Below are 60,948 nucleotides of genomic sequence, written 5' to 3' on the forward strand. Positions count from 1 at the left end.
AAATGTCCCCATAGAGGTGGATAAAAGTAAACTCTCCAGTTCTATTGATATAAGAAATGCCTTTTTCTCCGAAGTTGGAATCGGGATCTCAGCCAACACCATCCTTCTTCTCTTCCACGTCCACACCTTCCTTCATGAGCACAGACTCAAGCCCACGGATCTGACGATTAGTCACTTGGCCCTTATCCCTATAGTCATGCTAGTAACCATGGGGTTCATAGGCACAGATATTTTGGGGTCTCAGAAAACTTGGTATGACATCAAATGTAAAATCGGTTCTCTACTTGTACAGGTTGATGAGGGGCCTCTCCATTTGTACCACCTGCCTGCTCAGTGTCCTCCAGGCCATCACCCTCAGCCCCAGAAACTCCTGTTTGGCAAAGTTCAAACATAAATCATCACATCACAACCTACATTGCTTTCTGCTCCTCTGGGTCTTTAATATGTCCATTAGTAGTCGCTACGTAGCCTCAACCATTGCCACACCCAATGTGACCTCAGACGTCTCCTGGTTATCACTGAATGCTGCTCTCTTTGGCCCCTGAGTTACTTTCTCAGGTATGTATATTTCTCACTAGTGACTTTCTGGGATGTCTCCCTTATAGGACTCATGGCTCCCTCAAGTGGATACATGGTGATTCTCTTGTACAGGCATAAGAGGCAGTCCCAGCACCTTTACAGCACCAACCTTTTAACAAAAGCACCCCCAGAAGAAAGGGCCACCCAGACCATTCTGTTCCTCGTGAGCTTCTTTGTGGTCATATACTTTTTGGACTCCATCATCACTTCCTTCTCAGGAATGTTGAGGAACAGTGACCCGGTTCTTCTCCTTGTCCAGATGCTTGTGGGCAATGGCTATGCCACCATCAGTCCTTTAGTGTTAATCCGTACTGAAAAACGAATGGTCAAGTTCTTAAAATTCACATAGGGGAAGGACAGTAGATGTCTAATTGTTCAGTGATGGGTAACTTCTCTTCAGTGAGCCAATTCACTGGTTTCAGAATGATTAATAGTGGTGTAGAGGATATACTCTCTTGAATAATTTAAATATATGGAGTTATGCTTTTTCTATTAAATGTAGTTACTTTATATATGTGGCTGACAAGTACCTAATAGATAGTTTAACTCTACAACTATCTAAGAAAACACGAACTTCTAATTCTAATCAGTCTCATAAGAACCAGAGCTCTTACATAGTTTCAAACTCTAAAGTGACAGGAAATAGAGCAATTATTGTCTGGAGATGGACGAAGGGACCAAGAAGAAACAAGAAAACATACAACGGGGCACAAGGGAAATTTTGGGGGTGACTGTGGTTGTAGTTTTACATGTTGTACATGTTGATGTATGTCATTTGTATATGTTTAATATTTACAGTTTATTTTATGTCAGTTATACCTCAAGAAAGCTGAAAAATAATTGGAAAAAAGGCAACATAAAACCTGGATTAACGATTTGATTACTTTAACAACTAATTAAATAATATGTGTGTATGTGTGTCTATATGTGTGCACAGAATATTAGTAACTTTGTATAAAGTAATGTTTAAATATTGACCATGTACAATATCTGAAAAAAGCTCTACATATTCCATAAATATGTAATCTTACAGTCTTAATTATCTAGACATAATTTAATAAAATCAGCAAATAATAACAGAAGTATAACAAGTGGAATTATCCATTCCCTTGCAAAATCTGTAAACCCTTGTGAAAAATCATTGCAATATATATATAAGTGCAAAAATGAAGCTACACAGAGGAAGGCAGAATAGAACATGAATTCCAACGTTTAATCCCATATGTCAGCTTTGGAAACCAGAAAGTCAATAATTTTAACCATTGCTATATCCTTTTTAATAGCATGATGATTACAATATCAAATTCTGGTGTTATTTCAGTTTTTAAAAAGGAAATCAAATCATTAAACTTATCATTATTATTACAGAGCATACTACAGAAGCAACGCAGAATACACATATCACAAAGTCAAGATTTCTCACAATTTTCTCCCTGCAATACTTTATTTGTGTGATGTGAGTCTGAGAATCACGTTCCTCATGCACATAATTGAATATTATTTTTCTAGGTGATAAGCAAAAGAAAATTCATTCTCACAAAGTTCCTTGGATTAAAATAAGTTTATAGGGCCAATATCTAAAATTGCAGATTATTATAAAATCTAATTTCTATAGAAATTAAAGAGGAAAAAATTGTCTCCAAAACTGCAGATATTGGAATAACCACAAATGTAATATAAACATGACATATATTAAAGAAATAAAAAAGGACTTATGAAAATTCTAGACATGAAATGAAATTTTTAGAAATTGAAATTAAAAACTACTGTCCAGTTCTAGACCAGTGGAACCCATTCCTCTTGTTAATTACAGCTGAAATATTTGGACAAAATATTTTTTCAAAACTACCTGAGGACTCTGAAAAGTAAACAAAAACAGGCCAATTGTGGCAGAAGTCAGAACTTGGAGATGCATCCTACATAGGTATCAATTTTCCATTTCTTTTCTCACATGGACTTCTAAAAATCTCATGAATTTACATGGCAATGTTCATAGAAATCATATACTTCTGGCCAGTGGAGCCAGGAAAAGGGGCCTGTGAGGGCCAGAGACTGTTGGAGGGAATCCCAGAGGGAAGAGAACCAGAGAAGGGCCTTTCTAATTCTGTGTATGCCCTTGCACAAGTCTTGGCGTAACCCGGTACACATACTGAACAGACCTAAACCAACATAGCTCAGATTGGAACAAACACAAACAGAAGATGAAACAGAACTTTCAGTTTGCCTTCTAAAACAAAAACATAGACGTTCTCCAGAGGATTGTAACAGGACTAAAAACATAGCATAATATTTAAAAGTCCAAGATACAATTCAAAATTACTCAACATACAAAGAACCAGGAAAATGTGACCAATACTAAGGTATAATAAATACATAGAAGCCAAACCTAGACTCAAAGAAGCTGTTATAAGTTATAAATATAACATATGTTATATATTTATTTATATTGTAAATATTTATAATATGATATATTTCTAATATAGAATATAAATGTGATCCATAAGGCAAGAAAAATACACTAAAAAATGAATGAAAAGATAGGATTTCTCAGTAGAGAAATAGAAATTATAAAAAAAAACCAAATGGAAAATTTAGAACTGAAATATCTTACAACCAAATTAAAATCTTCCTTGATAGTCTCAATAGTGAATGGAGATGACAGAGAAAATAATCAACAAACTTGATGAAAGACCAGTAGAGAAAAAGAGAAAATGGACTGAAAGAAATGGACAGAGCTTCGAGGTCCTACCAGACAATATCTAAAGGTCTAAGGTATATGTAATTGGTGTTATGATAAGAGAGAAGGAAAAGGGAAAAATATTTGAGAAAAAGAGTAGCCAGAAAACTACCCAAATGTGACAAGTGACATAGATTTATCAATTTGGAAGTTCAGCAAACCCCAAACAGGATAAATTCAAAGAAAACCAAGCCTAGATAGATCATAATAAAACTTCTAAAACCCAAAGATGTAAATATCTTGGAAGCAGCCAGAGGTAGAGGATACATTAAAAGTGGGAAAACAATGATTGGAATGACCATGGGTTTTTCATCAGTAACAATGGATGTCAGAATGCAGTGAAAATATCTTTAAAGTGCTATAAGGAAACAAAACAAAACAAAAAAACCTGTTAACCCAGAACATTATATGCAGCAAAAGTATCCTCAACTGAAGTAGAACTTAAAGAAGTATTTGCAAGCATATCTACTCTACAAGATATGCTAAATAAAGTACTTCATTCTGAAGGATGAGGGAAACTTGGATCTTTAGGACTTAAAGGATAGCACAGAAATGGTAAATGTATGGGTAACAAGAAAACACTACTTTTATTCCTTCTTAGATTTTCTTTAAAATACACATGACTGTTGAAGGCAAAATTTCTAACAATTGGACTGGGGATTTTCTGTGTGCAAATGTACTACCTATAACAATGATGGTGGTGTAAATGAACCTATATGATATTAAAATTTTGGTGGTTTATATGAATTGGTATTATTAATTCTATGTAGATCATGAAAAGTTAGATATATACATTAATTTTCCTAGGGTAATAATGAAGAAAATAATTCGAAGACACATCACTAAAATTCCAATTGATAAATTAGAATACTGATATTACTCAAATAATTCAAAAGCAAGCAGGAAAAGAAGGAGAAGGGGAAGGAGAAGAAGAAGAACCGCAGCAGGAGCAGCAACAACACCCATAGGGGACAAACAGAAACAAATAAAGAAAAATGATAGATCTCAGTCCAACCATATTGATAATTACATAAAATGTTGATAATCTAAACTGGCAGATTAAAAGGCAAAGATTGACATGGTAGATAAAAAACAAGTCCCTATTATATGTTTTCTAAAATAGGAATATTAAATATGGAGTAAAAGAGATACACCATTTAAAGAGTAAGCATAAGAAATCTCAAGTTGCTATTTTAATACCAGATAAAGTAAACATAAAGATGAAGCATTTACGACAACAAGAGAGATAGTTCCCAATGATAAAGGCAAAACTTTGTTAGGAAGGCATAACAAATGTAAATGTGTATTCACCTATGCATATGACCTCAAATGCATGATGCAAAAATTGAGAGAAATCAAGAGAGATAAATACAGTCATGGTGGGAGATTTTAACACCCCTCTCTTAGAAATTAATATTAGAAAAATTCAGAAAAGACATAGTAGTTTGAACAACACTATCAATGACCTTGCTCTAATTATTGAATACAGAGACCTACATCCCAAAACTATAGAATATTTTTTTCATGCTCATGGTACACCAAGATAAGTCATATGCTGGGACTTAAAACAAGCCGCAGTAAATTTAAGAGAAACAAAACTATACAGAGTTGTTTTCTCTTACCACAAGCAACTTGAATAGAAATCCATAAAAACAATATACCTAGGAAGGAAAGAAAAATAATCTGACAATTATAGAAAAAATTAATGAAGCTAAAAGCTGTTTTCCAAGATCAAAAATTACAAATTCTTAGCTATGTTGATCAACAAAAAAGAAAAAACAAATCACTGATATTAGGATTTTAAAAAGGTTTAACAAAATGAATGGATAAACAAGATGTGGTATATATACACAGTGGAATACCACTCAGCCATTAAAAAAAGACTGAAAATTTTGCCATTTGCAACAACATGGATGGACTTGGAGAGTATTATGATAATTGAAATAAATCAGACAGAGAAAGAGAAATACTGTATGACATCACTTATATGTGGAACCTAAAAACATACGACAAACTAGTGAATATAACAAAAAAGAAGCAGACTAACAGATATTGAAAACAAACTAGTGGTTACCAGTGGGGAGAGGGAAGGGGGTAGAAGCGATATAGGGGTAGGGGACTTAGAGGTACAAACTTATGTATAAAATAAGCTACAAGGATATATTGTACAACACAGGTAATATAGCCAATATGTTATAGTAACTATAAATCGTGTATAACCTTTAAAAATTGTGAATCACTATATTGTACACCTGAAACATATAATATTGTACATCAACTATACTTCATTTAAAACAAATGGGTTAATGGGACTTCTGGTTTCTGGTTCTGCATGTAAGGAGCTTGGAAGTCGCAGCTCCATTCTAACAAATAAATGGCTCAACACATTGAAAAACCATTAACTCATCTTGGATCCAATTGAGAAGGGAAGACACAGGGTAAACCACAGCCCCCAAGGTTGGAGAGACAGGCAAATACAGGAAGACATGGATTAATAAAGCAGAGGCTCACAAGTGGAAATTGCTGCAAGAGCCAGTGCCAGGGTAGGAAGACCTGAACTGTAATTAAAGGATTGCTGGAGATTCAGTGTGGACAACTCAGAGAGTTAAAAACTCCAGGGGGACTCAGTCCTTGGTGGTGGTGGTGGAGAGACAAGATATTGGGAGATTTACCTTCAGGAGCTCCACTGTATTCCCACAGTTAATATCAAAGAAAAATCCCCTCTGGCTTCCTGGAGGAGGAGGGGAAAAGGAACCATTTAAAAATAAACTAGAGCACTCTGTTCTTCTTTACAAACCCTGCCCTCAGAGGAACCTGGTTAACTGGTGGCTAAACTGGGGTATTATCAGAGCCTAACTGACCCAGGTAAGGGGAATATCCAACTCCAGCTCTCTCTAGCCATTCTGTCCCACCTTAAGGGGGAGAAAAAAACTGAGAAACAATTGTGAAGTTCACAGCCCAGAGGCATGGGCTCGCTGAAAGATTGTGACCTAATCATAGAAATAGAGAATGCTTCCCCTCCTCTCATACCTCGCAACCACATTTCTAGTGGATTCACACATTTGATGACTATAATACAATATTGTTGTCTATATTCGCTGTGCATTAGATCACTAGAGTTTATTTACTACTCATTCTAACTTTGTACCCTTAAACATCTGTCCTGTCCCCCCACCCCCATCTCCTGGTAACCATCATTTTACTGTTTTTATGAGTCTGGCTTTCTTAGATTTCATATATAAGTGATATCATTCAGTACTCTACTTTCTGACTTATCTCACTTAGCATAATGTGCTTAACACATTATGCTAAGTGAGATAAGTCAGACAGAAACAAATTATAAACAAATTTATATAAATATAAATAAATATAAAATAAAATAAATTTAAAAAAGAATATTGGAAAGATCTATCTTATTTGTGTTCAAGGAAATAGAAGGGAATTTGAGCATCTTACTCTGAGAAATATTTGGTACAGAGTGCTTGATTACAAGATCAGGGAAAGGAAATGTAACAATAGATGGAAACTGACAATAGAAATTCTTTATTAGGAAGGAAAACAAAGTGAAATGAACACCTTGAACAAAAAAGCAGTTGAAATGAAAATGAGGAAACAATAAAGTAAAGCAAGTAGTGAACATGAAGGAAATGAAAAAATTAAATATGTTGTCACAAATGGCAGGATGTCCTCCTTTCTCATGTCTGAATAAAAAAATGCTGCAAGAACATGGGGGTGCATATAGCTCTTTGAAATCCTATTTTCATTTCCTTTGGGTATTTACCTAGAAGTGGAATTGCTAGATCATGTAGTAGCTCTATTTTGAACTTTCTGAGGAAACTATATTGTTTTCCACAGTGGTTGAACCAATTTGCATTCCTACCAACTTTGTACAATCTTCCACATCCTCGTCAGCACTTGTTATTTCTTTTCTCCTTGATGATAGCCATTCTAACAGATGTAAGGTGATATCTTATTGTGATTTGAATTTGCATTTCCCTGATGATTAGTGATGTTGAGCATCTTTTCAAGTACTTGTTGGCTGTTTGGATGTCTTTAGAAAAAAGTCTATTTATTTAGTTCTGTGCATTTTTCAATTGGATTTGTCATTGTTGTTGTTGTTATGCATTCTTTATATATTTTAAATATACACTCCTTATCTGATACAGTCTTCCCTCAGTATCCATGAAAGATTGGTTCCAGGACCCCCCATGGATACCAAAATCTATAGATGCTCAAGTCCCTTATATAAAATGGTGTAGTATTTTTGTATAACCTACACACATATTCCCATATACTTTAAATCATCTCTAGATTACTTATAATACATCATACAATGTAAATGCTATGTAAGTAGTTGCCAGCATGTGACAAATTCAAGTTTTGTTTTTTGGAACTCTCTGGAATTTTTTTCAAAGATTTTTGATCTGAGGTTGGTTGAATCTGAAGATGCAGAACACACAGATATGGAGGACTGTGCATGGTGTACAAAAATTTTCTCCCATTCTGTAGGCTGCCTTTCATTTTATTAATTTCATTAATTTTTTCTTTTCCTGTGAGGAAGCTTTTAAGTTTAACGTAATCCCATTTTAAAAATTTTGCTTCTATTGTTTGTGCTTTTGGTATCATACAAAAAATTGCCAAGACCAATATTGAGGAGTTTCTTCCCTATGTTTTCTTCTAGACATTTTACAGTATCAGTCTTATATTTCAGTCTCTGTCCATTTCAAGATAATTTTTGTGAGTGCTGTAAAATAAGGGTCCAATTTCATTGTTCTGCATGTGTTTATCCAGTTTTCCCAAAATCATTTTTTGGAGAGACTATCCTTTCCCCATTGAATGTTCTTGGTTCCCTTGTTGAATATTAGTTGACTGTATTAGCAGGAATTTAATTTAATTCTGGGCTCTCTATTCTAGGCAATTGATCTGTGTCTTTTTTCCCCAGTGCCATACTGTTTTAATTACTGTAGCTTTGAAGTATAGTTTGAAATCAGGAGTGTGATACCTCTGGCTTTGTTTTTTTTCCCCTCAGGATTGCTTTGGATATTTGAGGTCTTTTATAGTTCAATACAAATTTTAGGATTGTTTTTTCTGTGAAGAATGCCATTAAAATTTTGATGGAAATTGCATTGAATCTACGGATGGTTTTCAATGTTATGGTCATTTTAACAATATTAATTCTTCTGATCCATGAACACAGGATGTCTTTCCATTTGTTTGTATCTTCTATTTCTTTCAACAAAGTAGTGAAAAAAAATGTAGTTTTCAATGTACAGACATTTCACTTCCTTGGTTAAATTCATTTGTAAGTATTTTATTGTTTTTCATGCTATTGTGAATGGGATAATTTTCTTTACTTCTTTTTCAGATATTTCATAATTAGTGTATAGAAATGCAGCTCATTTCTATATGTTGATTTTATATCCTGCAACTTTATTGAAATCATTGATTAGTTCCAACAGTTTTTGGTGGAGTCTTGGGATTTTCCATATACAAAATTATGTTATCTGCAAATAGCAACAATTTTACTTCTTCCCTTTAGATTTTGATGCCTTTCATTTCTTTGTCTTGCCTAATTGCTCTAGCTAGGACTTCCAGTAGGACATTGAATAAAAGTGGTGAGAGTGGGTATCCTTGTCTTGTTCCTAATTTTAGAGGGAAAGCTTTCAATTTTTCTCCATTGAGTATGGTTAGTTGTGAGTTTGTCATAAATGGTCTTTATTATGTTGAGGTACGTTCCTTCTGTATCCAATTGTTGAGGGTTTTTTTAAAAATTAGTTAATTTATTTATTTATTTTTGGCTGAGTTGGGTCTTTGTTGCTGTGTGCAGGCTTTCTCTAGTTGTGGCAAGCGGGGGCTACTCTTTATTGCAGTGTGCGGGCTTCTCACTGTGGTGGCTTCTCTTTTGCAGAGCATGGGCTTTAGGTGTGCAGGCTTCAGTAGTAGTGGCTCTTGGGCTCTAGAGCGCAGGCTCAGTAGTTGTGGCACACAGGCTTAGTTGCTCTGCAGCATGTGGGATCTTCCCAGACCAGGGCTCGAACCCATGTCCCCTGCATTGGCAGGCAGATTCTTTTTTTTTTTTTTAAATGGTTGTTGTTTTTTTTTTTTTAATTTATTTATTTTATTTATTTATGGCTGTGTTGGGTCTTCCTTTCTGTGCGAGGGCTTTCTTTAGTTGTGGCAAGCGGGGTCCACTCTTCATCGCGGTGCGCGGGCCTCTCACTATCGCGGCCTCTCTTTTTGCGGAGCACGGGCTCCAGACGCGCAGGCTCAGTAGTTGTGGCTCACGGGCCCAGTTGCTCCGTGGCATGTGGGATCTTCCCAGACCAGGGCTCGAACCCGTGTCCCCTGCATTGGCAGGCAGATTCTCAACCACTGCGCCACCAGGGAAGCCCGGCAGGCAGATTCTTAACCACTGCGCCACCAGGGAAGCCCTCTTTGAGGGTTTTTAATCATGAAAGATGTTGTATTTTGTCAAGTGCCTTATCTGCATCTATCAAGATGATTATGTGATTTTTATCTTTCATGTTATTAATGTGATATACTACATTTACTAATTTTCATATGTTGAAACATTCTTGCATCCCAGGGATGAATTCCATTTGGTCATGGTGTGTAATACTTTCAATGTAGTGTTCAATTCAGTTTGCTAATATTTTCTGAGAATTTTTGCATCTGTATTCATCAGGGATATTGGTTTATAGTTTTTTTTCTTTTGTGTTGTTATCTGTCTTTGATATCAGGATAGTGCTGGCCTTGTAGAATGAGTTTGGAATTGTTCCCTCCCCTTCAATTTTTCAGAAGTTTTTGCAAAGAATTGGTGTTAATTCCTCTTTAAATGTTTTGTAGAATTAGCCAGTGAAGCCATCTGGTCCTGGGGTTCTGTGTGGGGAGGTTTTTGATTACTGAGTCAATGTCTTTACTCATTATAGATCTGTTCAGATTTTCTATTTCCTCCTGATTCAGACTTGGTAGGTTGTGTGTTTCTAGAAATTTATCCATTTCCTCTAGGTTATCTAATTTATTGGCATATAATTGTTCATAGTAGTCTCTTATGACCCTATGTATTTCTACAGTATCAGTTGTAATGTCTCCTCTTTCATTTTTTTGTTTTTGTTTTTTTTTGGCTGCATTGGGTCTTCATTGCTGCACACGGGCTTTGTCTAGTTGCGGTGAGCGGGGGCTACTCTTCGTTGTGGTGTGCGGGTCCTCTTTCATTTTTGATTTTATTTATTTGAGTCTTCTTTTTTACTTGGTGAGTCTAACTAAAGGTTTTCCAATTTTCTTTATCTTTTCAAAAAACCCACTCTTAGTTTCATTGGTCTTGTCTTTTTTTTCTGGTCTCTATTTCATTTATTTCCTTTATGATCTTTATTATTTCCTTCCTTCTGCTAACTTTGGGCTTAATTTGTTCTTTTTCTATTGTTATAAGATGTGAAGTTAAGTTGTTTATTTGAGATCTTTCGAATATATCAGTATATGCATTTATCTCTATAAACTTTCATCTCTAAACTGCTTTTGCTTCATCTTGTAAGTTTTGATATGTTGTGTTTCCATTTTCATTTGTTTCAAGGTATTTTTCTTTTGATTTCTTTATTGACCTATTATTTGTTCAGAAGTGTGTTATTCATTTCCACATATTTGTAGATTTTCCAGCTTTTCTCTTGCTGTTGATTTCTAGTTTCATACCCATTGTGGTCAGAAAAGATAGTTGGTATGATTTCAGTCTTAAGTTTGCTAAGATTTATTTTGTGTCCTATCATATGCTCTATTCTGGAGAATGTTTCATGTGTACTTGAAAGGAATGTGTATTCTGCTGCTGTTGGATGGAATAGTCTATATATATCTGTGAAGTCCAGTTGGTCTAAAATATGGTTCAATTCCAAGGTTTCCTTGTTGATTTTTTTGTATGGATGATTCATCCATTGCTGACAGTAGGATACTGAAGTCCTCTACTGTTACTGTATTGTTGTGTATTTCTCCATCAGATCTGTTAGTATTTGCTTAATATATTTTGGTGCTCTAATGTTGGGTGCATATATATTTGTGGTTGATATATGTTCTTGATATATTGACCCTTTTATCATTATGTAATGACCTTCTTTGTCTCTTGTTACTACTATCGGTTTGAAGTCTATTTTGTCTGATATTACTATGGCTGTTCCCACTTTCTTTTGGTTCGCACTGGCTAGGATGTCTTCTTCCATTCTCTCACTTTGAGCCTATGTATGTCTTGACAGCTGTAATGAGTCTCCCATAGACATCATATAGTGGGTTCTTATTTTTCTTATTCATTCAGCCACTCCATGCCTTTTGATTGGTAAATTCAATCCATTTACACTTAAACTGATTATTGATATGTAAGGACTGACTTTTGCCATCTTATCATTTGACTTCTGGTTGTTTTGTGTCTCCACCATTTCTTTTCTCCTCTGTTTCTGCCTACCTTTGTAATTGGTGGTGTTTCGTGGTGATATGCTCAGTCTCCCCTTTTTCTGTGTTTTGTGAATCTACTCTAGATTTTTGCTTTGTGGTTACCATGAGGCTTACATTAAACTTCTCATTGATAAAACAGTCACGTTTTTACTGATAGCAACTTATCTTCATTCACCTATAAAGACTCCACCTTTTTACTCCTCTCCTTTTATTTTTGATGTCACAATTTACCTCTTTTTATGCTGTGAATTTTTAAAATTATAATAACTGTAATTATTTTCAGTGTTCTTTTTCATTAAACTTTATACTATAATTAAGTGGTTAACACAGTATTCTAATAGAGTTACTTTTTCTAATACTAAGTGTCTATTTTTCACCTTAACCAGCATGTTGTTTACATTCATATGTTTTGTGTCACTCATTAATGTCTTTTCACATTGTTTTGAGGAGCTCCTTTTAGCATTTCTTGCAAGGCAGGTGTAGAGGTGGTGAACTCCCACAGCTTTTGTTTGTCTGGAAACCCTTTATTTCTCCTTCATATCTGAAGGATAACTTTGTAAGATGAAGAATTACTGATGGCAATTTTTGTCTTTCAACATTTTGAATTTGTCATTGCATTTTCTCATGAACTGTAGAGCTTCTGCTGAGAAATTTGCTGATAGCCTCATGAGGGTTCCCTTGTAGGTTACTTTCTTTTTTCCCCTGGCTGCCTTTAAGATTCTTTATTTACCATTGATTTTTGACAGTTATACTCTGTTATATTATATCTTGGAGAAGATCTTTCTACATTGAGGTAATAGGGTATTCTGTTGGTTTTGTGGACTTGTATGTTCCAGCTTGGGAAGTTCTCAGCTATTATTTCTTAAATATATATATATATATATATATATTTTAAATATTTATTTATTTATTTTTAAAAATTTCTTTAGGTAAGCTCTCTGCCCCCTTCTCCTATCTTCTCCTTTGGTACACCAATTATTCTTATGTTTTCTTTTCTGATTGAAACTGATAGTGCTCATAAATTTCTTCACTTTTTAAAAATCTTAGTTCTCTCTCCTCTTCCAACTGAATCATTTCTAAATTCCTATAAGTCACTTATTTTTTCTTCTATCTGTTCTGCATTACCTATGGTCTCTAATGTATGCATCATCTCAATCACTGAATTCTTCAGCTCCAGAATTTCTACTTGGTTCCTTTTTTAAAATTTCAATCTCTTTAGTAGAGAACTCCTCTGCTCATTGATTTTATTCCTGAGTTTATTGAATTCCTTTCTGAGTTTGCTTGTAGTTCAGTGAATTTCTTCATAATAGCTATTTTGAATTCTTTATCAGTTTGATTGCAGTACTCCATGCCTTTGAATTCAGTGGTTGGAGAATTATCATTTTCTTTTTTGATGACGTATTACCCTGATTCTTCATAGTGTTTGAGGATATGCACCTCTGCTTTCACATTCGAAGTAGCAAACACTCTCCTTAGGCAAGGATTTGGGCTTTTCTGGCTGTTACAGTTCAAAAGGCTGGCAATTAGAAACCTTTCTTTTGTATTTCAGAAGGTGGCACTATAGCTCAAGTTTTTGGTTTCTCCTACTGGCTCTGGCTTTCAGAGCAGTACTCCTGAGCATGCAAAAAGAGGTGGCAGCAGAGTGAAAGGAGGTGTGGCCTTAGCACCTGGGGCTGTGGGTGCCGTGGCTCTGTTGGGGGATCGAATGGGAGACTCCAGAGGTTCATAGGCGGACCTCCTGCTGAAATCCTGGAGCAGACAGCAGGAAATGCATTCCTTCAATGCGCTTTGATATTCTCGTCTGCCTCCTTCCCTCTCCTCTCACTCCCCCACCCCCATCCCTGTCACAGAGGTCTCTCCTCAGCAATCCAGGTGCTGCTGTAGAGAAATGGGTCCCTTCAGCTGCAGCGTGTTCAGTCGGGCAGTGAGTCACTCACCGCTTTTGCATCCCACTCCTCTGCCAGGGAGGTCACGGCTGTCCCCGTTACCAGCAAAAAGCGCAGTACCTCACAGTGTCACCCTGGGGAGGGGGACCTGCTTGGTGAGTTCGTCTGTCTTCTCTTCCTCCAAACTCATCTCTATGCTGCGCTGAGGGCACACCACTTGCTCCCATCGGGTTGGATGGACCTCCACAGATTCTCTGTCTCCCATGAATGGTGCCCTGGGTTACACTCTCCAGGTTGCCCTTTTCCTGGTGTGAAAAGTGGGTGTGGGGCAGGCTCACCACCTCCCGTGGACCCACAGCCCCACTGAAGGCCTGTCTGCCGTGCTGGATGCACAGGTGGTAAAAACTCCTGGATGTCCTGGCGTAATGTGCAGAGGCACTTTGGTTTGATCATGGACATCCAGTTAGTTGTAAATCGGGGGGAGAGAAGAAAAGGAAAAACTCACACTGCCAAGATGCTGTTTTTCCTCCACAGCAGTTCCTTTTACCAGGTACATCTAGTCCAGCTATCAAATACAAATTACATGGCATATCAAAACATAATTTGAAGGAACAAATCAAGCATCAGAAGCATACATGGCAGAGATGCTGGAATTAGATTGGGAATTTAAAACAACTATGACTAATATGCTAAGGGCTCTAGTGGATAAAGTAGACAATATGTAAGAATAGATGGGCAATGGAAGCAATAGATGTCAATTATATCCTGTTGATTGAGTATTGATGGGTTTAACTGTTCTAACTGCTTTTCTGCCTGCTGGATCTGTCTACTTCTGATAAGGGGGTGTTGAAGTCTCCAAATATTATGCAGGATTCATCTGTTTCTCCTTGTAGCCCTACCAGTTTTTTTTTTTTTAAATACTTCTGTGGCTTTTTTTTTTTAATTAATTAATTTATTTTTTTTATTTTATGGCTGTGTTGGGTCTTCGTTCCTGTGCGAGGGCTTTCTCCAGTTGTGGCAAGCGGGGGCCACTCCTCATCGTGGTGCGCGGGCCTCTCGCTACCGTGGCCTCTCTTGCTGTGGAGCACAGGCTCCAGACGTGCAGGCTCAGCAATTGTGGCTCACGGGCCCAGCCGCTCCGCGGCACGTGGGATCCTCCCAGACCAGGGCCCGAACCCGTGTCCCCTGCATTGGCAGGCGGACTCTCAACCACTGCGCCACCAGGGAAGCCCCGCCCTACCAGTTTTTGCTGCATGTAACTTGATGCTCCATTTTTAGGTACATGGCATTAAGAATTGTTGAGACTTCTTGGAGAAATGATCCCTTTATCATCATGTAATGCCTTCTTTATCCCTGATAACTTTCCTTGCTTTGAAGTCTGCTCTTTTTGAAATTAATATAGCTACTCCTGCTTTCTTTTGATTAGTGTTAGCATGGTATGTTTTTCGCCATCCATTTACTTTTTTAAAAAAATAAGTTTATTTATTTATTATTTATTTTCAGCTGTGTTGGGTCTTCTTTGCTGTGCGTGGGCCTTCTCTAGTTGCGGTGAGCAGGGGCTACTCTTCATTGCGGTGTGCGGGCTTCTCATTGTGGTGGCTTCTCTTGTGGAGCACGGGCTCTAGGCGCATGGGCTTCAGTAGTTGTGGCGCACGGGCTTAGTTGCTCGTGGGATCTTCCCGGACCAGGGCTCGAACCCATGTCCCCTGCATTGGCAGGCAGATTCTTAACCACTGCACCACCAGGGAAGTCCCCATCCATTTACTTTTAATCTATATGTGTCTCTGTAATTAAAGTAGGTTTCTTGTCAACAACATGTAATTGGGTTTTGTTTTTTTGATCCAATCACTGTCGTTTAACTGGTGTATTCAGACTATTAACATTCAAAGTGATTATTGATACTGTTGGATTAATATCTCCTGTATTTGTTACTGTTTTCTATTTGTTGCCCTTGTTCTTTGTTTCTATTTTTGTCTTCCACACTTTTTCTGCCTTTTTTTTGGTTTTCATTGAGCATTTTATATGATTCTGTTTTCTCTCCTTTTTTAGCATATCAGTTACACTTCTTTACTTTTTTAGTGGTTGCCCTAGAGTTTGCAATATACATTTACAACTAATCCAAGTCTACCTTTTTTTATTGAGGTATAATTGCCATATAACATAATATTAGTTTCAGGTATACAACTTAATGATTTGTTATTTGTATCTATTGTGAAATGATTACCACAATAAGTCTAGTTAATATCCATCACCCCACATAGTTATAAAAGTTTTTTCTTGTGATGAGAACTTCTAAGACCTACTGTCTTAGCAGCTTTCAAATATGCAGCACAGTATTATTAGCTAGAGTCACCATGCTGTACCTCACATCCCCAGGACCTGTTTACCTTCAAACTGAAAGTCTGTCCCTTTTGACCCCTTCAAGCATTTTGCCCCCCCTCCACCCCCTGCCTCTAGCAACCACCAATCTGTTTGCCGTATCTATGTGCTCGCGTTTGTTTTTTTGTTTTTGTTTTAGATTCCACGTATAAGTGACATCATACAGTGTTTGTCTTTCTCTGACTTATTTCACTTAGCATAATGCCCTCAAAGTCCATCCATGTAGTCAAAAATGGCAGCATTTCCTTCTTTTTTATGGATTAATAATATATATATAATATATGTTATATATCTATAATACATATAATATATATAGATTATAGATATATATGACACTTATTTATCCATTCATCCGTGACTGGACTCTTAGGTTGTTTCCATGTCTTGGCTATTGTAAACAATGCTGCAATGAACATGGAGATGCAAATATCTTTTTAAGCTAGTGTTTTCATTTCCTTCAGATAAATACCCAGAAGAGTAATTGCTAGATCATACAGTAGTTATACTTTTAATTTTTTGAGGAACCTCTATACTGTTTCCATAGTGGCTGTACCAGTTTACCTTCCCACCAACAGTGCACAAAGGTTCCCTTTACTCCACATCCTTGCCAACGTTTGTTATTTCTTGTCTTTTTGATAATAGCCATTTTAGTAAGTGTGAGATGATATCCCATGGTGGTTTTGATTTACATTTCCTAGATGATTAGTGATGTTGAGCATCTTTTCATGTACCTATTGGCCATATGTATGTCTTCTTTGGAAAAATGTTTATTCAAATCTTCTGCCCATTTTTTAATTGGATTGTTTGCTTTTTTTTTTGCTATTGAGTTGTATGAGTTCTTTATATATTTTGTGTATTAACCCATTATCAGATATATGATTTGCAAATGTCTTCTCTTAGTCCATAGGTTGCCTCTTCATTATGTTGATGGTTTCCTTTACTGTGCAGAAGCATTTTACTTTGATATAGTCCCACTTGTTTATTTTTGCTTTTGTTGCTTTTGGTGTCATATCTAAAAAATCACCAAGACCAATGTCAAGTAGCTTACCACTATGTTTTCTTCTAGCAGTTTTATTGTTTCAGGTCTAATGTTCAAGTCTTTAGTCCATTTTGAGTTGACTTTTGTGTGTGATGTAAGGTAGTGGTCCAGTTTCATCCTTTTGCATGTGGCTGTCCAGTTTTGCAACACCATTTTGAAGAAACTATCCTTTTTCCAGTGTAAATTCTTGGCTCCTTTGTTGTAAATTAATTGACAACATATGCATGTGTTTATTTCTGAGCTCTATATTCTGTTCCATTGAGCTATGTGTCTATTTTTAATGACAAAACCAGACTGTTTTGGTTACTATAGCTTTGTAATATAGTTTGAAATCAGAAAACATGATGTCTCTACCTTTGTTTTTCTCAAGATTGCTTTGGCTGTTTGGAATGTTTTGTGGTTCCATACAATTTGTAGGATTTTTTTTTGTTCTATTTCTGTGGAAAATACCATTGAAATTTTGATAGGGATTGCATTGAATATGTAGACTGCTTTGGGTAATATGGACGTTTTAGCAATATAATTCTTCCAACTTAAGAGCACACAATATCTTTCCATTTATTTGTGTCTTCAGTTTCTTTCATCAATGTCTTGTAATTTTCAGTGTGCAGATCTTTCACCTCCTTAGTTAAATTTATTTCTAGGTATTTTCTGCTTTTTGATGTAATTGTAAGTGGAATTGTTTTCATAATTTCTCTTTATAATAGTTTGTTGTTAGTGTATAGAAACACAACTGATTTTTGTTTAATGGTTTTGTGTCCTACAACTTTACCGAATTCATTTATTAGTTCTAACAGTATTTTGGTGGAGTCTTTAGGGTTTTCTATACATAATATATTGTCATCTACAAATAGGGACAGCTCCACTTCTTCCCTTTTCATTTGGATGCCTTTTATTTCTTTTTCTTGCCTACTTGCTTTGGCAAGGATTTCCAATACTATGTGGAACAAAAGTGGTGACTGGGCATCCTTGTCTGTTCCTGATATAGAGGAATAGCTTTCAGCTTTTTACCATTTTGTATGATTTTAGCTGTGGGCTTGTCATATATGGCCTTTATTATGTTCAGGTATATTCCCTCTATACTCACTTTGTTAAGAGTTGTTATTACAAATGTATGTTGAATCTAGCTTTCTTTTGATTAGTATTTGAATGGTATATCTTTTTCCATCCCTTCACTATATATATATATATATATATACACATACATATATATATAATTTTATTTGAAGTCAGTTTCTTGTAGACAGCATTATTTGGATCATGTTTGTTTTATTCTGACAATCTTTGTTTTTAAATGGTGTTTTTAGACAATTGATATTTATTGTAATTAATGATATGCTAGGGTTTATGTTTTTTCATTTGTTTTTTGTTTGTTTGTTCCTCTTACTTCTTGTTCCTCTTGTTTCCTCTGTCCTGTCTTCTTTTGTGTTATTTCTACCTTTTTTTCATATTCCATATTGATTTATCTACTGCTGTCTTTGACTATATTTTTATAGTTGTTCTTGTAGATTTTCTAGAGATTATAGTATACATAGTTGAGTTTTCAGAGTCTATTTAAAATCAGTATTTTACCACTTTAAGTGGAATGTAGAAAACTTATCACTGTATAGGTCACTTTACCTTCTCTCCTTATGTTGTAGTTGTCTTCAGTCTTACATCCATGTACATGGAAAAACCTATTAGATAATGCTATAATTTTTGCTTTCCCCCATCAAACATGTTTTGAAAAATTCTAGAGAAGAATAGTCTATTAAGTTTACCAATATGTACCATTTCTGAATCTTTTTTTCTTCTTTCTTGATGTTCTGAATATTCTTTTGATATCATTTCCCTTCTCTCTGAAGAACTCCCTTTAGCAATTCTTTTAGACTCAGCCTGGTGACAATGAAGTCTCTTAGTTTTCCTTCATATGAGAATGTCTTTATCTCATCTTCATTTCCAAAAAATGTTTTGCCAGAATTAAAATTCTGGATTGCGAGGTTTTTCCCCAACACTTTATAAATGTGGTTCCAATTTCTTCTGAGCCTCATGGTTTCGGATTACAAATGTACTGTAATTTGAATATTGTTTCCCCTACACAAAATGCATCATTTTCCTCTGACTGACTTCAGAATATTTTCTTTGCATTTAGTTTTCAGCAGTTTGTTAAGTATTTGTGAGTGAATAATCTTGGGTTTATCCTGTGTGGGATTCACTGAGCTTTCTGAATTGGTGGTTGCTAGAGGTGAGGGTGGGGGTGGGCAAAATTGGTGAAGGGGGTCAAAACGTACAAATTTCCAGTTATAAAATAAATAAATCCGGAGGTGTAATGTCAAGCATGGTGACTATAGTTAATAATATTGTATTACATATTTGAAAGTTGCTAAGAGAGTAGATCTTAGAATCACAAGAAAAAAATGTGTAACTATTATGGTGATGGATAAGTAAACTTACTGTGGTGATAATTTCACAGTATATACATATATCGAATCATTATGTTGTATACCTGAAACTAACATAATGTTATATGTCAATTATATCTCAATAAAAAATAAAGTCTGTTAATTAAATTAATAAAGCAGGTTCAGGGGAATTCCCAGCTCGGCCACACACAACTCGGACCAGCTCTCGCCCAGTGAACACAGGTGACTTTGTATAGAGCCTTGGTTACCTGCACAAACTCCACCTTCTTTTTAGTTTCCCTTTGAGGTCTTGGTGGCCCTTTCCAATCAGCAGGTCAACCAAGTCCATTTTTACAATTTCCACTCTCTTTATAGGGATCAGTGAACAAAAGCCCTCAGGGAGGGAACAGTTCTTTAAGTCCCCATGGATTTTGATACACTCTTCCACTGAACAAGAGGGACTTCTTTTTTTTTTTTTTTTTTTAATTTTTTATTTATTATTTATTTATTATGTTTATTTTTGGCTGTGTTGGGTCTTCGTTTTTGTGTGAGGGCTTTCTCCAGTTGCGGCGAGTGGGGGCCACTCTTCATCGCGGTGCGCGGGCCTGTCACTATCGCGGCCTCTCTTGTTGCGGAGCAGAGGCTCCAGACGCTCAGGCTCAGTAGTTGTGGCTCACGGGCCCAGTTGCTCCGCGGCATGTGGGATCTTCCCAGACCAGGGCTCGAACCCGTGTCCCCTGCATTGGCAGGCAGATTCTCAACCACTGCGCCACCAGGGAAGCCCCAAGAGGGACTTCTTAACTCACACTTCCGTAACTGGTGATTTCTTAAACAGCAAAGAAAATTTGCTTCAAAGTGATTTTACGCCTTCCTTTTGAGAAGATGATCTGATGGTTTGTTAAATAATCCATCTTACTTCCATTGCATTACGTATAAAATGAGAATACTTTTGCTTACCTGACAAAGCTTTTGTGGGAATTCCACGAAATAATTCATGTAAAGGGGTCAGCTGGTACACATTAAATATTTAAAATAAATTGTGCTTAATATTATTATGAAACATAGGGCGGCTGAGCAGAGTAGGAGAAGTAGCTATTCAGTGTTTCTAATGACATAACCCTTCTTCCTGGGGGCACCTTTTCAGGGGCTTGGCTGTGGCTGACACTAAGCTACCAGAAGAAGGATAGAGGCCTGTGGGTCGACTCTGGCCCATTCAATTCCACTTTGTCCTCAAAGTAGTGTTAATCAAGAGTGGGCACTTGGCAAGGGCTAGTCATTAGCTTCCCTTAAATTTCTAGCCAAAGTTAACAGGTAAGGCACTCTCTAATGCTATGACTGCGCTGGTAGGGAGAGAGTCTTGGGTGACCGGCATCCAGTGTCCGCACATCTCTGGGGTAAGCTGGAGTCTCCAGGAGCTGGCAAAATTATCTCAAAGAACAGAGTTGGCTAATGTGGTTTCCATAATGGTTTTTCTCTTTAATAATGAAAATATAACAGCTAATTACTATAATCAATCCCCTGTATCCTCTGGAAGAAGATAAAACAATTAAAGGTCTAGCTAAAGCCTTAATTGGATCAAGCTAAACCCCTTCAGCAAGAATGCTTCATGGTGGCTGTGTATGCCTCACACGAGGAATCCACGTGGCATTTGGCTGCCCCACATTCTGGGGCTAGGATTGCTCCGCTGGGTGGTAGCAGCCAGAGCTGTTCACTCCCTTTGCAGCTGGCCATGTGCCTTGTGATGCCTGAGGGCCGTGGTTCTCCAGTTTCCCATCCACGTTTCAGCTGGAGGTTTTGGCCCCATTTTAGCCCCTAACTTGAATAATTCTTTCATTAGAGATTGCCAAGTGGTTATAGATGGCACTGATTTTTAAGAGCTTTTCCTTGATAGCAATGACTGTTTGGTTATCCTGAAGTACATTTCACTCTGAAAAGGTAACATAAATATCTAATACTTTCCATTACTTATTAATTTTAAATATAAAGAGCTGGTGTAATATTCACATGTAATTATGGTCAGTTAATTTCCTTTCTTTCATGTCTTTTTATGGAAATTATTTTAATATAGACCTCAGAAAATATATATTCAATGTTGATTCATTATAGTCGTTTTCCTTATGATCTCCAGATTTCCCCAGATTAGGTCTGTGGGAGCCCCTTTCATCCGTCTCCATGTCCACCTGAGACAATCCCATTAATCTTTGAATGCTGGCTTTCTTTCCTTTTGGCACAGGATGTCCCAGTTCAGTCTGTATATTTCCTGCTCAAAACCAGGGAGTTTAGAAATCAAAACCTGGCTTTGAGTTCTGTTCACTGATGCTGGGGTGCCATTGCTTTTAGCTAGTTTCAGTAGACAGAGCTAAGAAATAGATATAATATATATTTTTGAAACATATATGTTTTAGGTGTGCAGCATTACAACTGCACACATGTATACATTACAGCGTGATCACCACCACAAGTCTAATTGCCATCCATCACCACACAGTTCACCCCTTCACCCGTTTCACGAACCCCACCTCCCTTCTCCTCTGTCCTCTGTATCTGTGAGTTTTTGTTTTATTTTGTTTGTTGGTTTGTTTTGTCTTTTTAGATTCCACATATAAGTGAAATTGAAACCATGGGTTAAATCCATTTCACCTGCCTTCACTAATCAAGGTCCTTTTAAGACTTGCATGTCCTCCAAGCACGTAAATCTTTGCCCAAGTTGTTTCCTAGAAACTTGCAGTCAGTTGCAGCTAGTTCGAGCTGAGCTGGTTAAGACTGGATAAAACCACCGACCCTTCAGCTCGGCCTGCCTGAGTGTCCTCTAGGTAACCTTTTGAACCTGCAGAGGCCTGTAGTTTAGCTATACCTGCGAAGAACCATGGTTATCACAGCTGTTTCCAATCACCTTTCCCCACGCTTCGCACACCCCCCATGCCTCAGACCCCCCTGCTTCTTTGTTATCCCATAAATACCCCGAGCCCCTTGCCTTCCCGGGAGGTCGATTTGAGATTTGTTCTCCTTGATTGGCTGCTTTGCAAATAAACCCTCTCTTTGCAAACCTTGGTGTCTCAGCATTTTGACTTGCTATGCATTGGGCAAACAAACCTAGTTAGGTAAAAAAATTATATGGTATTTGTCTTTCTCCGTCTGACTTATTTCATTTAGCATAATACCTTCAAGGTCCATCTATGTTGTTGCAAATAGTAGGATTTCATTCTTTTTACGGCTGATTAGTATTTCATTATATATATGTATACCAAACAAATATATATATATACATATATACACCAAATATATATTTCCAAAACAATCTTGAGAAAGAAATATATTTTTTAAATGTATTTCCGTTCACATATAACATTGCGTGGCTTTTAGACTTCATTGTATTTTAGACCCAGCCCCATCAATTTTGGATCAATGTGAGGGGACTTAGTTTCCATGATTGGCACCTCATAAAAAACCCAGGCTCATTTGGCCTTGGAAATTGAGAACTACACACAAAAAAGTTTTCATCCAGATGTTGCTTGTTTACCATTTTCTGAGAATGAAAGAAGTGTTTTTCTTTTACTCTGGGGACTCCCTCTTTCCCTATGACATGACAGGTACTGTCAGATTTTAGATGCAACAGCAAAATTACTGCTCTATGGAGAGATGAGCTAAAGGGGTCTTTCCATATAAACACACCTGGTAGCCTCACCTCAAATACACTGACTCACTGCAGAGATCCAGCTGAATAAATGTCTCTTGATTTTTCAGACTCGAAAAATCTGAGTGGAAGAGGAAGCAGAGGAGGCATCCTAAATTCTGACTTTCACTGAATCAGAACCAGGACAAAGGTATTTATCTCTAAATGCACTACAGAACGTCTTTGAACTTTCATAGCATTATTATTTAGTGAATCTTATCTTACATGAGTGATTCTTCTTTTTTTTAAACTTTTTTTTTATAATGCATTTTTTTTTTAAGAGATTGGAGTTTATTTATTTATTTATTTTTGGCTGTGTTGGGTCTTCGTTTCTGTGCGAGGGCTCTCTCCAGTTGCGGCAAGTGGGGGCCACTCTTCATCGCGGTGCGCGGGCCTCTCACCGTCACGGCCTCTCCTGTTGCGGAGCACAGGCTCCAGACGCGCAGGCTCAGTAGTTGTGGCTCACGGGCTTAGTTGCTCCGCGGCATGTGGGATCTTCCCAGACCAGGGCTCGAACCCGTGTCCCCCGCATTGGCAGGCAGATTCTCAACCACTGCGCCACCAGGGAAGCCCGAGTGATTCTTCTTGAATAAAGACTCACGTAAGTAAAACTATTTCAAAAAGCCAGGAACTCCTAGGCTTACATTTATTTCTATGACTTAAAACTTTTCATATCCTGTTTTGGTAATTCACAAGCTCAGAGATAAATCTGAATACTAAAAATTCTATTAATATAATCTGATTTTTAGAATTTCAAATAAAATGTATAGTATGTATTTACAAGAAAGTGACATTGCATTCTTGTAAAATGTTCTTGGCTACTCTATATCAGAATGACTTCATCTTCCTTCTCACTACCACATATTCTTTGAAACTTAGGCACATTTTATGCTTTTTAAAACATTCTAGGATGTAAAGAGACAACTAAAATAGTAGAATAAATTTAAATTTGTGATAAAATAAAACATGGTACTTTTCATGGTTCAGCATAGGGATATTATCATAGACAACCACAGGGCCCATTTATCTGACTACAATTTACATCTCCTTATGTTGAGGAATTTTTTTCCTTGATATCTGACATATATCTGGAATCACCATCTTCTCCCAGCTGATATGTTAACCTTAGAGTTATTCTTTACTAACTCATAATCATGGAGGAGAGGATATAGAATTTAATTCCAGCTATTATTATTATTATTTTTTTTAAAAACATTCCTTTTTTTAAAAATTTATTAGTTTATTTATTTATGGCTGTGTTGGGTCTTCGTTTCTGTGCGAGGGCTTTCTCTAGTTGCGACAAGTGGGGTCCACTCTTCATCGCGGTGCGCGGGCCTCTCATTATCGCGGCCTCTCTTGTTGCGGAGCACAGGCTCCAGACACGCACGCTCAGCAATTGTGGCTCACGGGCCTAGTTGCTCCGCGGCATGTGGGATCTTCCCAGACCAGGGCTCGAACCCGTGTCCCCTGCACTGGCAGGCAGACTCTCAACCACTGCGCCACCAGGGAAGCCCTATCATATGGTTTTTATTCTTCAATTTGTTAATGTGCTGTAACGCACTGATTGATTTGCGTATATTGAAAAACACTTGCATCCCTGAGTTAAATCCCACTTGATCATGGTGTATGATCCTTTTAATGTATTGTTGGATTCGATTTGCTAGTATTTTTTTGAGGATTTTTGCGTCTATGTTCATCAGTAATATTGGCCTGTAATTGTCTTTTCTTGTGGTATCTTTGTCTGGTTTTGGTATCAGGGTGATGGTGGCCTTGTGGAATGAGTTTGGGAATGTTACTTCCTCTGCAATTTTTTGAAATAGTTTCAGAAGGATAGGTGTTAACTTTTCTCTAAATGTTTGATAGAATTCACCTGTGAAGCCATTTGGTCCTGGACTTTTGTTTGTTAGGAGTTTTTAAATCACAGTTTCAACTTCAGTGCTTGTGAATGGTCTGTTTATATTTTCTATTTCTTCCTGGTTCAGTTTTGGGAGACTGTACCTTTCTAAGAATATGTCCGTTTCTTCTAGATTGTCCATTTTATTGGCATATAATTGCTTGTGTTTCTGTAGTGTCCATTGTAACTTCTCCCTTTTCATTTCTAATTTTATTGATTTTAGCGCTCTCCCTTTTTTTCTTGATGAGTCTGGCTAAATTTTGTTTATCTTTTCAAAGAACCAGCTTTTGATTTCATTGATCTTTTCTATTGTTTTCTTCATCTCTATTTCATTTATTTGTGCTCTGATCTTTAGGATTTCTTTCCTTCTACTAACTGGGTTTTGTTTGTTCTTGTTTCTCTAATTGCTTTAGGTATAAGGTTAGGTTGTTTATTTGAGATTTTTCTTGTTTCCTCAAGTAAGATTGTATTGCTGTAAACTTCCCTCTTAGAATTGATTTTGCTGTGTCCCATAGATTTTGGATAGTTGTGTTTTCATTTTCATTTGTCTCTAGGTATTTTTTTATTTCATCTTTGATTTATTCAGTGATCCATTGGTTGTTTAGTAGCATATTGTTTAGCCTCCACATGTTTGTGGTTTTTACAGTTTGTTTTCTTGTAGTTGATTTCTAATCTCATAGTGTTGTGATTGGAAAAGATGCTTGATATGATTTCAATTTTCTAAAATTTACTGAGGCTTGCTTTATGGCCCAGCATGTGATCTATCCTGGAGAATGTTCCATATGCATTTGAAAAGAATGTGTGTTCTGCTGCTTTTGGATGGAATGCTCTATAAATATCAATTAAGTCCATCTGGTCTAATGTGTTATTTAAGGCCTGTGTTTCCTTATTGATTTTCTGTCTGGATGATCTGTCCATTGATGTAAATGGGGTGTTAAAGTCCCCCACTATTACTGTGTTACTGTCAATTTCTCCTTTTACGGCTGTTAGCATTTGCCTTATATGTTGAGGTGCTCCTTTGTTGGGTGCATATATATTTACAATTGTTATATCTTCCTCTTGGATTCCTCATTATGTAGTGTCCTTCTTTGTGTCTTGTAACAGTCTTTATTTTAAAGTCTATTTGTCTGATATGAGTATTGCTACTCCTGCTTTCTTTTGATTTTCATTTGCATGGAATACATTTTTCCACGCCCTCACTTCCAGTCTGTATGTGTCCCTAGATCTGAAGTGGGTCTCTTGCGAACAGCATATATATGGGTCTTGTTTTTGTATCCATTCAGCCAGTCTATGTCTTTTGGTTGGAGCATTTAATCCATTTACATTTGAGCTAATTACCAATATGTATATTCTTACTGCCATTTTGTTAACTGTTTTGGATTTGTTTTTATAGGTCTTTTTTCTTCCCTTCCTCTTTTGTTCTCTTCTCCTGTGATTTGATGACTATCTTTAGTGTTGTGTTTGGATTCCTTTTTCTTTTTTGTCTATCTATTGTAGACTTTTGGTTTGCAGTTATCACGAGGTTTTGATATAGCAGTCTATATATATTCAAGATTAAGTTGCTGGTCTCTTCATTTCAAATGTATTTCCAATATCTTACATTTGTACTCTCCTGCTGGTTTTGATATCATATTTGTGTGTGGATGATTTCCTACCTTTACTGTATGTTTGCCTTTACCAGTGAGCTTTCCCGTTCGTAATTTTCTTGTTTCTAGTTGTAGGCTTTTCTTTTCTGCCTGTAGAAGTTACTTTAGCATTTGTTGTAAAGCTGATTTGGTGGTGCTCAATTCTCTTAGCTTTTCCTTGTCTGTAAAGCTTTTGATTTATTCATCAAATTTGAATGAGAGCCTTGCTGGGTAGAGTATTCTTGGTTTTAGGTTTTTCCCTTTCATCACTTTAAATATATTGTGCCACTCCCTTCTGGCCTGCAGAGTTTCTGCTGAAAAATCCGCTGATAACATTATGGGATTCCCTTGTATATTATTTGTTGCATTTCCCTTCTTGCTTGTAATATTTTGTTTGTCTTTAAATTTTGTCCATTTGATTAATATGTGCCTCAGCATGTTCTTCTTTGGGTTTATCCTGTATGGGACTCTGTGCTTCCTGGATTTGGGTGACTTTCCCTTCCAGGTTAGGGAAGTTTACAGCTATTATCTCTTCAAATATTTTCTCAGGCCCTTTCTCTCTCTATTCTCCTTCTGGGACCCTTATAATGTGAATGTTGGTATATTTAATGTTGTCCCAGAGGTCTCTTAAACAGTCCTCATTTCTTTTCATTCTTTTTTTCTTTATTCTCTTTCGTGGCAGTGATTTCCACCATTCTGTCTTCCAGCTCACTTATCTGTTCTTCTGTTCCATTTATTCTGCTATCGATTCCTTCTAGTGTATTTTTTCATTTCAGTTATTTTATTGTTCAACTCTGTTTTTTATATCTTCTAGCTCTTTGTTAAACATTTCTTGTATCTTCTCAGTCTGTGCCTCCATTCTTTTTCCACGATTTTGGATCATCTTTACTATCATTACTCTGAATTCTTTTTTGGGTATGTTGCCTATCTCCACTTCACTTAGTTGTTCTTCTGGGGGGTTATCTTGTTATTTCCTCTGCCACCTCTTTTTTTTTTTTTAATTATTTATTTATTATTTATTTTTGGCTGTGTTGGGTCTTCGTTTCTGTGCAAGGGCTTTCTCTAGTTGCGGCAAGCGGGGGCCACTCTTCAGCGCGATGTGCGGGCCTCTCACTATCGCGGCCTCTCTTGTTGCGGAGCACAGGCTCCAGATGCGCAGGCTCAGTAGGTGTGGCTCACAGGCCACACCTAGTTGCTCCACGGCATGTGGGATCTTCCCAGGCCAGGGCTCGAACCCGCGTCCCCTGCATTGGCAGGCAGATTCTCAACCACTGTGCCACCAGGGAAGCCCTGCCACCTCTTTTTGTCTTTCTGTGTTTGCGTTCCCACAGGCTGCAGGATTGTAGTTCCTCTTGCTTCTGGTGTCTATCCCCTGGTGGGTGAGACTGGTCTTAGAGGCTTGTGCAGGATTCCTGGTGGGAGGGACTGGTGCCTGCCCACTGGTGGGTGGAGCTGGGTCTTTTGCCTCTGGTGGGCAGGGCCATATCAAGGGGTGTGTTTAGAGGTGGCTACGGTCTCAGGAAGGCTTTAAGCAGCCTGTCTGCTGATGGGTGGGGCTATGTTCCTGCCCTGTTGGTTGTTTGGCCTGAGGCATCCCAGCACTGGAGCCAAAGGGCTGATGGTTGGGGCCAGGCCTCAGTGCCAAAATGGTGACCTCCAGGACAGCTCACGACAATGAGTACGCCCCAGAACCTCCACCGCCAGTGTCCTTGTCCCCAAGTGAGTTACAGTGAGCTACAGCTGCCTCCCACCTCCCCAGGAGACCCTCTAAGACCAGCAGGTAGGTCTGGTCCAGGATCCTATGAAGTCACTGCTTTTTCCCCTGGGTCCTGGTGCACACAAGACCTTGTGGGCATCCTCCAAGAGTGGCATTTCTGTTAACCCCAGTCCTGTGGAGTTCCTGCAGTCAAGCCCCGCTGGCCTTCAAAGCCAAATGCTCTGGGGTCTCCTCCTCCTGAAGCCAGACCCCCAGACTGGGGAGCCTGACTTTGGGCTCAGAACTCACTCCTGTGGGAGAACCTCTGCAATATAATTATTTTCCAGTTTGTGGGTTGTCTACCTGGCGGGTATGGGGTTTGATTGTATCACGAATGGACCCCTCCTACCTTCTCGTTGTGGCTTCTTCTTTGTCTTTGGAAGTAGAATATCTTTTTTGGTAGGTTCTAGTCCTTTTTTGTCTATGATTGTTCCGCAGTTAGTTGTGATTTTGGTGTTTTTGTGAGAGGAGGTGAGCTCAGGTCCTTCTACTCTGCCATCCTGTCCTTGCCCCTGGGATCTGCTTTTCTGATTCTTCTTGCTTTCTAGTAAATGCTGACCCCTGGCTGGACTGTAGCTTCATACAAGCAGAGGCCAGATAAGTCACCTTCCCATGTCCCTAGGACATGGACGGCAGAGGTTCCCTGAATGTATCAAATGAATGGGATCCAGGACTAGTCACAGGTCAGTGACATCTTGATTAAAACGTTTCCTGAAAAAGTATGTTTGTTAAACATGCAAGGCTCTGCCTGCAGCTCAAAGAAGTCCCAAGCCTCCTCCAGGCTGCACGGCTTCCAAAGCTGGTGGCTCCGGCTTCCTGACCCCAGACTCAGAACCGCACTCCTCACCCTGAGCTGGGCCTCCAGGCTTCAGAGAGCCAACAGCTCACTCTCTGGGGTGGAAGGCAGCCTCCTGTGCTCATGCTTCATGTCCCCTGGGCATTGTGGGCTGGTACTCATTTCTAACAAATACAACACGTTAAAGTTGACAGCGACGCCTGTGTGAAGGCATCTGCTCACAGACAGAATCAGTGAGCTCCGTATGGAAGCAACACAGAAAATTTTAACAGATTCAAAGTGATCTACCAATATCTTCACAGGAGAATTTCAATTGAATTTTTCATAATTTATATTTCCTTATATCACAACATTTTTAATTAGGAAAAGCAAATTAAAACCCACTCAAAAATCAGGTAAAAATCATGTTTTCCTTTTAATTGACACCGTTTCCTCTCTCAGGTGCTACTTTGGTAATGATTAGGTCCCCACCTCTCAAGAACATTGCATCTGAACAGGCTGAGACAGAGCCAGTGTGAACACAGACCCCAAAGCAGGGCTTCTGGGATAACAAGAACAGAAAAAAACAGCCTTTCTCTTCACTTCCAAAGGGAGTCACTCAGAGGGTCCAAAGCTCTGTTTTCCAAACGTAGAAAACCTGGAGCTCAATGCAAACTGGAAACCAAAATATATCAGAAATGAAGCATAGTGCTTCGTCAAATACTCAAGGTCTGATCATCCCGCCTCTTCTGTAAGGAATGGCCCCCCTCCAGCATTTTTAAAGGAAGATGTTTGTTTCTATTTCACTTTCCAACTGGGTATAAAATCTACTAAAAGGGATACAGTGAATCAGAACAAATCAGCTCACTCACAAGAGACACTCCCAGATAAAGATTTTTGGTTGCTGAGATTATTCAGCACATTATTTCAAAATGGCAAAATTCAGGACAATCTGAGAATTCAAAAGTGGCAGCTACATTCGCTGACAAGTTATGTGAGACACACATACATACAACCCATATTTCAGTGTATATGTCAAGGGGCCAAGACCCCTGATCAGCTCAATAAGTTATTTTGTACATTACAGTGCACAGAACAACAGAGGGAGAGACACTTTCTTGGAGAGGTTCATCCTCTCTGAAGGAGGCTGGAGCCCAGCGCCCAGGGCCCTCATTAGCTGGACCCCTCCTCTTCTTTGGTCGTGGTGGCCTCAGAGACAGCCGTTTCCTCTAATCGATCCGCTGGCTTCTCCTCCTCCTCCTGGGGATAGAGGTCCGGGTACTTCTGCATGCACTCCTGCATGGCCCGGAACTGGTCTACACAGTCCGACCCCTTGACATCCTCTGTGCTGTAGTGGAAGCACGAAAAGGCCGCCTTGAACTGTTCCCCACATGGGCCGCTGGCCATGCCCCCAAGGCACGGGCAGTTCCAGTTGATGTCTCCGTTGGGCAGGATCAGTCCTGGGACGGGAAGATGGGCAAGGAAGGGTGAGAGGTGCTGCCTGAGGTTTCAGGAAAAGCAAAACCAAGACCAGTCCTCATAGGCATAACGGTAACATGAACCGCTGCCTGGCCGGCACTCACCGGTGGGCCGGCCGCTCCCTCGGGATGGGGTTCAAATGCCCGGCACAAGCCCAGCATTCCTGGCTCAGTCGGAAAGGTCACCATCAGCGACTCTCTCCGTGTGCAGCACTGCTCTGTGTCCTAAGCCGCCTCCCAGTGCTGTGGCCGTGCCTGTGCTCCAAGAACTACACAGGGAAACCGTTTAATCCAAAGCGGAAGCGACCGCTCGGATGGTTACTGAGAAGCTTTGAAAGCCCAAACACTTTAAGGAGTCAAGGTGCTGGTCTCCTCCTTTCACACAGATGGTCAGGACCCCCTGCGCCACGGACCTTCTCCTCAAGCCCCTCCCGCCCCTCAGCTGCTCTCAGCTCAGCACAGTGTGAGGGCTGGTACAGCGAGGCTGGGAGATGTCCACGGCGTGGTGGGCAGGAAACAGCGAGTGACGTGCCAGAGCACTGCGCTCCATTCTTGTAAAAACGGAAAACCATTCAAACACTCAGGAGAAAGAGAGGCAGAAGAAAGAGGAAACTCCTAGGTTCAGCCTGATGGCCGGGGAAGCGCGTGGGAACGAGGGCTGGAAAGCACACAGCCCCTCACACCTGATGGAGACGCACTCAGTGTCCTAGGAGCAGTGGTGGCCAAGGTAGACACCTGGAAACCCGGCCGCGGCCAGGGACGTTGGACTCCCACCCCCGCCCGGCACTCACCGTGCTCCTCGTACGGATCGTTGGGGTCGTCGGCCACCAGCTCCGCGTTGCTTGGAGTTTCATGGTCTTCTTTGGTCACAAATATGATTCGATCCTTCCCTAGTGTTTGGAGAACAGAGGGAGAAATGTTTCACCCAGGAGCTGTGAATCAGCCCTAAACCCAAGCAGCCACGGAAACCTTGTGTGAAGACTGTCCCGTTTGAAACCCCGACGTGAGTTCAGTGGTGCTCCCCAGGCTGGGGGCTCGCTCACTGCTGACTCTGGGGGAAGGTCTAGCAGCCGCTCCTGCATCACGTGCCTGTGACCGTACTGCGGAGGAGGAAGACGGCTCCTGCTGGCGCCACGTGCATCCTCGGGTGGGAGACGAGACGCCCCAAGCCATCAAATGCAGCTGTTCTCAGTCCCCAAGTTTGCTGACATCTAACAAACGGGTCTTCTTCCTCTGCTCAGAACTCCCATGCGCTCTGACGGCTCTGTCACTTCCCGTCCCTGTGAGCACCTGGTCCACTTGCTCCAGGCCCCTCGGGACCTGCCAGCAGGCGCCTTCAGATAACATTTCACCTATCGGGCTCCTCCGGAAGAGGCTTGGGAAAAGCACGAGGGTGACGGTAAACACCAGAGAGACGTGCCAGTGAGGACAGCGGAGGGGACAGAGGGAAGGTACTTGGTGCTTACACCCTCCCCACACCTGTACGGGGTCTCCCAGGAGGGGTGACAGCAATGGCGGCTGACCCTCGGCACGCTCAGGACCACGGCCTGCTCCAGAACACCTGAGGGTTCTGCTCCAACACCTCCCATTCTATCTCAGAGAAGGTGGCTTGTCCCAAGTGGCCTGGGAAGGGATTGGGGCCGGGCAGCCAGGGCATGTTGAAGAACCTAAAGACCTTGGTAATTCTGGCCAGTGTTCAGAACACTTGAAAGCAGCCTGCAAAAGTGCTGCGTGCTAAGCAAAATAAATAAGCTGACACAATTGCTCAGCTCAGCTCTGACAGTTTTGTTTACCAAGATCTCAGCCGGGCCCAGACCAATGGGGAGGCCGGTCTCAGGCCAAGTCAAGGCGTCCAAGCCTGCTGGGTACGGGAGGCACCTGTGGGGCTTATGAGGCCCAGAGGCCCAGCCTCACAGAACAGAAGCTGAATCAAGCTCTCTGCACGTCCACACCACTGATGGGCTCCCGAGTGACTGATGCACAGCCCCACCCAGAATGTTCCAGGTCCCTCCCACAGGCCGAGTCCTCTCAGGCACCTTCCTGGACATCCCCCAGAGAGATCGGTTACACTGTATCGAAGAATGTGATACTGTCATTTAGAATAAGAAATATATATTTGGCCTTTGACCCCATTCTTAGCACAGAGCTCCTAAAATTTCAGTTTCCCAAGTGATGAGAGCATAAAGGTCTTTTTGTTGTGTTAATAGGATGACTTGGGGGAGCCTGAGGATGGGGGCTGGTTGCCAGGAGAAACAGCTCTGGGATTAGAGGGTTGGAACTTTCAGTCTCACCGTGCCCCACCCCCCACACCCCACCCTGGGGAAGGGAGAGGAGCTGGAGGCTGAATCAGCTGCCAGTGGCTGATGATTTAATCAATCATGCCTATGTAATGAAGCGTCCGCAAAAGCCCAAGCGGACAGGTGAACACGTGGAGGTTCGGGAAGAGAGGGCATGGAAGCTCCGCCCCTTCCCCACACCTTGCCTTGTGCGTCTCTTCCATCCAGCTCTTCCTGAGTTGTATCTTTTTATAATATAATATTCTATCCTTTTATAATAATCCAGCAATCTAGTAAGTAAACTGTTTCTCTGAGTTCTGTGAGCTGCTCTAGCAAATTAATCCAACGCTAGCTAGGAGGAGGTCGTGGGAACCTCTGATCTACAGCCAGTGGTTAAGAAGAACAGATGACAACCTGGACTTGTGATTGGCACCTGCAGTTGGGGCGGGGGGGCGGCGGGGGGGAGGGGTGTTGCAGGACTGAGCCCTTAAACTGTGGGATCTGACACCATCTCCAGGTAAACAGTGACAGATTGAGCTGAATTGTAGGACATACTGCTGGTGTCAGAGAATTGCTTGATGTGGGGGAAATACCCACACACTGGAATTGGAATCAGAATCGTTAACGGCAGAACATAACTGCATCTTTTACACGCTTGGGCCCTACTCAATGAGTTTCCCCACCCGTCGGCTCATTTAATCCTTATACCAACACCGGGAGGTGGGTATTACTAATCTCCTGTTTACAGAGAGAGGAAACGGAGGCACAGAGAAGGTAGGAAACCAGCCCGAAGGCACATAGTACGTGAAGGCAGAGCAGGAACACAAATTCTGGTCTGAAAGATCGCGAGTGTGTCACCCTGTCCGCTGCACGCCTGTCCCAGCAGGAGTGTCTGAGAGTGGACACAGGACGGACAAAAGGACAGTGCTCACCGATCCCCGAGTCCCAACTGTGAAAAAAGAACTCATCATGATGGCCAACGAGTGGGGTAACCAGCTAGACTGGAAGTCTCATTACATTTCTCTGGAGAAAATATAAAAATGCTTGTTTTCACTTCCAAGATAACCTTAAAAAGTTGATACAAGCATATTCAGAAGGATGTGGATAACCACCTTACGCCCTCTTAGAGTTCCAAGTCAAGATTTTCACGATCACGGCCGATGGGAGAAAAGGCCTGGGGTGGACTTAACTCCCAGCCAAGGAGGGCCAGCGCCTTCCTGGTCTCCACAGCAAAGGCTCCTCGGTCAGAGACTGGCCTTGGACGACCTTGGCCATCAGACGGTGGCACAGGAACAGTAACCTCAAGGACCCACCCCTGGCACAGAAGCACATTCTCCGTGCAAGGGGCAATTCGGTCAAATATCATCTACGAGACTGAATTAATGTTGTAAACTGAATGCTGTGAGAATTCAATCCACTCATCTGTCCGGTTTTAGAGTCCCTGAAGCCCACGGGCACATGTTTATAAGAGCAGGTTCCTTAGACGTTTACATGGCAGTAATAATAGAAAAACTTAAAAATCAACACAAAAATATATTTCTCAAATTCAGGAAGCAGGGATTCCCTGATGCTGGACTCACTATAGGAGAATCAACCTTTTTAAACAACCGAATAAGGACTTCACCCTCATGACTTAAGCTCCTCTCAAAGGCCCCACCTACTAATACCATTCACCCTTGGGGTTTGGATTTCAGCAGATGAATTTTGGGGGGACACATTCATATCGTAGCAATGGGAAAATAAGGAGCACATTCAGATACCCTCACAGCCTCCCTCTCCCTGACTTCATACCTCCTGCTCAGATGCCATCTTCCTTCATCACTCCCCATCACCCTTAACCTGCTCTTTCTCACCTAACAATTATGTATTTGTTTACCACCTGTCTCTCCCACTGAAATGTCAGCTCCTCAGGGGCAAGGATTTGTCTATTCCATTCACTGCAGTATCCTCGGAGCCTAAAACAGTGCCCAAGACATAGTGGGTAATCAGTATTTGTTGAAAAAGTGAATGGAGGAATGAACTCTGAATTCAGACATGAAGACCCCAGACCCAGCAGAGGGCGGAAGACAGAACGGCTATCACCATGAAGTAGGTTAGAGAGAAAAAAAACCATGGATGGGTGGTCTCACTCCCCCTAGAACACAGCAGAATCTCTTGGTACGTCCAACCCAGAAGGGGCGCCCGCCACCTCCAGCATGCCACAAAGGCAGCCCGCCCACCTGTGCCCACTGCACATCACAGGTACTCAATAAACGTCTGTTGACACAACAGGAGAGAACAGGGTCAGCATTAGAAAAGGAGGAGCAAAGACAGGAACAGTGTGGCCCTGGGCCAGGGAGCGAGCCTGAGTCCACGCTGCCCAACACCTTGAACGCCCAGCTAAGGCCTTTAACCCCAAGGCTGGGGGGCGGGCCCCTGAAGTAAATGTGCACAGGCAAGTGATTCACTCAGAACAGAGGGCAGCCGTGTGTATGGGTTCACTGGTTAAAGGTGCCGGGGATATGGCCCATCTAATGCTCCCGGCTTGCTGCAAGAACATAGACAGGAAGGAAAATGACAAAAATAAACCAGGTAATTTCAAAGAGTTTAGGGTGTGAAAGACACAAAGGCCCAGAGAAGACCTCACTGAGGTGACATATGAGGTGACATATGAGCTGAATCTTAAAGGATGAGGAGGCAGCCATGGGAAGAGCTGGAAGAAGGGTGCACCAGGCAAAGGGAACGGCCAGAGGCCAGTGTGGCTGGTCAGTGATGGGTGGTTAGAGAGTAGCAGGAGCCGGATCAGGCAAGGGGCTCGATCACACCAGCCTTAATCTGGAAGGAGTTTGGGATCGGTTCTCTAAGTCCCATGGGAAGCATAAAGAATCGGTGGGTAGAAAAACAAGTTGGGGACTTAGGGGACAGTGGCATGGATAAGATAAAAACTAGGGAAGGCCTAAAGTGAGTGCTTTTAATTCTCATCCCCAAACTAAGAAAGAGAGAAATCTTTGATCCAGGAAAAGATAGGGATCTAAACACCTGTCTCTGCTTCCCAGAGAACCTGCAACCCCTAGAAACCCTCAAGAATGAGGATTATAGCTTCATTATACCCCAAAGGCTAAAAAAAATTTGCTAAATGAAGAAGTAAATTACACTTAGAAGAAAGAAATTAAAAACAAGAGACCTGCTGCCTAACAAAGTGGTGAGGGCAGAGGACTTTTGCTCATGGCAGAGTTAAATATCAATCAATGGAAACTACTCATTAGAGACATCAGTGAGTATTATTGTTTTATGACCCAGGGAAGGAGGATTCCAGGAGCAGAATGGGGTACTGGGAAAAGGCTTAGCATTTTAGACTGAGCTGTTCTCCTAACTGAAGCATGACCTTGGGTGGGTCACCTCCATCTCTGGCCTTAAGATTCCCTTAACTAACTGAGGGAGCTGGACCATTCGCTAAAGGATTTCTGGGTGAGTTCCAGCTCGCTCTGGAGCTTTATAGTCTCAGGTGTCCACCATTCCCCTCACCTGGCACCGAGAAGGTGCTTCATGAATATGCGCGGAATAAATGAAGATAAACTTCTCATTTTACAAGACTGAACACTAGGCCCTGGAGGAGTTGGGTGGCAGCTCAGGGACAGAGCCGGTTAGCGGTTGTGCAGGAAGACCCCTGGACCCGGCCTGGAAACTTCTGAGGTCCCGGGTAGAGGTAACAAGCAGAGAGACAGTAGGCGGGGACCAACTTTGTTTTATTTTGTTTTGTTTTCTACGCAGGGTGTCTTCTGAGCGGAACGCTCCCTGGAGTCCACTGGGCACCAGACTGGGCAGTTCTGGAATCAGACCGCGGGGCTCCAACCCCAGCTTTGCGACTTGCCGGCCGTGTGGCTTACCCAAGTCACTTCTGGGTCTTGGTTTACTCTCCGGATAAAAGCAGGGCTTGACTTAGGAAGGTCGTCGCGAGACAGGCCACACAAAACTCCTGGACCAGAGCCTGACCCGTCCCAGCGGGCGGCACTCCCACCCCCAGCGCAGCGCCCACCGAGGGGCGACTTTCCGGGACAGTTGAAGGCGGTGCAAACGGGAACACGTGGTGTGTGGTGAGCGCCATAGTAACATTATAATTAATATCAATAAATTCTCCGTTACCAGCCGCAGGCAGCGCGCTCGCACAGCCCTGACACCCGGCCCTAGTTTACGAGCTCCCCCATGTGCTGTTCCCTCCGAGGTCCGGGTTCGAGCCTCACGGTGACCTCGGCCGGCCTCGCTCCTACCCGGGCCTCGGTTTGCTCATCTGAAAACCGGGGATGGCGACCCCGCCGCCGGGCCCAACCCGAGGGTCCCGAGGACTGTCCCCCGCGCCTGCAGTGGGGGCGCGGGGGTCCGGGGGGCTGCACAGACCGCGTGTCCCCTGCAGGCCCTCGTAGGCTGTGTCCACGCAGCCCGATCTCCTACCTTCCTGCCGGCAGTAGGCCATGGTGCAGCCCGGCGCCCCGACCTCGCGGCGACTGTGGCGGCGGCCTCACGCCGTGACCTCTCCGCTGCGGGGCTGGCGGCTTGGAGGCCCGCGCGGACCCGCCCCCTCCAGGCCTGCCCGCCGCGCGCCTGCCTCCGCGCGTCTAGCCCGGCCCTCTCAGCCGGGAACTACATTTTCCAGCAGGCTGCACGCTGCCCGGCCCCCCCCCCCCAGGCAACAGGGACTACATTTCCCAGAATTGCTTGCAGTGCGCAGGCGCATCAGTGAGGTACCGGTAGGTTGCAACTTTTGGAGAGTTAACCCGACCCTGGACTCCATTTCCCAGGAGGCAGCGCGGCGCGGCGCGGCGAGCGAGAGCCCAAAAGCCTGCGCCCGCGGGGCGGTAACTCTGTGGCGCGTTCCGGGCTCTGGGATTCGGCTGGGTGTGTACCGCTCTTTGGCAGGCGAGAGGCCGCTGGACTCCCCGCTGCGGCCGTAAGCCCCTCTCGGAGCTGAGCCGAACGAGGCGGGCGGCGACCGGGCCGCGGCATGGCCGCGAACGTGAGTGTTTACTGGTTCGCCGGCCACACCCAGGCCTCCCCATCTCCCGGCCCCCTCTCCCCGCGGGCGCGCCGCGGCCCCCTGCCCGGTGACCCCCTCCCTCTCGCGCCCATATCCGGGCCTTCTGGCAGCTGAGCCGTCTGTCCGTCTCTCCCAGCCCAGCGGGACTCCTTGGGGCGCGCGGTGTAGGGGACCGGGCCTCGGGACGTGTGGCTCCGGCTCCCCGCAGCTCCTCCTTTTGTTCCCAGTTCTCGCTTGGGCCCTCGGATTTCTCCCATGTAAGGACCTTGAGGGCTGGACGGGGCCGCAGAGAAGGGGCCAATCCACTGGGGCGGTGGCGAAGCCGATCCGCCCGGGCGGAGCTGTTCCGCGACGCACTGTCCGGGCGGGCGGTGAGCTCCCCGCCCCAGGGGGGTATGTAAACCCCGGCTGTGATGCTGCAAAGGGGCGTGGGCTAGGTTGGGAGCGGAGGAGTTAGGATGACGGGGAGAAAGGGGCATTTCCCTACGGCCGGGCCCTCGGCCTCCTAGCATGGATTTGGTTGCAGAGGCCCTGGCCGAAGGTGGTGCCCCTGGAACAGCTGCTGGCTGCTTCTCCCTGCAGCCAGCCTTATCTCAGGAATCTTTCTATTTAAGCCTAACATTCATTCAACAAACAGAGGGGCACCTCCCGCCAGGGTGCTGGGCGTGGGAGGAGCTGGTGATTCACACTCCCCTCCTCTGTGAAAGTGTGTGTGGAGCCAGCTCGCAGCCCTGCCAGCCCAGGCACTCCCTTCCTCCCTCCTGCTGTGGTGGAGTGTCTAGCCACTCTCCCCTGGTCTGTTACGCGCTCTTTTCAGGCCCCTCCTCTGTCCCCAAGCGTCCTCTCTGCCTCCCACACCCCCTGAGAAGCCAGGGCTTGTGTCTCCCACAGCCTGGATTAGAGTTGTCTGGGAGGCCGAGAAGCCTTAAATGGTGCACCTAGAGGTGGTCCGTGAGACGCAGGGTCCGCTGCCGGGAGAGACCCAGCCTGTGGCAGGACACGGGCCTGCCACCATACCACCAGCACCATATCTTACAGATGGGGAACTTCCCCGGCAGGGGAAGGCACTTGCCCAGGGTCTCACAGCCAGCTTGGCAGGTCATGGGAAGGTGTGGGGCAGGTTTTGGAGTCAGGCTGACCTGGGGGAAAATGCAGATTCTTCCTCAGGAGTTGTGTGGCCTTAATCTCTTGGGATTTTTGTTTCCTCATGGGAGCAGTTACTGTGAAGTTTAAGGGAGACTGTGCTTAGCATTGTGTCTGGGGCATAGTAGGTACTTAATACATAAAAAAGAAAACAGTTTGTCTTCAGTCCTGGTGGGCAGAGATCTTGGATACATTGGGTCCTGACCTTTGCCAAGGAATGTAGATGAATTAGGGGTCCCTCTGCTGCCAAACCTTTGTTGCTTCACCCAGCAGTGGGGTGCACATTTACAGGGGCCACCAGGCCCTGTGAGGAAGAAAGATCTAAAGATGGTGGGGTGGAGCAGGGAGGCCACAAGATTATTAATCACTGTAAAATCTGTCCAGTGATGGAGTTACTGTTACCATCTCCACTTTATAAATGAGTAAACAGGATCAGAGAGGTAGAGCAGCTTACCCAGTGTTACACAGCAAGTGATTTTCAGGGCCTGTATGTCAACCCGTGTTCCCACCACTCACTGCTCATTGATTCGAAGCCTGGAGTAGGGGAGTGGGCAGGGAGGAAATCTCCACGACCATCCATGTTTACTGGGCATTTGGTCCAGAATGTGGGCCGGGTGTGTCATGCCACTCTGCACGCTTGCCAGCCTGAGGGGCACCTTCTTCTCTTAAGGCCATCTTTGAGCCCCTTATCTTGATGTTGGCTCCTAGCTGTGTGCTGAGGGGAGGCCCAGGAGGAAGCCAGGCCTTCCAGCCATCGACTTGGGGACTGCACTGGCTGTAGCGGGACTGGCTTTTCCTGTCCTGCCTGCCTGCCTGCAGCGAGCTCCCAAGGAGTGAGGAACGCAGTCCAGAGCAGAGTGGTAGCAGAGTGGCCTCCAGTCTGCCCAGATTTGAATCCTAAGTCCATCTCTTAGAGGCTGTGTGATCTGGACTGGTGTTGTAACTGCTGAGCCTCTGTTTTCCCGTCTGCGAAATGGGGTCGTGATAGCGCCCACCTCCTTGGGCTTGTCCGTGTCTGGTCTGTGGTAGACTGGAGTGTTTGCCATTGTCATCATGATGATGGTTGATGGTCACCTACCTGCCTGCGGCAAATTGCTCCACTAATGTTTCCAAATGGCCTGGAAAGTCAAGACCATTTCTGAACGCAATGGACATCTGGGCCCTGGCAGGCCTGGGCTGGTGGCATTCAGCGCCAGTCAGAGGACATGGCACCAGCTTCGTTTAAGCAGAGGCGGACCTGACTCTCCTCTTACTCCCCAGTGCCAGGATGGGCTAGCTTACCCTGAGTGCTCATCTGGGAACCGCTTACATCTTTGTGGCTTTTGTCAGCTCAGCCCAGCCTAGCCTTGGTATCAGTGATGGAGAAAGCTGACTGCATTCCCACCAGCCAGCACTGGCATGGGGCTCCCTGGGCACTGAGCATCCAATAATTATGTTCTCTGGTTCTTACCACAACCCTGTGTACTGGATTATTATCCCCGTTTTACCCATGAGGAAGTGCCGGGCACAGAGGGGTTAAATCGCTTGCCCAAGGTCTCATAGCTGCTGTGTAGCAGAGCCTGCATTCAAACCCAGCCGGCTAGCTCCAGAGTCCTGCTTTGGATGATGACATTCTGGGTCAGCAGCGGACGCGCTAAACTGTGCTTTGTTACCGGCTGGACAAAGCCTGACCCACTGACTCTGGAGTTTGCAGCCTACCATGACCCACCTAGAGCTGCCTAGCTGCCCTCCTCTCCTCCCCATGCCCTCCACAACCCAGCCAGGGCAGAGAGGCCGCTGTTCCCCCTGCTGGGGATGCCCTCACCCCAGGGTCCGCCTCTGAGAGCCCACTCAAAATGCCCCCTCCTTCAGGGGGCCTGCGTTGACCCTCCCAGCTGGAAGGGGTCACTCCTTTAACACTGGATCTACACTGGTGCCCTCTCACCAGGCACTCAGCAAGGCCTGGCACTGTTAGTCGCCCTGACTGAATGGCCCTAAAGCCTCTCACCCCTACATTCTCACCCCTATGAGGCCTGGCACTGCCCTAAGGAAACTCAGCCTCTATTCGTTGAACTGAATTAGAAATATATCTCTAATAACCTGTTTGTAAAACAATTTGCTAGTTTCTTAAAAAACATGCATCTTCCCTATGATCCATCAGTTCCACTCCTAGGTATGTACCTAATGCCCAGGGGAAATGAAAACACATGTTTCCATGAAGACTCTGACAAAGATTCAATTAACAGTCAAGAAGAAAAAAAGTTAATTCTATTTGAGCCAAACAGGATTATAACCCAGGAGATAGACTCTCAGAAGCTCTGAGAACTGTTCCACACGTTAGAAGTCAAAGGCACACACTGCAATGAGAAGCCCATGCACCGCAACGAAGAGTAGCCCCCACTCGCCGCAACTAGAGAAAGCTCGCACATAGCAATGAAGACCCAACGCAGCCAAAAAAAACCAAAAAAAGTCAACCTCCTCCCAAGGCTGTGTATACTGACTCAAGTCTCAAGTGCCATCCCCAGCCCACCCCACTCCCCACCCTCGTCATTGTATCCCATTATCCTGTAGTATGTTCTTCTTTGCACTTACCATTATATAAATGTATGTTACATATTTTAAAAAAAAAGTCAAAGGCACAGTCATGTACATTTTCAAATCAAAGGATCGAACATCAAAATGACGTACTGATATTTTATATGAAGTTCATCAGACACATTGTCCAGTAGGCACGTACAAAGGAAATCACCATGACTGCCTGCAGAGCTGAGAAAGAACACTTCTTTTAAGAAGTTGCAATGCTAGCATCAGAAGAAAGGAAAAAAAATAATCTTTACAGTCGAGCAGGTGCTCCTGTCTTTGAGAAGGTGTGGTCAGTGTAATGCAGATGCAGACTGCACGTTAGGGAGGGAGAGAAGAGGCCCAAACGCACACAGAGAATTTTATGCTTAAATTTTCATGTCCTGCCTTCAAATATAAATTTCATTTCATCATTTTCCCCCTTTTGATCATTAATCTTTTGGTAGAATACATTAGGTGATCAAATATTTGGTCCCTCGGGGTTGGTGATTGCTTACCTGCCCTGCATCCTGTCCCTTGATGACAGATCTGAATAGCCTGGTTCTTTCTTTCTTTTTAGGGGGTTAGGCTAGTAAAATGCTTGGCAAGGACTGATGGTCAGTTGTCCAATAGGACGTATGCCAGTTTTACCCTGCATATGCATTGTGCATACCTATTATATAGAACTACAGATATGATCAATAGTGTCAAGTCGTTAGACATCGTTATTTTAGTTGGAGTTTTTTTTTTTTTTTTTTGGCTGCGTTGGGTCTTCGTTACTGCGTGTGAGCTTTCTCTGGTTGTGGCGAGTGGGGGTTACTCTTCGTTGTGGTGGGCGGGCTTCACATTGTGGTGGCTTCTCGTTGCGGAGCACGGGCTCTAGGCGTGCGGGCTCAGTAGGTGTGGCACGTGGGCCCTAGAGCGCAGGCTCAGTAGTTGTGGCGCACGGGCTTAGTTGCTCCGTGGCGTGTGGGATCTTCCCAGACCAGGGATTGAACCTGTGTCCCCTGCATTGGCAGGCGGATTCTCAACCACTGCGCCACCAGGGAAGTCCCTGGAGTTTTGAATATACAAGAGGCACAAGAGATTATTACTCTGTAAATGAAATCAATAAAGCCAACGACAATAAGAAAGTCACAAGTGGAGCTTTAAGCCATGAATCCACAGAGTTGAGCCATTTCCCTGAGATTTCACCTGGACTGGGAAGGGGATCCTTCAGTGTGGAAATTGTACTTGGTATGTGAGCTGTTAGATGAGTTGTATTAGAGGACTCATCCTATATGGAAATGCAGCATTTAGTCTGGGTTATAGCACAAGCTTCTCCTTGCAGGGTGGTGTTAAAAATCAAGAGCTATTCGATTTTGCAACATCACTTTCCCATTGTAGAAACTTCAGAATTGAGTAAATTAATCCTATGGAGTAAACAAACATAGAGGTGTGTGCTGATGGGGAAACATTTTATAGATTATATGTTTTCTAAGGCAGCACTGTTATCTAATACTACATGGGCTAAGGAACTTAGGAATGTCTGTTGGGCTGCAATGCTGCTTGCAGTCTCTTTGGCTGTATGACCAATGGTGCCTGATGATTTCTGAGCGTACCTCTGTTTACATATATTCCTGCCCTAGGACTCAAGATTCCCAAAAGACTTTGCCACCAGATGTCTTGATATCCTGCTAACATGGATCTCTTGACTCTGTCATGGAGAGAGAAAGGAGGTTCATCTGCCTCACTGTATAGACAGTGAGGTAACATAATGCCCAACAAACATAAGCCTTTTACCTGCCAGCTGTTAAGACATTTATGTGCCCATCCTTGGGTAGGTGTGTCAATTCCAATACCATAGAAGAAGATAAAACCTGGGGATGCAAGTGTTCCCTCCCAGAGAGCTCTCATGAATAGCCGCATCGATTGGAAGTTTCGCTAACACGGTATTAAACCACGGTCGTTCTTGCAGGCTTTCCAAAAGCTGTCTATATGGTATTTGACTTGGGGGAGTTGCGGGCACAAGTTACTTGTGTTTTTCTCTTCAAGACATTTGTAAGTTAAGTAAGAGATGGAGCTCGGGGCGGGGATGGCTGGGGTGTGGGTACTAGCGTAAGTTGTGTCTGGTCCCTAAGGGTTGAGGGTAGTATAGTGTCAGACAAGGCATGGACACATAAGTACATTAGAAAATTTGGACCTGAAAGGTTAGGCCAGAGGGAGGTTGATCTAAGTAAGTGGTAACATTGGGAACATCTGAAAAGTCAATGACAGGAGTTAGGAGTGCCTGTGTCGGCCTTGTGTTGCCTGAAGAGTTGGATGACAGATCCAACGATCGGTTAAATTTGCCTCCAGTAGCTATACTTTGCAATAGCTGTACTAAGGAATTTTCCTTCCATCTTAAACTCTGGGGCAAAAGCATAGCTAGAAGTAAAACAGTAACTGTCAATTTTGACAGACATTTGGTAAATAGTACAATTGAACTGGTAGGATGGGTCTTACAGGCCTGGTCTGGACTCTTGGGTCAGCTGTCTGCTGCTGTTGTCCCCTCGTCCTAGCTTGGTGGTGCTCGTCTTAGTTGAAACAGGGTGTTAGAAACAGGGGTCGAAGTCCATTTAGGTGGAGGGGCCTTTTTTAAAATGAGAGACGTGAATCCATGAATTAATGTCTTTCGGTTTGGCTGAGCATGGATTAGTTAACAATAACGGATAAGGTTCTTTCCCTTGTGGCTGCAAAGAATCATTTATTTGATGTCCTTTCCAATAAACAAAATGACTAGGTTATAATCCATGATCTGTAGGGTTTTCTGGGAGCTCGCTATAGAAAGAGTGAGTTACCAATTGTTTTGTAAGTGCCTCAGTGAGACCCTGACAATAATGTAATGTTTCCCTTGAACCACCATGGGGGCAAGTTTCCAAGAATACTGTTTTCCCCAGAAACCGTTTTCTCAGGCGCACAGTGAGTTACAGGGGGTGCATGCTGGAGTGATGGCCGTTGTGCTCCAGACACTAGGTGGGTTTTTTTTCAATCAGGTCTAGACCATATTTCTGTGGTGGGGTCAGAATTCCCCTTTTTGTGGTCATATTTGTTTCTCTTCTTTGGTGGCAATTTCTTGAGCCTGTAGAAGGAAATCTTCTACTGGGTTAGCAGGGTTAACTGAGAACAGTGGCCGTTCTGGAGGCTGGATAGGATGAGTGTTTAAAGCTGCCTCATGGGCGGGGGCATCAGCGAGCTGATTTCCTCTAGTTTCCGTATTGTCGGATTTGGAATGCCTGGCATAGGTGAAAACTGAAAATTATTGAAAATTACGGTTTCAAGAATCGCTAACCGTTTTGGCAGTCGTGTAACAATAACTCTGCAACCTGTTTTCCATTTTTGTATTAGGTTGTCCTGAAGAGCTTAAAAACCTCATTGTTTCTATAACATTCCAAAGTCATGTGTCACTCCAGAGGCATGGTGACTGTCAGTATAAATATGTGTTACCTGGTCTTTAGGTAGAGTTAAGGCAGTTAATTCAGCTCGTGCTGACTTTGTTCCTGGTAAGTAAACGTTTTCAATTATGTCTACTGTGGGCATTAACTGCCTATCCAGCTCGGTAATGTCCGTGCTCATCCCGTAAGTAGGACCATCTATAAATTAATTTAGATCAGCATTATTGATATGGGCTTCCTGGAAGCAAGAAGATAATTGGTTAACAAAATGCAGTCGTGGTTGTTTTCTTCCTGTGGTGCTGGAAGCAGAGTTGCAGGGTTAAGGTTATTACATGGAACCAAGGTAGCATAAAGCAACGATACTTCATAGGAAGCTAGCTGGCTTATAGAATAGTGCTGAGGGTGGTGAGAGTTTAGAAGAAACTCACCTGAGTTTGGGACATACATAGTTAAAGGAGACCCCATTACTGTTTCTTCAATGGCTTTATGTGAGAGCCGTGGCTGAAATAGCCCTCATACAAGGAGGAAGGCCTTTTGCTACCGAGTCTAATTTAATTTGGGAGCATAACAGCAAGTCATCTACAAACGTTTTTGTAAAAGCATCTGTTATTGTGTAGGCATAACTGTGTATAAATGACAGAAGACTTAAAAGCATGGTTAAAGACCTGATTACAGTGTAGTTATCAAGGAAATTTGGCAATTTCTGTGGCGTACAACATTTTAAGATACTGTAAATCATGACTGACAACATACCAGGACATTTCAAATTTTAGGAACTTCATATAATTTCTAGAATATTTATAGTAATATATTTAGCCATATAATATAACCTAACAAGATTTATCATTACTCATTTGACAATGTTTCCCATGTAATTTAACATACCACATGAGCCTAATTAGTTTAATATTTCTCTTGGAGCTGTTTAGGGGCCTTCTGAAGCTTCCCAAAGTTAGCTGGAGGCCAAAAGAACTTCATTTAGAATTTGATTTGAGGAAGTTTGTGAACGATATCAAGAGGTTTTAAATGTTTGGCTAAGTAGAATCATAAGTCACTGTGAAACAATATTTATTTACTTAACCAAAGTGATAATAAAAGATTTCAAAAGCAAATACAGAAAGTTACAGCAGATTACTTAAGAGGTAAAGAAACTTTACAGTCAGTTATCAAAAGGAGATCAATATTTCAAGAAAACTTTGTCCTCTTAACAGAAAAAAACAAACTGTGGTTTTCACCATTTCACCTTTAATATTAAATTTCATTCGTTTAATTCAATTCAATCTGATCTTAGTAAGTCCTGGCCATGCATAAAACTCTTTTCTCAGGGTTCCCTTTTTAAAATTAATTTTTAGAAATGTATGCCACTTTATAGTTCAGTCTTCCAACAAAGCACAGAATGTATTTACTAATAGTCTCAGACATATTTAATCTCTCTGTAATAAGAGATCAAAGTAGGTAAACATAGACTTCTTTAGCAATTAATGTTTCAGTATTTCTTATTAAGAAAATGATCTAGACATTCAGTGAATTCCATCATTTGACTTAATTTGGCAGAACGCTGAAGTTTCAAGTCACCAAAAATCTGGAGAAACTGTTTTTATGTAGACATACCATAAAACAAAATTATTCTTAAAGAATTCACCCCAAAACTTATTTATTACTTACGAAAGTATTATCATACCAAGTTAATTTTCTTGTTGACAAATTTTATAACAGAGATAACATGAGCTTATTAACTTCCAGTAAACCTAGGTACAGTTAAAGTATTACACTTAATGTTTGACCCTAAAGACATGTCTGTATTAATTAAACCATCAATTCTGACTCATTTTCATTCATTAAAGATTAATCCTAGATTATGTGATCCTTTAAAAATTCGGGCTAGTTTAATTACATTTAGAAATATTTTATTTGTACGCATTTACTTTTAAGTCAATTAAGTAAACCTCTTTTACCAATTAATGTTGATAATACCATTTGGAGTTAGAGACGGATCATACATACATACAGACATGCACATATCCAGCCAGACACGGACAGAAGTCTCCTGGTTTTCCTGCTTGAGTTTCACAACGGCCTCCTCTTTGCACACACTGTGCTCCGCCCGCCCCCTTCTTTTTTCCAGTTTTAGAGTCTATTAAGCCAAGATTGTAGACTCAGGCAATGTGGGCTGTGTTTACATTTCAGGGACATGATAAGAATTGTAACTTGAGGCTTTCTCCTAGGAATACTTTTGTTCTCTCAGGGTCAGAATTTTGAAAAGATGTTTTCTCAAGCCAGCTTTCTCTACAGCATTGGAATGTCAAAAGAGCTCCATCCTGGCCATTTAAGAGTTAAGATAAGTGTTTGCAAAAGCATTGGTTTCTTCATGAGGCCAGCCAGAGTGGCTGCCCATCAGGGGGCTGTTCGGCCTTTGAGCACGGTTTCCCATTATTAATTTGGCAGCCCAATTCAGATAGGATCTGAACAACTTTCTGAGGGCGGTGTGATGGATCGAATGTGTGCCTGTCTCCCTAAGGGGTTCCCCTTGGGTCAGCTTGACTCTCAAGCTTCTTGGCTTCTCCCTCCACAGTCTAAAACCACCGTGGATGCTCAGAGCACAGGGTGATCAGCCTTTATGATGCGCACCTGGCGAGCAGAACTTACTCGGTGGTTGTGCTGGGACTCCCTGTGCGACCGATGCAGATGCACGTTAAGAGACTTGATCCTCAGACACTTCCCCCAGGTTCTCGGTCGCCTGAGAACGGCTCGTGGCTGGAAGGAGCAAGTGTCCCTTTACTTCGGAGCTGAGCATGCTCAGTCTCTCATTTCACTAGCAGTTTGTTCAGACCATGTATACATAATCTTTCCAATTTAAGTCAGTTTTTAAAAGAGACCAGTGAACCCCGTTCACTCCAAAGCTCCTCCAAGGTCCCTGCCTAGGAGATGTTCCAGTACCCCCTTAGGACTCCAAGTCCCAAGAAAAACAGCTCAAGTAAAACTCAGGATGTCATTTAAAGCAGTGCTGTCCAGGTACCAGGAGAACCCACCAAAGTGCCTGAGGAATACGGAGGAGTGGGGCTCCAAGGGCCTGTGCTGGCACCAAGCACCCGTTTGGGCTGGACTCCAGGTGTCCTCTGCTGGCTGGCTCTGATACCCCACCACCTAGGCCAAGCAAATGTCCACTAAAATTCAACTAACAATCAAGTGACAAGAAAAAAGGGCATTCTATTTGAGCCAAACAGGATTATAGAATTAAACAGGATTATATAGAATTAAAACTCAATAAAAACTGAGTATAAATAGGACTTCCCTGGTGGCCCAGTGGTTAAGAATCCGCCTGCCAATGCAGGGGACACAGGTTCGAGCCCTGGTCCGGGAAGATCCCACATGCCGTGGAGCAACTAAGCCCGTGCGCCACAACTACTGAGCCTGCGCTCTAGAGCCCGCAAGCCACAACTACTGAGCCCACGAGCCACAACTACTGAAGCCCTTGCGCCTAGAGCCTATGCTCCGCAACAAGAGAAGCCACCGCAATGAGAAGCCTGCGCACCACAATGAAGAGTAGCCCCCGCTCGCCACAACTAGAGAAAGCCTGCACGCAGCAACGAAGACCCAGTGCAGCCAAAAAAAAAAAAAAAAAAAACAGTATAAATAAATAGCGAAATTCAATTTATTTTTTGAAAACCAATTTTCTTTTTTTTAATGTTTTTTTTCAGTATTCCAGTATGAGTAACAGGAAAGAACATGTCAGAACTACAACCAAGTCCCAGCCAGGCTTCCTGGAGCGGCTGAGCGAGACCTCGGGTGGAATGTTTGTGGGGCTCATGACCTTCCTGCTTTCCTTCTACTTAATTTTTACCAATGAGGTATGATGTTTGGGGTCCCTCTGTGCAGAATGAGGGTCCCTGCAGTGTCAGGGAGCAAAGGCTGTGAATTCGGAGGCTGGATATGGTAATAAGGGTCTAGATTTTATGGGGGCAGGAGCTGAATTAATCAGAGTTTTTCTTTTGTGACCCCCCTCACGACTGATGTAAGCAGGAGGGGGAGTGGATCTGTTCACACACCTGCAATCCTGGGTAGCATCAGTTTCAGGCATGGTTGCCTCCAGGCGTTCATGCTAGGTCACTAGGAATCTCCATTTCTTCATCTCTTGCCCATTTTTCTCTGTTGTGGACGTTTCTTTGGCAGGCTCTTCCTTTGTGGTGGCAAAGGTGGCCCAGTAACTCCAGGGTCACATCCAAGCAGCTTAGCAACCCCAGGGAAAAGAGGAACCATCTCTTTCTAAATCAGTTTAGCAAAAGTCGCAGGGAGATCTCTCAGTGGCCTCAGTCCTCTCTCTGAACCGCTGCCTGTGGCCAGTGGACACAGGATGTGATTGCCGAGGCCTGGGTCACATGATTTGAACAGGCGTGCGATCGCCCCAAGTGAAGCAGGAGTGGAGGGGAGGAGGAGGCAGAGAAAAATGGGGGAGGGGTGCAGGGCAGAAGAAGCAGCAGCTCTTCCCGGCACGGGCGGTGCTGAGATGGGTGCTGGGTGGCCTTCCTGGGAGAGCGCACGTCCTGGGTTCCTCTTGCCCAGGGCAGAGGGCACAGCTGTGTCCAGTGGTTGACATCCTCACTCCCCGCTGTGCACAGGGCCGCACAGTGAAGATGGCGAGCTTGCTGGCTGAGGGACTCTCGCTGGTGGTGACCCCCGACAGCATCCACAGTGTGGCTGCGGAGAATGAGGGGAGGCTGGTGCACATCCGCGGGGCCCTGCGGACGTCCAAGGTAGGCTTGGCGGTGGCTGCTGACCCGGGGAGCCCGGGGCACATCGCGGGATGTTGTCTGATGGAGGATTTGAAAGCGTGGGCCTTGGAGACGGGGACACTCGGTGTGACTCCTGCTGTATCGCTCAGCAGCCGTGCGGACCCATCTTTCCTGAGTCTCGGTGTCTTCCTCTGTCAAATGGGGAGAATAATTGTAACAGACCAGGAGCCGGTTGTGAAGATTGGGCGGATTCAGTAGCTACCCTCCCGGCACAGTCTCTGGCCCAAGGCAAGAGCCTCACAAAGAGGCGCTTTAACAGTGATGATGGGTTTGTGTGTCTGGTGCCAGGTCTCCTGTCTGAACACCCGACACGCTGCGTGGGCACTGCGCCCTTGGGCCGAGCAGCCTGAGCTCTGCGCGCGCGGCTCGCGTCACAGGCTTGCAGGTTCAGCACTCCGGACGGGCAGCTTCCCTCGTCTCCCCATGCGAGCAGCCGCGGAGTTCTCTGTGCCCTTCTGCCCTCTGGACCTGTTTCTCCTCCAGCCCATCTTCCCCCGAGCCGGGCATTCTTGTCCTTTATTTTTCTTGTTTGTTTGATTCTATCTGAAGCTCTTGTCTGATCCAAACTATGGGGTCCACCTCCCGGCTGTGAAGCTGCGGCGGCACGTGGAGATGTACCAATGGGTGGAAACCGAGGAGTCCAGGTGAGGGGCCGGCGGGTGAAGAGTTGGCTGGGGCTGAAGGAAGCGTGGGGATTAGGGTGATGTGCAGGTGGCGCTCACTTTGACACTTCTGAAATTTAAAGTATAAAATCTTCCTATCGGAGAAATGTCCAATTATCCCCCAATTACTGGCTGATGGTCTTGTTTGGAGGTGGCAGGAATCTCCTGCAGAGGGGCTCGGAGGAGAAAGCGGGCTTGGTTAGCTCCCTTCTGGGGAAGTTGTCCAGGGCTGCCCCAGCTCGGGCTCAGACGGAGCTGTGCCAAGTTGTGTCCCATCTTCTCTTCCATGGCGTGCGGGGGGGCGGGGGGTTGCTCCTGGGTCACGTCCCATCAGATCTAACAGGAGCCCCAGGCAGGCTCTCATCGACCACACGTACTATGAGTGAGGGTGGAGAGGGGACTCGGGGAGCCCAGGTGGCTCAGTCTGGGGCAGGGCAGCCTCAGGGGCCTCCACAGGGCTGTCGCAGAGCAGAGGGTGCAGGCAGATCGCTGAGCCCACGGGGCACGGCTGGGACACAAGCCAGGGGAGGCCGGTTTCAGCTCAGGATGAGAAAGCTCTTTTCTCTAGTGAGCACCTGTGAGGCCTGGAGCTGGCTGTTTGCCAGGGAGCACCCTTTTTTTGGGCTGGTGTGGACCAAGCCTGCTTCATCTGGGGAGTCTGACCTGGGAACCCCGAGGTTGCTTCCAGCCGGAGATGCTTAGAGATGGGGATGCCTCGGGAGTGATGGGCTGACTCTGGTGCTGCCTGTGCTTTCCCTGCAGGGAGTACACCGAGGACGGGCAGGTGAAGACAGAGAGGAGGTACTCCTACAGTGAGTACCGGGCCCCGGGCCTGCGGGCGGACAGGGCACCTCCCTGCACCCCTGTGGTCTCTGTCCTCACCAAGCATCAGGCTCCCTGGGTGCTGGTCCTCAGAGCCCTGCTCTCCCATCCATCCAGCGAGGCTCCAGTAGCCGCCCTTTTGGCCCCCGAATGGTCGCAGGCTTGGATAAGAGGACGTGGGGCCAGTGGGCCTCAAACCTGAGGTTTACCGTGGTTTCTGCGTTGTTCCCTCTGCCTGAAACAGACACTGAATGGAGGTCGGAAATCGTCAACAGCAGAAACTTTGACCGAGAGATTGGCCACAAAAACCCCAGGTGAGAGCTGGGTCCCCAGGCCTGAGCGTAGCCGTGTCGGCCACCAGCAGGTACCCAGTCTCAGCTTCCTCATCTGAGTAATGGAATTGAGTTGCTTCTGTCTCGTGAGCTGATGAAAATGTGGGACAGGGTTCCGAGGTCAGGTCCTGTGCTGGGCACCAGGAACACAGAGGCGAGACGTGACACCCCTGGCCCCAGGCGACCTCCCCTCAAACAGGTCACGGGTATAAGGCTGGACTGAGTGCCTGGAGGGGTCGTCAGCGGTTGGCGTGGATCGGAGGACAGTCAACAGGGGTTTTCAGGAGGCAGCAGCGTTTGACCTGGCCCTGCGGGGGTTCTGGCAGAGGAAGGTTAGCTCAGGGGCAGGGATGGGGGTGACGAGACAGGCGTGACGCTGGGCTGGGCCAGGGAGGGCCTTGAATGTGCACCGTGGGGTTTGGGTGCTAGCTGGGCTGGGAAGAGTCAGGAGGGTGTGAAGTCCGTGGAAGGGCCATCTGAAGGCTGGGGGGCAGGATGGGACACGCTGGCAGGGGTCCAGGCAAGAGGGTAGGAAGCTCTGGGGGACGGGAGGCCGCAGGAGGCTGCTCCTTCCGGGCAGAGGCTGAGGCGGGGGGGGAAAGACCAGACTGTGGGGCTGGGCTGGACGTGCAGGAGCCCTCTGCGTTGGGACCCTGCCCAGCACAACCCACAGGGACCCAAGCAGCGCCTGCCCAGCGCCCTCCTTCACCAGCAGCTCCCCCTCTCCCACAGTGCGATGGCCGTGGAGTCATTCACCGCAGCAGTCCCCTTCGTCCAAATCGGCAGGTTTTTCCTCTCGGCGGGTGAGTCTCAGGCCCCTTTCGATGAGCCAGCATCGACCCGGGGCCCTGCACTTCCACCTGGCCGCCTCCCAGGAGCCAGGGCCCTAGCACTCAGCCCTCAGATGCCTAACGGGGTCCCCTGCTGCCCTGGGCATGGGGTCAGCCAGCGCTTTTCCAGCATCATACTTTGGGCCGAGGCCAAAGGGCAGGTGTGTCCCCAGGAGGTGGGGCACCATGTAGAAGCCCTCCTGAAACCCATACCAGGGAGCAGCTGCCAGGCGCTGCGTCCTTACCGGGCTGACCAGGCAGAGCTGAGAGCCCTTCCTTGGCAGCCCTGGAGCCGGCAGCGCAGAGAAGGCCCCAGGGCTCCACTTGTGAGCCCCACTGGCGCCCAGCCCTGTGCTCGGGGGGGTGCGGTTCATCACAGGCCCTGAAGGGACGCTAAAGAGAGGCTTGCGAGGGACAGGGTGGCACCACTGGCCACAGAAACTCCTGGGGCTCAGTCCCTGCGTCTGACCCAGGAAGGATGGAGAGAAGACACTTAGGTGGCAGATAGCCAGCGGGACGGGGGGAGAGACTGCATGAGCCAGGGCCTGGCTTGTCTGCTGTCTGCTCTGGTGCCAGCCATGCCAGCCATGCCAGCCAGCCCCAGCCTCGTGCTATTGCTGCAGCAGGGAAGCCAGGCCTGGACACAGATGACCAGACCCAAGGTGGAGTGGCTGCCAGGCTAAGGCCCTTCCAGAGCTGTGGTCACTCTGACTGATGGGGAAGAGGGGACAGGGAAGGCTTCCTGGAGGAGCTGAAGACTGAAGGGGGCTGGCATTGTGGAAGGATGGAGTCGGAGGAGGGACTCTGGGTGGGAGACAGCGTGTGTGGACACCCCGGGTGTGTGGGGTCCCCGGGGGGCGAGCCAGGAGGTGGCCGCGTGGCTGGGCTTGTGAGGGTGCTTGGAAAGGCCGTCCGGCTGAGGGTTTGCAGCCAGGAGCTGCAGTGGACTCAGCACTGTTTCTAACTGCCCGCCTCTCTCAGGCCTCATCGACAAAGTGGACAACTTTAAGCCACTGAGCCTGTCCAAGCTGGAGGACCCACACGTGGACATCATTCGCCGGGGGGACTATTTCTACCACAGTGAAAACCCCAAGTACCCCGAGGTACCCAGCGGGCTTGGGCGCTCAGATGGCAGAGGTCAGGGCCCCAGAGTCCCGCCCCCGACAGTGCGCGGGACTCAGAGCCCAGCTTCAGACTCTGGTCCGGTTCCGGTGAATCACAGCTACACTCGCCCAGTGAAATTGGAGGAGAGAGGCTTTCCGGGCGATGGGGCCACCTGGGCAAGGGCAGAGGTCGTGGGAGTGGGGCGCGCCGTGGGCCCAGCTGACGGCTCCCGCCTCCCTCACTTGCTTCTCTTCCACCCCAGGTCGGAGACCTGCGCGTCTCGTTTTCCTACGCAGGGCTGAGCGGCGATGACCCCGACCTGGGCCCAGCTCACATGGTAATCAGCTCCCTGGGCCGACTCAGGGGTCCTTCCTGGGCGCAGACACTGGGGCCCAAGCGAGGGCTGTGGGCGCCCCCCACACCCGTGTACACACGTGCCCTGTGCACGTCCATGGGCCCCAGGCTGAGGGCGCGGTGCTAGGGGTCTCGCAGCTGGGCCCGATGAGGTTCTTCCAATCGCGTGCAGCCCCTCTGCCCCCAGCCCCGGTTTCTGCTCTGTAGAGACTTGGTCCCACGTTCCTGACCCCGTCACCCCGGCCCCAGCCCCTGCTCGGCCCTGACACGCACTTCTGCCCGGGGTCCTCCCCGGAGCTTCGGATGGAGCGGCAAAGCAGGAGCTGCCGTTCCCCGGGCCAACGTGGAGGCAGAGGCTCGGGATGGCGTGGGTGTCCCCGCTCGCTGCCTCATTGGCACACGGTGAGGAGGGGAGCTGGGCCCGCGGGTGGTGGCCCCGCAGCTCTAAGCCTGAGTTCTCTGACCAGGTCACCGTGATTGCCCAGCAGCGGGGTGACCACCTGGTCCCATACTCCACCAAGTCCGGGGACACCTTGCTGCTCCTGCACCACGGGGACGTCTCAGCAGAGGTGAGTGGCCCCTGTGCACCTGTGCTCTGCCCTCCAGTGGCATGTCACAGACTGCCACCATGGAGGCAGACCCAGGCCCCGAGGCGAGAGAAAGCTGTAGAAGGGGTTAGGTCTCCTTGTGTGTGCAGCCTGTGTCCCCGAAGCGGGGAGCAGTGGGCAGAGCCCCTGCAGCCTGGTGTGAGGGGCAGACGCTGAGCCCACGGACATGGAGACAGCAACCTCCTGTGGCAGCGGGCAGCAGGGGACATTTCTGCTGAGTCCCAAGTGAAGAGAAGGGGCCAGTCAGTCGTGCTGGCAGGCCAGGGCCCTCCTTGTCGGGGCCAGGACGCCAGGTGGCCCTACCCAGGGAGGGGCGGGCAGAGGCCCGTGAAGGCTGAGTGTGAGCTGGGGTGAAGGGGTTGAGCCGCGCGGCCCCAGGACCAGGCGAGTGAGGGCGGGCGCCTCCAGAGAGACCAGGGCACCCACCCCATCTGTAAAACGGGGTCATGCCTCACCCAAGCCCCGAGGAGAAGGGGTGCAAAGATGTGCTGTTAGTTCAGTGCCTGCCTTAGAAGTTAGCCTCTCCTCTCCGGGCAGGAACTCCTTCTCTTTAGCAGAAAGTGCGCTTGCATGTTGTTGATGAGCACAGCGTATCCGTGGAGGGCCGTTCTGAACCTGCCCTCTCAACCCATAAGGGTTTGGAAGGTTAAGGTAGTGGGCAGGTGGCAGGGCTTAGCTGTGACCTTTTGACCCGCTTATTCGGCGTTCAGCTGTCATCCCTCCCTTTGGCCCCCAGTCCAGGCGGCGCTGGGCTGTGCCTTCTCCTTCTTGAGCTTGGGACGAGGGTGAGGTCAGGCTGCGGCCCAGAGCCAGTTACCAACCTCAGGGCAGGGCTGGCCCCTCCCAGCCTGGCGACTGTGAGTCACCCTTTCTCAGGCAGCTTTCAGGGCCCCAGCGAGTTTCTAGAATCAGGAGGCCCAGCCCAGGCCTCTGTCCCGGGGCTCCAGCCTCCCACAGGTGGGGCCCCGGTCTCAGAGCTGCCCCCCAGAGAGGAGTGCTGGGGCTCGTGGCTTGACGCCGCGTGGGGACAGATGACCCCCGGAAGGCGCTGCTGCGGCAGGAGGGTCAGGTTTATTCGGTGAGACGCTGGGCTGGCGGCTCTTGGAGGAGGCGGGCTGTGATCTGAGGGCCCAAACCTGCCTGCTCTGTGCTGCCAGGTGGGCGAGGCACGTCGGCCCGGGTGGTGCCCTTTCCTCCCGCTGGTCTGTCCAGAAACGCAGTGGCTCCTGGGTCAGCCGGGCCCCTCGGCTCTGGCCCTGCCGACTGGGTAGGCTGGTGACCCCCCGGAGCTGAGACGTGACGGCCCCTTCCCTCTTGTCCTGCAGGAGGTGTTTCGTCGAGAACAGAAGAGCAACTCCATGAAGACGTGGGGCCTGCGGGCGGCTGGCTGGGTAGCCATGTTTGTGGGCCTCAACCTCATGACGCGGATCCTCTACACTCTGGGTAGGTGGGGAGAGACGGGGCGTCCTTGGCCCCTCCCACCGCCACTCTCCCTTCCAGCCTGGTGGGGTGCACTCAGCCCATCCTGTGCCCCCAGGGCTTTGGGACGAGTGAGCAGGGGAAGCAGGATGCGGGTCAGGATGCTTCCGGGGTAAGAGCGGGCGGATGCCGACCCCCGAGGCTGCGGGTTTCCCCGCTCTGTCCACCCGCCCATCCCCTCAGCCCTTCACCCCTTCATCGCACAGCCGAATAGCCGTGCTGAGGAGGCTTGCTGGCCGTGCCAGGCCTGAACAGAGCTCTGGATTCCTTTCCTGGCCCGGCTTCGTTTTCCTCACACCTAATTTGCAGAGTTCTGTGAAATGTTTGGCAAATAGGAAACACTCAGGAACTGTTACGCTTCACCCCCACCCCAAATCCTGGGCTAGACTTGGCACGGCCGCTGGTAAGTCTGGAGCGCAAGGGAGAGCATGCCGGGCTGCCCATGGCCCGAGGTTGGCCCGCTTGAGCCCCAGAGCTGCCCGAGCGGCCCAGCCTGGCTCAGGAGGACCGAGTGCCCGGGGTGATTGAGTGCTGGGCCTTGGCTGCTCTCCGGGAGGATGGGGCTTCTCGGGGGATGCCCCGTCCAGTCAGATGGTTCTGTCCACCGTCTCTGGGCCCGGAAACCCGTACCCCGCTTACCCTCTCCAGCTGGGGAGAGTCTGGCTGCAGTACACGCAGACTGTCAGATCATTTTACAGCTGGGAAAACTGATGTGAAGGGAAAGGAAGGCTGCTTCCCTTGGGCAGCTGAACTGTGCCCAGAAAGGCAGCCGCGTCTTGGGCACAATCGCTAGGTCCCTCATGGCTGTGACCTTGGACAGGCTGTTTCCCTCTCAGAGCCCAGTTCCACCATCGTCAAGTTTGTCTCAGAGGGCCCTCCTTTGACTCTCCGACTGGTTCTCTCCACACTGGAAGGCTGATCCTCCAGAGTCAGGACAGACATGAGAGCACAGAGGGACAGTGCAGGGGACGGACTCAGGAAGCTGCAGCGCAGGGCGCCAGTTCACACTTCCACTCCTGTGATGAGCACTTTCCGAGTGCCTGCTGTGCGGAGGACGCTGCTCCGGGCCCCGGAGGCCACGCAGCCAACAGGACGGACAAGGTCGCTGTCCTCTCGGGGCTTAGCGCGGAGACTAAGACCTGAGGCTCTGCACTCAGACAGTCTTTTTTTTTTTTATTTAATTTTATTTATTTATTCTTGGCTGCGTTGGGTCTTTGTTGCTGCACGTGGGCTTTCTCTAGTCGCGGTGAGCGGGGGCTACTCTTCACTGCAGTGCGCGGGCTTCTCATTGCGGTGGCTTCTCTTGTTGCAGAGCACGGGCTCTAGGCTCGCAGGCTTTGGTAGTTGTGGCACGCGGGCTGAGTAGTTTTGGCTCACGGGCTCTAGAGCGCAGGCTCAGTAGTTGTGGTGCATGGTTTTAGTTGCTCTGAGGCATGTAGGATCTTCCCGGACCAGGGCTCGAACCTGTGTCCCCTGCATTGGCAGGCGGATTCTTAACCGCTGCACCACCAGGGAAGTCCCACTCAGACAGTCTTAAGTTTAAATCCTGGTTATGCCACCTTCAAGCTGTAAGTTTAACTCCCAGGCCTCAGTGATCTTGTGGGTGAACTGAGGTTAAGAGCAGTACCGGCCGATGCCGTGGAGCAACTAAGCCTGTGCGCCACAACTACTGAGCCTGCGCTCTAGAGCCCATGTGCCACAGCTGCTGAGCCTGTGTGCCTAGAGCCTGTGCTCTGCAACAAGAGCAGCCACCGCAGTGAGAAGCCCGCGAAGCCCGCGCACTGCAACAAAGAGTAGCCCCCACTTGCCGCAACTAGAGAAAGCCTGTGCGCAGCAACGAAGACCCAATGCAGCCAAAAATAAATTAATTAATTTAAAAAAAAATGTTTTAAAAAAAAGAGCAGTACCAGGCTTACAGGGTGGGCGGGGTGTGGTGCGATGCATGGTCCCACAGTCAGTGCCCAAACGTGACGCGTGCTTGTGGGGGCCGAGTGGGGGCCCTGCCGTCATGGCAGACACCCGGGCCGGCCGTGCAGACCCAGCGGCACCAGACCCCTGGCCCATGGGAACTGAGTGCAGACCCCCTCAGTGGACAATGGCTATGGAACGCCTGCCTGCAGAGGCCAGGAGGCCAAGGACGGGTAATTCCACAAGGGTTGACAGATCCGAGACTGTATCACGTTGGGCGGTAGACTGCAGCGTCCTCGAGGTGGGCGGCTCGGGCCCGTTGAGTCCCCTCAGCCCCTCCGTGGAGCTGGGCGCACAGGTAACTGGTAACGGCTTGGGTGACCGAACAGGCCCCTCCAGGAAGGGCTGAGGGGACTTTGGCCCCGCCTGCTTTGTGAGGGGCGCAGCCAGGTGCTCACCACCGTCCCGGGAGAGTCTCTGTTCTGCCCTCAGCACACGAGGCCTCAGAGCACGACCATGCGCCCTGCCTGGGGCTGGGACGGGCTGCAGTCGGGAGCAGGGCTCCTCCTCATGTGACCTCCCAGCTCCCTCAGGCCACATGCCCCCCACCGCTTCCTCTTCCTCCCCACCTGGTCCAGAGACAGGCTGCTGGCTGGCGGGGCGGGGAGAACAGCAGAGCACGGGGGCCTGGGAAAGCTCACTACCTCTCTCTCCCCCACAGTGGACTGGTTCCCTGTCTTCCGAGACCTGGTCAACATTGGCCTGAAGGCCTTTGCCTTCTGCGTGGCCACCTCGCTGACCTTGCTGACCGTGGCCGCTGGCTGGCTCTTCTACCGGCCCCTGTGGGCGCTTGTCATCAGCTGCCTGGCCCTGGTGCCCATCATCATTGCTCGGACACGGGTACCGGCCAAAAAGCTGGAGTGAGCCGGGGCTCCGGCACCCACTGGACACTGCCTGTGCCTCGGGACCCAGGTCATCCCCTCTCCCAAACCCACGTCGGTCTTGGATTCCGCACGTGCCCCACTCAGGTGGCAGCCTTGGCAGTGCGCATGGGTGTCAGGTTGGCGTCCATCAGTTAGCACTTCGCACCCCTTCTTGCCAGCGGGCAGCTTTGGTGGCAGGAGGCGGCTCCTGTCCGGCAGCATGACACGCGCCCTCCTGCTTGTTTCCTTTCCTTCTCTTGGGGCCGTGCGGCTACTCGCGTGTTTCATTTAGCTGATGTCTGCCGCGGTGGTGACACTCAGACCTGGGGACAGTGCCAGGCTCCACCACAGCCACCGCCGTGCCCACGTCCCAGGACAGGGCGGCAGGGGCGCCACAAACCCACTCTGCGCATGGAGCTTGATTCGGTACTTAAGAGAACCAGGGGGTGTGGTGATGAGGAAGGTGGACGTTTGTTGGGCTTTGCACGCACGTTACCATTTGGCAGAATCTTTGTGGCGTGTAGGACCCCCACAGGCCTGGTTGTTTCTTGCCACTTCATTTCTCTGCACGTAGGTCCCCGACCTGCCCTAAGAGGGGGCGGTTTCAAGTCAGATCTAGAAAACAAACACCTCCTGAATGATTTACATCTCAGACTGTTACAGAAAAACCCCCTTTCATCTGTCAGTTGAAGGTAGTTCAGAGCACAGAAAGTTCAGTGGGGCTTTTACTTACCTGGTTGAGAAAGTTACCTGTCGGTATTCTGGGTCCCTGAGAAGCTTTTCAAAGCTTCAGGTGCTTTGAAACCAGTGTTAGCAAAAGGCTCGTTTTCCCTCTGGGAGGAGATTGAGGTCTCTATCATGGAGAGAAAGGCATTTCCTTTCATCCTCTGGCATCAAAACCCAGATTTTCTTGAAGATGATTTAGAGTTTTTAGTCACTTATCCTAAGTGAGCTCCTTCGTGGTGACACCCCACCCACCAACCAAAATCAGGCATCAGAGGCTGCAGATTTGAAAGCTCTCTGGCCTGGCTCTGTTCATCACAGGTGTGCTTTTGACATTAGCATCTGGGCCTCAAGTGGCTGCTTCTGGGTGATTTATGTGTTCAGTGTCCACAGCTTTATTCCTAAATCAAATCTACCCATGCTTATTTAATTCACAGAGTTTAAGTTTCCCAACTACTCTCAACACCCTTTGAAAGATAAAGTATGTTGTAACATTGATGTCTTAAAAGACTTGTGTGTCCTTTATCTTTCAAGTATTTGGAAATTGTTGTGTTTTGCTGGGAGTGGCTGCTTTAGTGGAGTAAGTATTTGGTAGCTGAATAGGGCTTAGAACTTCTGAAACTCAAGAGCTAATAATCTCTCTCATTGTTCTGGGCATTTGTGGTATAAACTGAGATTTTTCATGTTCAAACCAGCCAGCCCCAGCGATGAGTTATCTGGGTTTAAGGACTGAAAGAAATAGTGTTCACTGTTGCTTGTTAAGTGAACAGTTTCTTCGATCTCTCAACTCTTAAAGATGCTTTTGGAAAGCACAGTGACGAGATGATGGCTAAATACAAAATCCTTCATATTTGGTTTGTGTAATATTTTTCTGGTACAGATTTTAAATTACTGCCAATTTCAGGTGTTCTTAAAGACCAAAATCATGTTAAGAAATATTTCAAGCCTTCGGGAAATCATGATGAAACTTGTATTATCTTTGTATTTTTGATAAAAATTCAAAATAAATTTCTAAATATCTTTTGATACAGGAACTTGCCATTATCCCTTTTTTCTTTTTTGCATTGTCTGAAATTTCTGTCTGAAAGAATTCAGCCATAGAATTTATTAAGAACCCTATGAATTTTTGGAACTTAGGTTCTAAACTGCTTTCAATTTTTTTGAGAAGGCACCTCAATATCTCTAGCACTTAGAAACCTACTCTGGTTTGTGTGGACTTAAGAGCGGCTCCCACCTTTGCCGGTCTTCAGATCGTTCTCAGAGGTGGGAGGGAGCCGGCGGGACCCGGCACAAAAGGCATCCCGCATCTGCCGCTGATGAGCTGTGTGACGCCAGGCATGGCAGTGACCTGAGCCTCAGCTTCCTCATCTGTGACACGGGGACAGTGCCTCTCTACG

General features: G+C 45.8%; 2 protein-coding genes across 2 annotated transcripts; one reads left to right on the top strand and one right to left on the bottom strand.

The window, feature by feature from the left end:
* Positions 1-29,574: 29,574 nt before the first annotated feature.
* On the bottom strand, positions 29,575-37,556 carry CHCHD4 (coiled-coil-helix-coiled-coil-helix domain containing 4). The gene is made up of 3 exons (XM_007182994.2): positions 37,340-37,556; positions 31,427-31,525; positions 29,575-30,617 (listed from the first exon to the last, which is right to left on the bottom strand). Exons 1-3 carry the CDS (start codon positions 37,359-37,361, stop codon positions 30,331-30,333), a joined length of 408 nt encoding a protein of 135 aa, XP_007183056.1. The 5' UTR covers positions 37,362-37,556; the 3' UTR covers positions 29,575-30,330.
* Positions 37,557-37,701: 145 nt separating this feature from the next.
* On the top strand, positions 37,702-60,579 carry TMEM43 (transmembrane protein 43). The gene is made up of 12 exons (XM_007182993.3): positions 37,702-37,901; positions 48,715-48,864; positions 49,633-49,767; positions 50,356-50,450; positions 51,231-51,280; positions 51,535-51,604; positions 52,355-52,425; positions 53,434-53,555; positions 53,819-53,893; positions 54,378-54,479; positions 55,844-55,961; positions 58,627-60,579. Exons 1-12 carry the CDS (start codon positions 37,890-37,892, stop codon positions 58,827-58,829), a joined length of 1,203 nt encoding a protein of 400 aa, XP_007183055.1. The 5' UTR covers positions 37,702-37,889; the 3' UTR covers positions 58,830-60,579.
* The last annotated feature ends 369 nt before the right edge of the window (positions 60,580-60,948 follow it).

The sequence above is a fragment of the Balaenoptera acutorostrata genome, chromosome 10, assembly GCF_949987535.1.
Source record: "Balaenoptera acutorostrata chromosome 10, mBalAcu1.1, whole genome shotgun sequence".
Lineage (NCBI taxonomy): Eukaryota > Metazoa > Chordata > Mammalia > Artiodactyla > Balaenopteridae > Balaenoptera > Balaenoptera acutorostrata.

Excerpts from the sequence above, each read along its gene's own strand:
- CHCHD4 (XM_007182994.2), bottom strand. The coding sequence starts at position 37,361 with ATGGCCTACTGCCGGCAGGAAG. Across the intron at positions 31,526-37,339 it reads GGCCTACTGCCGGCAGGAAG|GGAAGGATCGAATCATATTT; the intron begins GTAGGAGATCGG and ends TCCAAACACTAG. Across the intron at positions 30,618-31,426 it reads CGATCCGTACGAGGAGCACG|GACTGATCCTGCCCAACGGA; the intron begins GTGAGTGCCGGG and ends TTCCCGTCCCAG.
- TMEM43 (XM_007182993.3), top strand. Across the intron at positions 49,768-50,355 it reads GGGCCCTGCGGACGTCCAAG|CTCTTGTCTGATCCAAACTA; the intron begins GTAGGCTTGGCG and ends TTCTATCTGAAG. Across the intron at positions 53,556-53,818 it reads AAAACCCCAAGTACCCCGAG|GTCGGAGACCTGCGCGTCTC; the intron begins GTACCCAGCGGG and ends CTTCCACCCCAG.